General features: G+C 38.4%; 2 protein-coding genes across 5 annotated transcripts; one reads left to right on the top strand and one right to left on the bottom strand.

Moving 5' to 3' along the window:
* Positions 1-24,947: 24,947 nt before the first annotated feature.
* PLSCR4 (phospholipid scramblase 4) lies at positions 24,948-55,919 on the bottom strand. Of its 4 annotated transcripts, XM_012536143.3 has the most exons (9): positions 55,796-55,919; positions 44,025-44,051; positions 42,740-42,844; positions 35,757-35,992; positions 32,311-32,353; positions 31,156-31,382; positions 29,415-29,576; positions 27,899-28,057; positions 24,948-27,047 (listed from the first exon to the last, which is right to left on the bottom strand). In XM_012536143.3, exons 2-9 carry the CDS (start codon positions 44,029-44,031, stop codon positions 26,994-26,996), a joined length of 993 nt encoding a protein of 330 aa, XP_012391597.1. In that variant the 5' UTR covers positions 44,032-44,051; positions 55,796-55,919; the 3' UTR covers positions 24,948-26,993. The 4 variants fall into 4 exon arrangements, with proteins under 4 accessions (XP_012391597.1, XP_049565777.1, XP_049565775.1 ...); XM_049709820.1 differs by lacking the exon at positions 44,025-44,051 and having other exon boundaries at positions 42,740-42,871; positions 55,796-55,917; XM_049709818.1 differs by lacking the exons at positions 44,025-44,051; positions 55,796-55,919 and adding an exon at positions 55,341-55,438 and having other exon boundaries at positions 42,740-42,871.
* Positions 54,881-56,097, top strand: LOC125964508 (basic proline-rich protein-like). Its single transcript, XM_049710251.1, has 3 exons — positions 54,881-54,966; positions 55,386-55,833; positions 55,930-56,097. Exons 1-3 carry the CDS (start codon positions 54,881-54,883, stop codon positions 56,095-56,097), a joined length of 702 nt encoding a protein of 233 aa, XP_049566208.1.
* Positions 56,098-72,089: the final 15,992 nt, after the last annotated feature.

Raw genomic sequence — 72,089 nt, 5'->3', positions numbered from 1 at the left:
TTTGGTCTTCGTTGCGGTGCTCAGGCTTCTCATTGCAGTGGCTTCTCTTGTTGCAGAGCACGAGCTCTAGACACAGGGTTTCAGTAGTTGTGGCGCACAGGCTCAGTTGTTCCACAGGATGGGGGATCTTCCCGAACCAGGGCTCGAACCAGTGTCCCCTGCATTGGCAAGCTGATTCTTAACCACTGTGCCACCAGGGAAGTCCCCCTTATGCACCTTAGCTCAAGCATCTTAGTCCTTATCTTGGATCACTGTCTGATAGCCTACTTCATCTCAGACCGAGATCTTTCCTTGTCATCTCGTAAATCTCCGGAGAACAGAGTTCTGTAACTGCCTCCCACGTCTGAACCCCCTCCAGGCCTCCTGCTGGTACTACCTTACCACCTGCTATTGGATGCTTCCTTATGTCCCCTGCCCCATTACTGGCCGGTCTGCTTGTTCTGGTCATCTCTGTCCTGGCAGAGCTGATTTTGATAGAATTGAACTTAACATATGTTGATTACAAGTGTCTGACTTTAACAGAATACTATGAGTTAAATAACTGAATTATAATGTCACTTGGTGAGATCTCCAAGAATGCTTATTTGAAATGAAGCAGAGCCTAACTAAGAAAATACACAGATCCATCACCCAATAAAACAGATGTAAGTAACTCTAATATTAGATATCATAAAAAGAACAGAGAGGATAAAATAATAGAAAATCATAAAGCTTATTATAAATGGATATTATTTAGAAATGTGTCATAAAAGTGCTAGTATTATTTTTAATCCATCATTCCTAAAATCTGGAAAATGAATTTCGTGACCTACACTAAGGAAATATCTTGGCAATGGAACTGAAGGAGAATTTACTGTAAAGGGTATAGCAATAGGGAAGAGCATGCCGTGCCCAGTCTGAATGCAACACCCAGGATTATAACTATTGTCTTCTTTAGAGCATTTTCCATTACAGGTTTCCAAAAGGGATGGTTTGCTTCAGATATAATTTTCTGTACTATAGACACAGATCATAATTCACAGAGCCCCTTCATACTTTTCGAAGCTAGCCATAATGATCATGTAGCCCATCTGCTGACTGCTTCTGAGCGTCTTCATATTGTATGTGAAATGTTCAGTGAACTCCCTGCAGGTAGCCATTTGGTGACTGCCTTCTAATTTATATTTTACTTCAATCACAGTGTTTTTCTTAATTGCTGCTCTAGTGTTACTTTTTTCCCCAACGGTTAATATGATTCTTAAAAATCACAATTTAAAGATAACTATTTGGCCAATTTTAGCCCAAAGTGAAAACACTATTTAGGTGCACAGGATTATGGGTATTTTTTTGTTTTAGGTATAGACTATAAAAGGCAAATAATCATTTAAAGAAGAAGTTTTGGGCTTCCCTGGTGGCGCAGTGGTTGAGAGTCTGCCTGCCGATGCAGAGGATACGGGTTCATGCCCCGGTCCGGGAAGATCCCACATGCCGCGGAGCAGCTAGGCTCGTGGGCCATGGCCGCTGAGCCTGCGCGTCCGGAGCCTGTGCTCCGCAACGGGAGAGGCCACAACAGTGCGGGGCCCACGTACCGCAAAAAAATAAAAAGAACAAGTTTTTAAACAAGAATTGGGTTTTTTTCCTTAAAAATTTAAAAAACTCTCAAAATGAGAAATATTAGCCTTCAATTACTCTAATATTTCCTTTTGAATTCTACAGTTTTTCAGTAATTATAATTTATTGTATGAACAAATAAATGTTTAAACAAATTAATGTTACAACTAGCATCCACACAGAAAAATTGCCCCAAATCCATCACAAAGGCAAAAATCCCTTTTCTTCCTTATTCCACCCATGATTTCCTTAAAGTAGGTTCACAGTTGTTCGGCTATTCATGCATGTGTAAATCAGTGTGCTAAATAGTAAACTAAATCATATTATGCATTTCTGTAGTCTATAATATACATAAATTAAAATTTATTAAAGAAAAAATATTAACCATCTTTTTTTGGATATTACATTATTTTGTATATCTTAATGTCCCAGATAAAATAATAATTTGAATTACCCTCTAAAGATAATATATTTTTGTCATTTGTTGTTTGTAAGGATAAGGTATATTGATTTTGGTATATAGTTGAATAATAGAAGTATGAAATATTATGTACTTTCAGGTCTTTTTTTTTTTTTTGGCCATGTCAATTCTCAGTATCAGTCTTTTTGGGAAGTATTGATATAATGTAGACCAAGGAAATAATTAATTTGGATACTTCAGTTACCAAAAAAAATGCCCTTTTTATTGCAAAAAATAAAGCAATGAAAGTTATTAGGGTTTTAATGTAGTCTTTACTTTTGATTAATAGGGCATGTAACTTAAATTTCATATGCCTTCATTTCTTTCTCTGCCACAAAATTGATTTTACTTTTTTTTTTTTTTTTTTGCGGTGCGCGGGCCTCTCACTGTTGTGGCCTCTTCCGTTGCGGAGCACAGGCTCTGGACACGCAGGCTCAGCGGCAATGGCTCACGGGCCCAGCCACTCCGCGGCATGTGGGATCTTCCCGGACCGGGGCACGAACCCGCGTCCCCTGCATTGGCAGGCGGACTCAACCACTGCGCCACCAGGGAAGCCCTGATTTTAATTTTTAAGGTATACCCTAAAGATAATTCAGCAATGCTGATATGGCATTATGTTTATCTCAAATCTTTGACTCAGGACAACATGAGTTCCAATCCTAGTTCTACCACTTAGTACCTGTGACTGGGTTTCTTAATCTCTTGAACTGGCTGAAATTAAAGAAAATTTACTATTGCATATCCAAAGGTGTCCAGAAGTAGGGAGGTCCCCAGGCACAGTGTGTTAAGCCTCTGGCCCTATTTTTTTCTGATATTCTTGACATGCCCTACTCTGGTTCTTGGGCTGGTAGTAACATGCATGCAGGGGTTCTGGGCATTACATTTACAGGAAGATAGCCAGAAAAAGGAAAGAAGCTGCTTTTTTCATGTCCAGAAGCTGCCCCCCACCCCCCCGCCAAAATACATATCAAAAGACTTCCCCTGATGTCATTGGTGAGAATTAGGTCACATGGTCATCTTTAAACCAATCACGGTGGGGGAAAAAGGTTGTTTAGCTAGTGGGGATCTTTCCCTAGAGCTGTGGATAGGGTTGGCTTTCTGTGAGTCACATGAAGAGAGTTTGTTTTGGAAACTTAAACAAAGTTAGCTTCCATTAGGAAGAATGTGTAAATGTTGACAGCCAACATATCTCATTATTTATTAGTTGACTGGCTACCAAGGAAGTTGGGGATTCAGTACTCACCACACACACACACACACACACACACACACACACACACACACACTTCTTCTCCAAACCTTCCAAAGTATGTCATGATTTTAGTTAGATTAATATCTAAGGTTTGCATGATTATGGCCGTGTAAATAATATTCACTGTTAAGCTAGATAATTTACTTTGGTTTTGTTTCCTTTTTTATACTCTCTCTGCTTTTCCTGGAATTAATAATTACATTTTTAAAAAATTTAACTATCTTGTTTTCAGTGTGGTATTTTATATCATTTTCAGCGGATCTGGGTCCCTGTGTCCATGCCTCTCTGTTCCATATTCTGCAGAGAATAAATCTCCATGCTCCTGGAGGGTAGGTAAGGGGGAATCCACTGGAGGGATGGGTTTCTGGCCATGCCTGTTAGGATAGGGGATCTACATAGACCTTCCTATACATACCTTAAACCAATCCTTTTGCTTGTAGCTCTACCACTTAAACTTACATTCCAAGGAGTTTGATAGTTCTCAATTATGAGCCTTTCACTAGAAAAAACTGTTTTGTTTCTTGTTGAAATCCCTGTTCTGCAGGCAATCAGGTTGCAGCTTCCTCCTCCCTGCTAAGAGAGTTAACATGGATTTATCTGCTTTACATCTGCCCATAATTTACTGACATCATCCACTCCCATTCTATTCATATCACCTTTTGGGTTTACTCATTTGGATTTTATTCCTTCACTTACATTTTAGTGGGATTTCTGGAGAAAGTAGACATAAAGGCATGTGTTTAATCTTCTATGTTTAACCAGGTTTCTGTTTCTTAGCTATAGTAAGTCTCAACTTCCCCATCAGTAAAATGAGAATATTAATAGTACCTACCTCATGGTGTGGTCGATGGATTAAAGGGGCAAAGCATGAAAAATTTTAGTATATTTCCTAACACATAGAAAGCAGCAACTTAATATTTATTATTATTAAGGTTATATAAGAAATATACATACATTTACATACAGTGAATAATGCATAGGAAAATATATTTCCCTCTGCCTCACCCAGCAAATAATTATCTCGTGTTGGTTATAAATAATTATATTTCTGTAATCATTTCCTAAAGGAAAATTATTGATTTTAATAAAATAATTTGTGAGAGGGAGGCAGATGAGACTTGAAAATGGATCTATAAATATTTCTAATATTTCTAATTCTGAAACTTTCATTTATCAAAAACTGAGGGACTACCCTAATCTTGCCCGATAGAAAATATCATCACTAAAGGATACATAAAGTCCAAGTGATCAACATATTATTAAAGGTATGTTCTTAGAAAACTGTATCATCAAGATGAATGCAGTCACTAAAGAATGAATTTAGTGGTGCCTGGACATTCCATTGAAAAAGGGAAGCAGTTAATCATCTTATCACTAAAGGGTTTCCCTGATCCCAGCAGCTGCAAGTCCTCCCTCCCTCTCTGCCCTGCCTGGTATTTCATCTGCATCCCTTCATCACCCTTGTTATCTCAAAGTTCACATACTTCCTCACACATGGGTTGTATTCTCCTTTGGGGCAGAGCCGGGCCTCATTCATGTTTGTATTTCTCACAGTCCTGGCATAAAGCCTTGAAAACTGCTGGCGTGCCATAAATATCTGATGAATGAATGACTACATTTGTTATTTTCTCCCTTTCTGTCGCATGCAAAAATCTAATTCATTGGCCCCCTTTTCTAACCCAGGTTTCACTAATTGATATATTTTTATTTTACTTACTATACTCGGAATAGTAAAACAGGACATTGACTTTTCTTTTTTTTTGTTTTAGGACATTGACTTTTCATACATAATTTTAACCACCCCAGATCCAAAGACTATCATAATTGCACTTCCCTGTCTTTAATTGCTCTTTTCTTTTGCATCATTATATATGATTCTCCACATCTTTTTGGTCAGATGCTAGGAAGCTGGTATTAAGCCTGTCAACATGTATCATTTTGGGAAGAGCGATACATGTACTTTTTCAGTCCTGTGAGGGGTGTTTGGTTGAACCATACTTTTTTTTTTTTCTGTCATATTCTAAACTTTTATTATAAATGAAAAACAGTGTTAGTTTGCAGTCTTACATTTTAACTTATTGTGAAACTTATCAGAATTTATCTCAAAACTGGCATTTAAAAAATATTTAAAAACAAGTGTGATAATTTATCAGGTTTGAAATAATATGTCAATAAGAACCAAAAATGTTTTCTATAGGAGTACCTCTCTCATTGGAACCCAAGTCAATGGAAAAACAAGAGGCAGCTTATAGGCAAGTTTACAAAACTATACCTAGTTGATAAAAACTTTTTCTGATTTTAATAATATATAGGCCAGTACTTTATAAAGTCTACTAATCTTGACTGGGCTTTATTAATAACACGATGTCATGATGATTTCCTCAGAAGACATTCATTTTCATATCAACTGTTTACTATAAAATATTTGTTGTTTCTCCAGTGTATAGAATTATGGAATTTTTTAAGGACAAAAGTTGCATGTATTTTGAGGGGCTAAATATGTAAGGTTTAATTTGGGGCCATGGGAATTTATTTAAACATATGCTTGTTTTCTTATTGTATAGATAAGTAGGTCTTGGTGTGCCCCTAGCAATCATTACACATATAATAATATAATTCATTGCAATCATGGGGCTAGAAATGTCAAAAAGTGAATACAGTGTATTGGATGAAATTTGAAAGCATAGAAGTATTTGAAGAAAGACTTTTTGAATTAGCAATCTTTCTTGTATTTTTAAAATGTTTCCCATGTGCCTGCCTCCGAAGCCTGAGGACCAAGACTTGCTATGCGTCTTAGTGCAGAGCAGATCCTTATCAGTACGTGACGGCAGCCAGAGTTATGTTGAAGAAAGCATTTTAAAATCTGGTTATTCACAGAAATGGAATCATAGTGTGGGTTCTTTGTGTCTGGCTTTCACTCAACGTAATATTTTCGAGATTCATTCATATGGCTGCCTGAATCGATTGCTCCTTCTTTTGTGTTGCTGGGAATAGAAATCAGAACAGTAGTTGTTGCTGGGGTAGGAGGGGGATTGACTGGAAAGCAAGATGAGAGAATATTCTATGGCGATGGAAATGCTCTATATCTTAACTAGTGTACTGTTTACATAGGTTATATATTTGATACCATGTTAAGATTTGTGCATTTGATATATCTATGTAATTATACTTCAATACAACTTAAACTTGATCTAAAGGAATGAGGTGATCTGGAGAGAAATGTTTTAAAGAGGTTTTTATAGATAGTCTGTGCTTGTTTTATCTGTCAATAGAAACGTATTTGTGCTTCCAACTAAACTGCCCTGCTTTATTATTGCTTTCCCTTGAAGAAATAAAATGTGCTAACAGTATTTTAAATCAACAGAGGTAGTTCAAAAGGTCTGGATGAAAACATCTTTTATGAAAACCATTTTGATGCTTTATTAAATGCCAAATATATTAATTCATTTGTGAAGTTTTGAGCATTGTGGACATCCTGAGTGATGGGGCTAGAGTGTGTTGAACTCAACAGAAGTATTCTCAATCCTCCTGGAACCTCCAAGCTATCAGAGAGGACAAAGGTGGAAAGAGGAATTACAAGCGTGATAAGTGTCACGAAAGGGGGAAGCACAAAGTGCTTGGAATTGGGTGAGTGTGGGAGGCTAACGTAGCCAGGGAAGACTTTGATGAGGAAACGTTTAAACAAGGACCTGAAGGGTGAGCTGAAGGAGGAGCTGGGGAGAGGGTGTTCTAGGAATCTGAGGATCACAGGCAAGAGAGCAAATGTAAATTGCTGACTAGTAATGAGCAAGGGGTGTGGGAGGAGAAATGGACTAGAGAAGGAGAATGGAGTGGCGGTGGGCGGGGCGGAGGGTTCATACTGGCAGAGGAGACAACAGAGTATTAAAGGCTACGGTGAAGATTTGGGCTTTGGCCCTTGGTCACCATCAAGAAAATCCAAGTTGATATTGTGCTTTTCTCGTCAATTGTTACTGAGACTTTCATATGTCCATCTATGAAAGATATCTATGTGGCTTTTTTTTTTTTTTTTTTTTTGCAGTACGTGGGCCTCTCACTACTGTGACCTCTCCCGCTGCGGAGCACAGGCTCCGGCCGCGCAGGCTCAGCGGCCATGGCTCACGGGCCCAGCCGCTCCGCGGCATGTGGGATCTTCCCGGACCAGGGCACGAACCCGTGTCCCCTGCATTGACAGGCGGACTCTCAACCACTGCGCCACCAGGGAAGCCCTATGCGGCTTTTTGATGCATCATTTGAGAAGAAGGGTTTTTGGTCCCATGACAGCATGAAGAGGTTGTCATTGACATGAGACATAGGTTTTACATTTCCCTGAATCATCACAAGGCTCTGCTGATACAATTTGACATCATCGTTGGTGTCACTAATCTCTTGTGCAGTTCAGCAATAAAACATGTAGCCTCTCCTAGAGGGATGTAGCTGACTGTAAAAAGTAGGATGATTCTATTGATATAATAATGAATAAGGTCACCTTTTGTGCCTCAAGGTCTTCTGCTTCTCCACTGAGTTCTCACTGGAAATTGCCTTCTCTCACCTCCCAGCCCGCTTCTCATGACAGGCCCAGAGTTATACCAAGGCCTTCCACCTGCCTTGCAGGCTCTAACTCCGAACCAACTTCCCCCACGAAAACATTTTTCAGCATTCTGAAATATGAATTAAGTTGATATAGCATTTTAAATATACTTTCATAGAATTGCTTGAGAAATAGACATGTCATCTTGGGTTGTAACAAAAACAAGGTAGAGCCCACCACGTATTTTTAAAGTTATGTCAGTGCAATTCTGTTTTAGGGAACTTTGCGTGCTAGTTCCAGGAAAAGATTTTTGATCAAGTGTGAATTTTCAACCTTACAAATAGTGTAACTCTTGCCCTACCCTTTTAAACTACAAACTAAATTTGAAATAATCACATTGCTTTTAATCTACAGTAGGACATACAAAAAGAAGATGGGTAGTGACTTTTCTAAAAGAAAAAAAACCCATTGATTTGCTGTGCAGTTTAATAAGATTTACCTAAGATGTTTAACTCCAAGATGTTGTCATATCTTTTTTATAACAACCTTTTCCTCATTTTTCATTCTTCACATGAGCTAAGCACATATGAAAGAACCAAATTCAACAACAACAAAACATTTGTTTTTCCATAGGAAGTTTCAGGAATTCAAAAATTTATTTTTAATCATTTGCCAACATAAGACTACACGCTCCCAGGGAGTTTTCTCTACCATTTCCATAATAGTTTGTAGAGTTCTTTACTTCTTTCCTCAAGATTCAACTCACAGTTGCAATCTCAAAAGAATCCTTTGTCTTCTACTTAATAGAAAAAGTGGAAGCCAACAGTGTGAAGGTTTTTGAACTACCTTCTCTCCCTATTCCCATTGCTCCGATGAAAGATGTAAGTTCATTCATTGCCATCACTGACCCTCCCAGGTGGGTCCCTCCACCTGTGCTCTGGGATGAATCACTTCAACTCACTCACATACTGGACCTTATCAATGGTCTTCTCTCCTATACCTGCAACACCTTTCTTTGCACTTTTCTAAAGCGCTTGTATACACTACAGATTCCATTATAATAAAATCAAAAGACCCACTTTTTTGGCTCCACATAACCATCCACCCAATTTCTGGACCAGAGACTCTCAAACTTTTTGATTTTAGGAACACCTTACACCCTTAAAAATTATTAAAGGTCTTGAAGAACTGAATGTTTGTTTGTCTCCCCAGAATTTATTTGTCCATATGCCCCAAGGCTTAATCCCTAATGTGATAGCATTTGGAGGTGGAGCCTTTGGTAGGTAATTAGGTTTAGATGAAGTCATGTGAATGGAACCTCCACGATCGTATTAGTGACGTTTTAAAAAGACCTATCTTAAAAAAAAAAAAAAAAGACCTATCTTAACCTCTGCCATGTGAGGATACAACAAAAAGATATCAATCTGCAAAACCAGGAAGAGGGTGCTTACCAAACATGGATTCTCTTGACACTTTGATCTTGGATTTCTCAGCCTCCAAAATTAAGAGAAATAAATACTTGCTATTTAAGCCACCCAGTCCAAGATATTTTGTTATAGCAGCCCAAATTGCCTAAGACAACTCCCAAAGACCTTTTGGGTATGTAGGTTATAGTCATTGATATTTAACAATTCAAAATTAAAACAAACTTTTTAATAATATTTATTCATTTTAAAGTACAAGTGAAAAAGCTACTATACATAAGTAACATATTTTTATGAAAAAAACTATATTTTCCATAACAAAAAGTTTAGTAGGAAGAGCGGTAAATTTCTTTAATATGTGGCTTAATAGAAAACAGCTAGAGTCTCATAGCTTCTTCTACATTCAATCTGTTGTAACGTTTTTGCTTTTTGGTTGAAGTATGTAGAGAATATCTAGTCTCACACAAATATGTAGTCTAAAAAGACAGGATTATTGTAACTGACTTTTCACATTCTTCCTTGACGTCACATGAACATTTGAAAAGTAGCAGTTTCTGAAAGATTAGTTGCAAAGTGAAACCTCAAAGCATGTCAGTGAACGTTTGGCACCCGTTGGTCTATTTTGCACTTTGAAATGATCTTTGACCCACATGTGATGTTATAACATTGTGCATTGGAAATCTGAGATACATTGGGTCTTTGAGTTATGCAGTTGTTCCCAATACACAATGGAAAATTCACTGCACACTCATTAGAAAATAAGGGTGAAAAAAGTCAAACCTTAATATTATTATGAAAATAGTTTTGACTATTTCTAGACTGTATGGTCTAGTGGTTAAGAGGGCAGGATCTCATGTCAGACTCCTGGATATGACTATCAGCTCTGCCACCCTGGGAAAAATCTGTACATCCATTTATTATGGGGATAATAAAAATACCTTCATCATCACTAGGACTGATGTTATATTGAAATAATATAATACATGTAACATACTGGCACCCTGTAAATAACCAAGAATAATTCTTTTCACATTTCTTTTAGTTCCTAATTTTCTCCTGTACTTTCCATTTCTATTCTTTTTCTTTGCTTTTACCTCATCTCCTCTTCAGATCTCTGACATTCGTGGTATATGTGACCTTAGGTCAAGCCTGAAGAAAATTCTCAGAAATTAAAATCTTCAGCTAAATCCAAATTGGAGGGCCAGGAGGCAGGATAATGCATGCTTTTTAGGAAATGATAAGATTTCTAGAACCTGGGAGGCAAAGAAAATGAGCCCTTAAATTCCAAGGGTCCAAAAGTTTCACAGAGGAAGGAAACAACTTATTAAGGATATTTCCTTATTAAGGAAAGGATATAACATATTAAGAGGAGTCTCTAACAATTCCTAGGGCCTCCTTGGGCATCTCTGTAATAAGAAGCAGAGTTTCTCTTTCAGGTTCCTTAGACTGATGAAACACTTGGGAAAAACATTATATCAACCTGAGGAGAATGGCTGCATTTGGTTCCTGGGCCGTTAAAAAAGAAAAAAAAGGCTGACCAGCTCTTTGTCAGAAGTCTGACTCAAATTGAGTTCAAGTTTCCTGTTTTGACTGCTATTGCTGTGTAACAAATTACCCCCAAATTTGGCAGTGCATTTTAAAACAGCCATTTTATTAAGCTCAAAGATTCTCCTGTAAAGAATTCAGACAGGGCACAATATAAACAGCTTGACTCTGCTTCTCCATGTCTGGACCTCAGCTGGAAATATTTGAAGGTGGGGAGAAACCCTACAGAGCTGGGATCAGCTGAGAGCTCATTCACTCTCATGGTTGGTCTCAGCACCTACACATGGTGTTTCCACGGATCGGAGGTTAACTCACAACATGGCAGCCTCAAGGTAGTCAGACTTGACACAGGGACTCAATATGAGTATTCCAGAAAACAAGTTAGAAACTGCAATGCCTTTTATGACACAGCTTCATAAGTCACATAGTATCACTCTCACCACTCTGGATTGGTTGAAACAGTCTATCACAAGACTGCCTGTATTTAAGGGGAGAGGACATAGACCCCACCACTCAATAGGACTAGTGTCAAAGAATTTTGTGACAATGTTTTAAAACTGCTTGAGTTCCAGGCAAGGAAGCTATTCTTTGGAGCTTAAGGTAAAGAATGTCTAACCCTGTGAGCTTGGACCCAGGGATGAAGAATGAACAGGAGTGGCTTCAGAGCCCAGTGAGTGAGAGGTAGACTTGGACAGCTTGGAACTTGGCTGGATTGGGCTTGAGAAGAATCAAGGGTTCTTTGGGTGCAGAGCTGGGTATGAGGAATTTGAATGAGTAAGCTCGGTGAGCTAAATGGGAAAATAACGTAGAAATAAAATAACATCACTCATAATCCACTCGTCACCTAGAAGTGACCAGAGTTTACATTCTGATGTGTTTCTTTCAGTGTTACGTCTGCATGCACGTGAGTGAGAATGTTTATGAGTTGTGTGAGTTTGTGTGTGCATACACGTGTGTGTACGTATAATGTGTTGTATTTTCAAACAAAAAACTGCTTTTTTTCTTATGGCCAATGACTATGTCCAAAAAAGTAGTGTCTCATTCAAAGTAGCCATCATGGCTAGAGATGCAATTATTCTAATGATGCTGTTCTCATTCATACCCTTTTAAATTCCTCTTTTAAAAAGTATCTTCACAGAAACTATCATATTATTTTACCTATATTCAATGGCATTTATTCAACATTCATTAGTCTCTGCTTCTTGTTTGTCACTCTTGTAGGCAGTGAGGATATAGTGATAAACATGACATACAAAATTCCTGCCTTCTCAGTAATTATTATAAACAAAAAATAATATTTCTGATGGTGTTGGGTGCCGACAAGGAGAGAGTGAATTTGGGGGACTTAGAAATATTTTAGATAGGGGACTAGGGCATGCCTTTCTGAGGAGGTGAACTGTGAAGACAAGGAAAAAGCAAACTTAAGATCTGGGAAGAATGATCCAGGGCCCGGAGAGGAAACACAGTTTGCTTTTTGACATGTGGATAAATGGAAAGCTACTGCAGCGTTTTCAGAAGGCAGTAACTTAATTTGGATAATCTTTGAGAGTAGATTTGAGATAAGTAGGTGAATGTCGTCAGTGAGTCTTTGGAGTCATAGAGTTTATGGTACAAACTGAGTTTTGTAGTTTGGGAAGTCATTTCTAAAGGATGATTTTCAAAACTCTGTTAGCAACAGAGACCACAGAAGGCTCCCCACACCAGCCTTGCCCTCACTGAGTCCTTACAAAGAGTAAATATATCATTAACAATGGATGTATATATCCGTTGTTATATACATTGTGTATATACAGTGGAAGTATATACCATTGTTAATGAGATATACAAATATATAATATATAATGAGGGCAGATAAGTTTATAAAGAATTTAGTGTAAAGGACTGAACATGTAAATTATATGTAGCTAGATAATATGGTTACTTATATTACTTTTTAAATTTTTTTCTTTTTGGGAGGATTTAAGTATATTGTTTGATTTTTTTTTTTTTTAGATTCTTCATGAAAACTGTAATAGTATACTTGACTCCAGAGCTTGTCCAAATGATCACATATTCAAACTTAGAGAAGCCAGATGTAATGCAGTTTCCTTGAACTCTAAAAACAGAAATGATTCTGGTTCATAAGGGAAACTTAACCTAGCTAATCTATTTAAGTACATAGAGACATGGCATCCACACACATTTTTTCCATCTCATTGACTTTACCAGTCAGACTTTGAGGATCTTCCCGTAAGTTTGTCTGTGACTCATCCTTGGTCCAGATGACTTAATGCTTCCATCTAACCCAGGGAAGGGAACATGATCATTTAACAAATCCACGATCCCCAGTTAGGATGCCAGGAGTCTCTGAAGAAACTAACCTTGTGGCTTTGGCACTTTTCATCTTTTCTTTTTCTTTTAAAAAAATCAGTGCTTACAGTTGGCCTACTAACTGGAATTTCTTTCATCCCTTGTAGGTATTTCTGGACCAGTTTGCTTTGATATCTCATTACAGACTACACAAGAGCCTGGCTAAGTTTCCTCGTATATATACAGCAAAACAAACCCTGTCCTACTCTTCCTTCTTTTCTTGTACTTAGTAAAAATGCTGATGTGTGAAAAAGTCCAATTTTACACACATAAATTCTCTCACTGAAATTCTCACAATAACACTGTTATAAAAACAAGTCAGGCATTACGGTTTTGGGGCTTCCCTGGTGGCGCAGTGGTTGAGAGTCCACCTGCCGATGCAAGGGACATGGGTTCGTGCCCCGGTCAGGGAAGATCCCACGTGCCGCGGAGTGGCTGGGCCCGTGAGCCATGGCCGCTAAGCCTGCGCGTCCGGAGCCTGTGCTCCGCAACGGGAGAGGCCACAACAGTGAGAGGCCCGCGTACCGCAAAACAAACAAACAAACAAAAAGAACAAGTCAGACATTATGGTTTTAATTTTACAGATATAGAAGTGGTGGAGCACAAGAGCTTCATTTCAAGCCTAGTGTCGCTTAGTTAGCAAGGGCGGCTGCTGAACAGGGAGCAAAGTCTGGGCCCCGCAAAGTCTACTACATTCTTTCTGATACATCACATGTCTCTGCAGAAAACACCCAATACTTACCTGATACAAGCTTCCCCACCGCTACCTGAATATTAGACATTGTATACAATTTAAACTTTCTTGTTTTCTTATCATATATTTGTGATCTATAGCTGCTATTTGTGATCTATAGCTGCAATTTGTGTGGTTAACGGAGAATTCTAGACAATGAAATTTTCAAGTTGGCAGAGACAATAGCCTTTCTTTCTCTTCAATAGACCACTGACTGAAGTGACTCTGTGGTTTATGTTGAAACTGACACTGAAAGCAGCAGTTAGCCAATAAATTTACCCAAATTCCTAGTTCAACACTGACAGGATATATACCCTGAAGCTTACATTTCCACATGAATTTTAAAAGCGGGATGACACCTAAAGAAAGGTTTCTAATAGCTCTGCACACGCACACGCACACACACACACACTGGTCAACCCATAGGAACATTTTCTTGGTCTAGTACCTTTTCTGCGTGGCTCAGATAAAAAATTAGCAACATCTGAAAGTAGGTTGATTTAGTTGGTTGGTTGGAAGGAGGAAAGATGGAGGGTGGTGTGGGAGCGACAGGAGCAGAGTTTTGGGGTAACTCGCTTATGTATTAAGTTGGGTGGAATCCAGCAAAGAAACTGAGCCAGTTGTTATAAAACATAGGACTACTGGGTAAGAGGGATGAATAAAAAAGACTTTTTGGCTGTTTTACTGGGCATTAGCAATGTGATCTCTCTTTGCTTTCTCCTCAAGGGTTCAACCTCCTTAAAGATCCTTTACATACAGAGAAAGTCTACATTGCTCCTCTGTGATTTTTGGAGTAGCATTTGTTTTGTTGGTAGGAGTGCCAGATTTCACAAGTAAAAATACAGAAAGCCCAGTTCAATGTGAGTTTCACGTAAGCACTGAATAATTCGTGTGTGTGCAAGTCTCAAATATTGCATGGGATAATCTTTTACTAAAAATTGATATTTGCAATTCAAATTTAACTGAGCATCCTGTATTTTATCTAGCAACCCTATTAGTTTGGCTAAAACATGGATACAAATAAGAAGGTTTACTTTATGGGCTTATATACAAATTGGAAGGAAGTTTCCTGGAGGCTTTCAGGTTCTGGTGCTGTAGCTCTCAGACTCAGCCAGGGGACGGAATTTTTCAAAGCATCCCAGGTGACACTGGAATAGCAAGAAGCTGGTGACTGACGTCCAGTGATTCTCATCCTGTACTATACAAAACAGAAGTCTAAAGGAATTTTTGAAAGCACTTGTGCCTGGATCCTACCCCAGAGCAATTAAATCAGTATCTGGGGAGGGGGGTGGGCAGGCCCCCTACACTGCAATTAAGGAAAAGTCAATTTTCAGTGTTCCTGCAGCATTAGGAAGCCCTAAATTATAGCCTAAAATATGACATCCTTGAGACAGCCAGCTATAGAAAACTTTTTAAAGTTTATTTTTAATTTTCTAAATTATGAAAAAATTATAATAAAAATTTATTATAATAAATCCAAGAAATAAAATAGCATCTAAAATAAAGATGAACTTCCCCAATTCTACTTCCCAGAGGTATCCACTATTAAAAGCTTGATCTGTTTTGCTAGCCTTCAGGAAGGAGGAATCAATGAGAGACAAAAGATATGTCATTTGTCTTTTAAAGAAGTTGCCAGACTTCACATTTAATGGACCAGAATTTTGCTGTGTCACCATGTCAAGGAAATATTATGTGTATTCAAGGCTTCACTGTGAATCAATGAAATCAGAAGCTAAAATATAAGGGAAGGTGAGAGGAGACTTGAGGGGACAGAACCACTACTACTGCAATAATTCACTACTCCTGACGCTGCATGCGATGGCAGTGGCACTGGAGAACACTGCTGGCTACTCTCCTTCCCCTCATTTACTTGCCTCAGGGAGCAAGGATGACTTATCCAGCTAGTGAGTTTAAAAGAAGGAACGGGACATAAGCAGTTCCTTGTTTTTGCCTCTCTTTGGGGAGGCAGCCTGACATTCCCAGCTCTTCTATGGGGTAAGTTTTATAGGTGCAAGTTTCCACCAGGGACCCCTCCTGTCTTCCAGCTCTGCCTGAGACAGGGAAGGTAACTGATTCTATACCACTCTGTAAACCTACTGTTGCCAGAGAACCCCCAATATCCTTAAAACAGCCTTACAAGGATAAAAATAATTTGTGCTTCCCTCCCTTGTCTACCTCGCAATTAATTTCACTCACAAGATAAATCTTTCAAAACACCAGCAATATAGATACAGTTTCCCTTTAAAAGTTATAGAGCTCGGCTTCCCTGGTGGCACAGTAGTTGACAATCTGCCTGCCAATGCAGGGGACACGGATTCGAGCCCTGGTCTGGGAAGATCTCACATGCCGCGGAGCAGCTAGGCCCGGGGGCCACAACTACTGAGCCTGCGCTTCTGGAGCCTGTGCTCCGCGACAAGAGAGGCCGCGACAGTGAGAGGCCCGCGCACCGTGATGAAGAGTGGCCTCCGCTCGCCGCAACTGGAGAAAGCCCTCGCACAGAAACGAAGACACAACACAGCCAAAAATAAATAAATTAATTTAAAAAAAAAAGTTACAGAGCTATCAGTGAGGGAAATGGCATAAACTCTTCCCGATTTCCACATCCAGGCAAGTCCTGTGGCCTTATCTCAAACATGTGCCATGAACATGTTGTAAATAGAAATACACAAAGCCCTATAGAATGGGGAGAGATATAAAAACACAGAAAACAGAGAGAAAAATAGAAATGGCCTATCTAGTAGAAAAAAATGATAGCAAAGCAACTTAAGGGGATAAAATAGACACTGAGCATTATCAGGAATAATCCTCGTTGCTGACTCTCACCCCCTCTACCAGATCCCTGAATAAAATATTCCCACATCCTCAGCCATGTCATCTGATGGGCCAGCAGGCAGACCAGGACACATGTAGGCAAGAGTTGTGTTCAACTGTCCATTTGTCTGTATTTCCATTTCCCTACTAAGGGTAGTGCTATGATTGTCTTTGCACAACTGATACTCCATTTTGAACCAGCAATTATATTTCTTGAAAGCAGGAAAATCTATCAAACAATGAAGAGACTTTTACCAAAAAATCTAAATACATATTTTAATCAGGAAATTGAACTCAGATGTGAGTGGTGACTATAAAAGGTATCAATTGTATCAGTGGATAAATGGATAAATAAATAAAGTAACCCTCTATGTTACCCATGACATAAACATTGTAAATGTTTTTGTTGTTGTTTTTGTAACATTGTAATTTAGTTTCTCCTTTGTAGTTAGAAGACCTCTGTGAAATTAGTATGGTGTACTGAAGTACTGTAGACTCTATAAGCATGTGCTTAAAAATGAGTTAGAAGATTAGAAAAATTTTAAATTGGGTTTTACTTTTTTTATTGGTTAACATTCTGGTGTTATGAAAGATGTTGCATTAAAATGTTTTAAATCGCTGCTAAATTCTTGGTCTGGTGGAAGGAAATTGGAATAAAGAATGGAAATCTGGGAATTCCCTGGCGGTCCAGTGGTTAGGACTCAGTGCTTTCACGGTGGCGGCACGGGTTCAATCCCTGGTTGGGGAACTAAATCCAGCAAGCCTCATGGCGCAGCAAAAAAAAAGAATGGACATCCATTTTTACTTCTGGTTCTGCTACTAATTCCTGCTATAACTTTGGACACATGACCAGGGCCTCTCTCAATTTCTTCATTTACGTATTAGAATGTAGAGCAGATAGACCTTAATGCCCTTCTAAGTCTAAAGTCCTTTGATTCTACTCATTAAAAGTTACAGATTAGTACCAATATATTCCTGACTGAAAAAAATGAGCAGAGCGTACTAAAGAAATCCATGAGCTGGTGCTGCCCCCTATAGTAGACTGACAAGGTGTAGGGCGTGCTGTAAAACTAGACAAATATTTTGTCATTCTAATTGTGTCTCTCTGACACCCTCTATGTACCTATTGCAAAATCAAGAGTTTTTAAAACTGTCTAATTTCTAACTGTTTTTATGTGTTATAATGAGAAGAATTAAAAAATAAATTATATTTAATGACTGTTAGCTAAGACAATTTGAGCAAACATTTTTTTTTAAAACTGTTCAAGGAAAAGAATGTTCCTGTAATTTCCCCAAATAAATTTATCTGAGTCTGATTTACAGAAGAGCTGGCACCATTTATTTTTAACTATAATATTTTTATTACACCTAGTTAAAAATTTTTTTTCATTGAAATATAGTTTATTTACAATGTGTTAGTTTCAGGTGTACAGTAAAGTGATTCAGTTACATATATTTATATAAATGTGTGTGTGGTTTAGATTTTTTTCCATTAGAGCTGGCACCATTTTAAATGAATCACTTTTTACTTAACAGCATTAGAAACATTAAACATATTTAGTGCTGCTGGAGGGGCAGGATGGCAGTTGGGACTCTCTCTAGAGAAAAAGGCAATGGTTGACGTCATTTTTGCACTCTCTCTCTACCCTGACAGCACAGGAGGGCATATGTGGATGTGACACCCTCATACTGCCTTGCTAAGGCTGGCAGGGGTCAAAGGTTGCAGCACCCCCAAGCTCCCTGGCTCGGACCAGTAAGCATGAGTTGTGGCATCGTTCTCCCACTCCCTTGCTAAAGCCTGCAGTCATGCACACAAAGGCACTCTCCTGCTGCATCACTGAAGCTGTCTGGCAGGCACAGTCAAGGCATTTTCCCACTGCCTCTCTGGCAGTGTGATCTGACTCCAAAAGTAAAGGCAACAAAACAAAAATAAGTAAGTGGTACTACATCGAACTAAAAAGCTTCTGCACAGCAAAGGAAACCATCAACAAAATGAAAAGACAACCTACTGCATGAGAGAAAATATTTGCAAATCATATATCCAATGAGGAGTTAATACCCGAAATATACAAAGAACTCATAAAACTCAATAGCAAAAGACCAACAATATAATTTAAAAATGGGCAGAGAATATGAATAATTTCCCAAAGAAGACATGCAGATGGGCAACAGGCACATGAAAAGATGTTCAACATCACTAATCACCAGGAAAATGTGAATCAAAACCACAATGAGATATCACCTCACACCTGTCAGAATGGCCATCATCAAAAAGACAAGAAATAGGGCTTCCCTGGTGACACAGTGGTTGAGAGTCCGCCTGCTGATGCAGGGGACACGGGTTCGTGCCCTGGTACGGGAAGATCCCACATGCCGCGGAGCGGCTGGGCCCGTGAGCCATGGCTGCTGAGCCTGTGCGTCTGGATCCTGTGCTCCACAACGGGAGAGGCCACAACAGTGAGAGGCCCGCATACCACACACACACACACAAAAAAGACAAGAAATAACAAGTGTTGGCAAGGATGTGGAGGAAAGAGATCCTTTGCACACTATTGGCGGGAATGTAAATTGGTGCAGCCACTATGGAAAATGTTATGGAAGTTCCTCAGAAAAGTAAAAATAGAACTGCCATACAATCCAGCAATTCTACTTCTGGGTATTTACCCGATGAAAACAAAAACACGAATTCAAACAGATACATGTACCCTCATGTTCACTACAGCATTATTTACAATAGCCAAGATATGGAAACAACCTAAGTGTCTACTAAAAGATGAATGGATAAAGAAATTGTGGTATATCTGTATATACATGTATCTCTATCTATCTATCTATCTATCCACACACACACAATGGAATACTACTCAGCCATAAATAGAAAGAAATCTTGCCATTTGTGAAAATATGGATGGACCTTTGGAAGTTATGCTACAGGAAACAGATAAATACTGAATGATTTCCTTTATATGTGGAATCTAAAAAACAAGACAAAATCATAGGTACAGAGAACAGAATGGTGTATGCCAGAGGGGAAGGGGGTTGAGGAGTGAGCCAAATGGGTGAAAGGGAGTCAAGATGTACACACTTCCACTTATAGAATAAATAAGTCATGGGGATGGAATGTGCAGCATCGTGACTATAGTCAGTAACATTGCAGAACATACTTGAAAGGTGCCAAAAAGTTAATTTTGTATGGTGACAGATGGGAACTAGAGGCATACCTCATTTTATTTCATTTCACTTTATTGTGCTTGCAGGTACTACGTTTTTTACACATTGAAGGTTTATGGCAACCTTGTGTAGAGCAAGTCCATCAGTGCCATTTTTTCCAAAAGCATTTGCTCGCTTCATGTCTCTGTGTCACATTTTGGTGATTCTTGCAATATTTCACACTTTTCCAACATTATTATACTTTGTATGGTGATCTGTGATCAGTGATCTTTGATGTTACTACAACTTGCTAAAGGCTCAAATGACAGCATTTTTTAGCAGTAAACAGATCTTAAAATTAAGATCTGTACTTTTTTTTTAAGACATAATGCTATTTTACACTTAACAGACTTCAGTATAGTATTCACATAACTTTTACATGCACTGGGAAACAGAAAAAAAATTGTGTGAATCACTTTATCGCAATATTTGCTTTACTGTGGTGGTCTGGAACCGAGCCCGCAATATCCCAAGGTATGCCTGTAGATTTACTGTGGTGATCATTTCATAGTATACAATTATCAAATTATTGTGTTGTACAACTGAAACCAGTGTAACATTATATGCCAATTTTACATCAATAAATTTTTTAAAGATAACAAATGTTCATTGAGCATCTTAAATGTACAACTGTCTAGAGCTCTATGTTTACTGTAATAAACCATCAATCCCCGCTTTGTTTGATGAAGATTTACTAAATTGACCATTTCAGTTACATTCACCATGTATTCAGTTTGCCAACACACTGTAAAATGCATCCTACTCATTTCCAGCTAAGCCAGGAAGTTTACCTGAGCTTATGACACAACCAGCCAGCCTGACTGTCTGATTAAATGGGACAGAAATATATCACCCAACACTTTAGATTGTGCTAGTGACATGGCCTCTATTGAATATGCCAACATCCCATTGAGCACATGTCCACCCTGGTCCTCAAAGACGTGTATTTTGTTTAAAAATCTGTCTCATCCACTAGCCTGTGAGCCCCTGAGAGTAGTAATTATGTACTTTTCACATTTGTGCTTCCCTCTGCTTCAGAAATACCTCAGTGTCTGAATTTAGAAGATGCTCAATAAAGCAATGATTGATAGAGCGAAATAGTGGAGAGGATGTTAAAACTTTTTACAGGCTACTATAACAAATATTGCAAAAATATATCCACTGACTTTATTGTTATTCGTTAGGCAGAGGTGAATGTCTACTGAGTGAATGCCTACTGTGTGCTATTACTAACCATACTACGTATAATCATGTAGCATACTATGCTGCCTCACTCTGACTACACTTGGAATGTGTCATTCTGTTTTTCTCTTTTCTGGGTTTTACAATTTAGGGAGCTAGAGGCAAATGGGAAATGCATTCTGCAATGCTCAACCGACTTATGGGAATAGATCCATTTTAAATATCAGCTATCACCAGCCAAAAAGCTGAATTTGGTATTCGTTGATTAAATCCAGACTATGGGTTTCCCAAGCTTGCATCTTTCAGTATAAATTACATTAAACTTTGACTACTGGGGGGAAAAAGGACTGAAAAGTAGCCAGCAGTCCCATCAGAGGCAGGATGACATTCCCCAGAATCACTACTTATTCCAGACTTGAGCTTAATTTAACATCTAGTTGTTTGGAAAATTCAGCTAGTAAATTAGTCTAGTAACCAGATTTTTATAAAATTTCTGGGAAATCTGTCATTAAGAAAAAAAAAATGTTTGAAATGTACCCTTCATCAACAGTTACAAATTCTAGCAGCTTTTCTGCATGATATACTGGCATTGAAATCATACTTAAAATTTAAATGTGTCTTAAATAAGTGAATTACAAATAAGCACTTATAAATAACTTGGTTATATCAGAAAGCTAGTTATTCCTACAAAGTCCAAAGTCTTATTTAAATATTGACCAAGTCAGCTATGGGTGAGACGCAAGGTGTGATTTATCCTGAGGCAAATTGTTCTCCAGCTGTGAACCTGTGAAACCAAACAAGTTGTGTGCTTCCAAAATACGATGGTGGGGCAGGCATAGCATAGACATCTCCATTCCAAAAGGGTAAAACAGGAAAGAATAAAGGAGGACAGTTCCCAGGTATGCCAAGACCGAACAGAACAAACAACGTTAAACCTTAAGGCTCAAGAATAATCTTCTTTGACTCAATGATCTGCCTTCTAGACCCACTGGGATGGCAATATCATCCCAGGGCTCAGCAGGAAGGCCTGTAGCGACTCTCTGCCTGGGCTCCATGGCTCTCTGGGTCTGGGGTCCTTGGCCCATGAGTCTCCCAGGTGGCCCCATCCTCTGAAATTTAGGTAAAGGCAGCCATGCCCCACCAGACCTGAGCCAATGGAGACAGGGTTGTATGGTCATCACCAAAGTTTGCTGCCTGTGCCCTTTGGAAGGGCAACCACTGAGGCCCATGCTACACTGGGGGTCTACCAGAGTTTCGTCTGGGGTGTTGGAGGAGTGTGGCACAGACTACAGAGATCAGAGCTCTACATGTGAATGGCACCATACAGCTGGCACAAAGGTCTCACAGGTGCTGGTGGTCCCTTCTTTGAACCACTCTGCTCCCCAGGCCCTTGCACTCAGGGCCTGTGATGGGAGTGGCAGCTCTGTTGATCTCTGAATCCCCTTTGGGGGTTGTTCTTCATTGCCTTGGAGAATAGTGCCTGGCTTCTGATCAGATGGCTGATCCATACTAATCTCCTTATCAGTCACTTGACCACGCCCTTAGTGTTCTCATTTTTTGCAATATGGATAGGCTGAGAATTTTCCGAATCTTAAGTTCCGCTTCCCAGTCTTGAGGGAAAAAAACGGAGCTGGAGGAATCAAAGTCCCTGACTTCAGACTATACTACAAAGCTACAGTAATCAAGACAATATGGTACTGGCACAAAAACAGAAATATAGATCAATGGAAAAGGATAGAAAGCCCAGAGATAAACCCATGCACCTATGGTCAACTAATCTATGACAAAGGAGGCAAGGATATACAATGGAGAAAAGATAGTCTCTTCAATAAGTGGTGCTGGGAGAACTGGACAGCTACATATAAAAGAATGAAATTAGAGCGCTCCCTAACACCATACACAAAAATAAACTCAAAATGGACTAGAGACCTTAATGTAAGACTGGAGACTATAAAACACATAGAGGAAAACATAGGAAGAACACTCTTTGACATAAATCACAGCAAGATCTGTTTTGATCCACCTCCTAGAGTAATGGAAATAAAAACAAAAATAAACAAATGGGACCTAATGAAACTTAAAACCTTTTGCAAAGCAAAGGAAACTACAAACAAGACAAAAACACAACCCTCAGAATAGGAGAAAATATTTGCCAACAAATCAACAGGCAAAGGATTAATCTCCAAAATATATAAACAGCTCATGCAGTTCAATATTAAAAAAACAAACAACCCAATCAAAAAATGGGCAGAAGTACTAAATAGACATTTCGCCAGAGAAGACATACAGGTGTCCAAGAAGCACATGAAAAACTGCTCAACATCACTAATTATTAGAGAAATGCAAATCAAAACTACAATCAGGTATCACCTCACACCAGTTAGAGTGGGCATCATCAGAAAACCTACAAACAACAAATGCTGGAGAGGGTGTGGAGAAAAGGGTACACTCTTGCACTGTTGGTGGGAATGTAAATTGATACAGCCACTATGGAGAACAGTATGGAGGTTCCTTAAAAAACTAAAAATAGAATTACCATATGACCCAGCAATCCCACTACTGGGCATATACCCTGAGAAAACCATAATTCAAAAAGACACATGCACCCCAATGTTCATTGCAGCACTATTTACAATAGCCAGGTCATGGAAGCAATCTAAATGCCTATTGACAGACAAATGGATAAAGAAGATGTGGTATATGTATATACAATGGAATATTACTCAGCCATAAAAAGGAATGAAATTGGGTCATTTGTAGAGATGTGGATGCATCTAGAGACTGTGATGCAGAGTGAAATAAGTCAGAAAGAGGAAAACAAATATCGTATATTAACGCATATATGTGGAACCTAGAAAAATGGTACAGATGAACCAGTTTGCAGGGCAGAAATAGAGACAGATGTAGAGAACAAACGTATGGAAACCAAGGGGGGAAAGTGGCAGGGGGGTGGTGAGATGAACTGGGAAATTGGGATTGACATGTATACACTAATATGTATAAAATGGATGACTAATAAGAACCTGCTGTATAAAAGAATAAATAAAATAAAATTCTAAATAAATAAATAAATTCTGCTTCCTTGTTGCTTAACAATCCCATCTTTACGTCCATTCTCTCAGGTTGAATTTTACTGTAAGCAGTCAGGAGGAGCCAAGCTGCACTTCAACACTTTGCTTAGAAATTGTTTCACCTAGGCATCCCATTTCACCACTTGCAAGTTCTACCTTCCACAAAACACTAGAACATGGACACAATTCTGTCAGAGTTCTTGGCCACTTTACGATAAGGATCACTTCTCCTACAGTTTTCAATAACATGTTCCTCATTTCCATCCTGGTCTTTATTGTCCATATTTCTACCAATATCCTGTTCATGTTTAATTAGGTATTCTCTAAGAAGACTGAGGTTTTCTCTACAGTTTGCCTCTTTTCTTCCTAAGCTCTCATCAGAATTATCTTTAAAATTCTGTTCATGTCAATATAGGTTTTTACCAGTATGCACCTTAAAACTTCCAGCCTCTATTCCTCACCCAGTGCCAAAGCCAGTGCCACATTTTTACATATTTGTTATGCAGCATCCCCATTTCTCAGTACCAATTTCTGTCAGTTTGTTTGGGCTGCTATAACAAAAATACTGCAGACTGAGAGGCTTAAACAACAAACATTTAACTCTGGAGGATGGGAATTCCAAGATCAAGGCTGGCAGATTATAAGGGCACTAATCCCATTCATGAGGGCTCCACCTACATGACCTATCACCTCCCAAAGGCTCCACTCCAAATACCGTCACACAGGTAATTCATAAATTTGGCGGGGGTGGGGGGGGGGAATACAAACATCCAGTCTATTGCAAAGCCTCAATCACAAGTCAAAAATAAAACAGTATTTTACTATAAACTATATTATATTTATTTAGAAGCCAAAAACCATATGATGAAACATGAAAACACACACATTTCAGAGAATGGCTTGTTTTGTTAATCAATCTGATCAGTTTTACACAATGAAATATCGTTAAGAAACATAAAAATTATAATATAAACTGTAGTATAAAAATATAAGAAACATAGTATTATTTTTAAAGAAAGAAATTGTAAGAGACATGTTAATACCACAACAACTTTAAACAGAAATTTAAAATGTCATGCTAGAAATAATTTTTTCTTAGTATTATGCATCAGGTCTTAGAATGTAGGGATGTAGGCAAGTAAAAATGAAAAGTTTATATAGTAAACTTTCTGAATACTATTGTCTGATTTGCTCTATCAAATGTCAGACATCATTATAAGAAATAATATATCTGTCCATTTAAGACTACAATTGCCTTAAATATAAGGTAATTATTATTTTAGAAACAAGCAGTTTTTACATTTTTTTGGAAAGCTAGTAGTAGCATATAAAAATGAACATTACAAGAAACTGGGTAAAAAACATTTACCATGAAAAGATGAATATAATTTTAAAATGAGGCACCTTTCTTTCACTTCAATAGGAACTGTGGGTGAAGGCCTTCATCTCATACCAAAGAACACTCAGTCTTGCTTCTTTTAATAAAGAGCAGTGGAAGAATACATTCCATTCTATGTACTGGCTGTGTTGAAAGAACAGAGTTCAGGTCCAGATAGGAAGCTAAAGTGCAGTAGAGGCAAGTTGATTTATCAGAGTGTATTCACTAATACACTGTGATTTTAACTAGTTAATACAAATAAGTGTAATTTATACTTTTACTATGTTGATCCAAATAATCTTTACTGATAAGCTATAGATCCCAGAGAAGCAGCATGTTTGCTGTGTTTTATCATTTTCTTTGCATAGATACAGATTTATTTATCATTTAAATAAAAAACAGCAAAACAATATTAAGCAGTGTCTGCATTTGTAATTTTTGCTTTTACAAAGTGCTATGCAGAATGTCACATTTCAAAATTTAAAAACAAAACTCCAACTCTTGCAATTTGAACAGCACAGTTCAAATCAGGGATCTTCTTGTAAGAAAAAAAAAAATCATCTCCTCTGTGTCATACCAAATGAGACACAGGTTCAATAGGCAATCCTAGAGATTCGACCAAACCTATTTTACATGTAAGACATCTATAACCAAGAGAGGTTAAATGTATTAAATACAAGCTTCTCATAAGGGCACTGATGTCTCTAAATTGCTCAGAGATCTAGATTGGTTAATGGCCTTGGTAGTCTGACTCTATCTTCATACAGAGGCAGCTCCTGATTGTGTATGCTAGTACATGAGGCATAGAAAATATAACCTTATGATATGAAAAACATGTTTTATTTTGTAATAAAATAAAAATTTCCATTGAAATTTTTATGAAGTTTGCAAAATAAGGTTCTGATACATTTGCACAAGTAAAATTTTCCTTGGGCAATAAAACATAGTATTTCTCTCTGCCTTCCGTTTTGTTTTTAACAATGAAGAGTATCATTCTTTTCACCTGGAATCAAATTTGTCTTCAGTAACTGGACATGTTGATGGAGAGGAGAGGGTCAGAGTTAGAAGCTATATTACTCTATCTCAACAAAGATTGCTCTAAAAAGCCCATCATTTTACTATCAATTAATGTGAAAGCTTTGGGATTCATTTCCCCTCATCTCATGTTTAAAGCGATTTCAAGTTCACTATATATATGTTTACTTGGTTAATGGGTCATAACTTTTTCAGGTAAACTCCTAGTCTACCAAGTAGACGGGTAGACAGATACTCAACTGAAACACATGTTTAGATGTGTTCTTTCACTTACACGCTCAGCCTACCTGTCAAAGCTAATACCCAATAACAATAATCTGCAAGAGCAGATAAATATATTTGTGAATAATTGAGGGCTGACTGTAAGCCCAACCAACTTTTCTAAATTTTTTTCATTAATCAGAATTGCTGATTTGCGGTATCCATCAATTATGAGTGGATGAACGTTGTGGTGGAGAGCTTTCAAAATACATGAAGTCCTGAAATTGGAAAAAGAATTATATGTATAGATAAATATCAAATTAGATAGATAAATAATTATATAAAGAATGTAAATAGATAATTAGGTGCAATGCACAAAATGTTATTCTTCATAATTTATCAGGTGATCTCATTCCAGTTAAGAATAAATCAAGCTAATGAAATTTTCATGAAGAGAACCTAATATGAAGAACAGCAATTGCAAATCTGAAACTGTGGGTAGTCAATAAGTTTTCCATTTGGGGTACCAATTAACTAAATTTTCCTTGTTGAAAGGAGGAAAATCAATATTAAAAATGTTAAATATACCAATTGCAATATGTTAATTAGGTTTATAAGGTAAATGTTATCAATTTTATTTCTATGATTTATGAATATTAGCCACTAATCAGATAGGAATACAGCAAGGAAATTGTACCTAATAAATCTTAGGTATATTGACAAAGAGGTAATAGATGAAGGGAGAGAACATCAGCTTTAGAGTTATTTTATTTCACTAAGAAATCAAAGAACAGGCATCTTTAAGTAGTGAGAATGGTAAGTAACATGAAATGATGACAATTACACCCACTGGATGCCCAGTATCTTTCAAGCACTCTCCTGGCCCCTTTACTCATATGATAGCTAATACTCATAACCCTGAAATATATATATATATATATATACACGTATTTTCATTTCCATTTTATAAGTAAGGAAACTGAGGCTTGCAAGTGTTAAACACTTTGCAAGACATATAACTAGTAAGTGGCAGAGACAGCTTCAAATCGTATTGCCTTTCTACTGCACTACACTGCTTCTCATCAGAAAGAATAATTCTCTCAGGATAACTCAGAAGCAAAATGCTTACAATGAGGAAGCAAGCTCCAAAAATCATGGCTTTCATTGTCACATCCAGGTCTAATGGGAAGTGAATTTCAAAGTGGTCAGCATCGCTCATTGCAGATAACACACCATTCCACTTCCGAGTAATACTTCCGATACTGGATACACCATCAAGGGATATGACCTAGAAAGACAAGAATGTGACTTTCTGATTGAAAGGTGTTAAACTACATGCTTTATTCTCCTGTTTATAAGCAGTTTACACTGAGGTAGCATAAATATGGTGCAGGAAATGAATATAGTAATAATATAATTTCAAATAGGGAATTATGGCCAAGAAGGGTTAAGTGCCTTGCAACTGGTTGACAACCAAGCTGGGGAGTATCTTACAATTCTCAGGCCAGTGTTCTTTCTTCACCCTCAAATGAGTTATTAGGGAAGCCTGTCAGAGGAGGTATGATTTAAACTGATTTTGAAATTCTTTTTCATATAGCAAAGGGTGGGAATTGGGGATTGGGAGGGAGTCTTTCCCAGTCGAGGGAAACATGTTAGCAAAAGCAAGGTGGTATGGCTCTTTTCACTTCACAAAATCCATATGATCACTCAGGCTTTTGTGGGCCCTGTCTTTTTAAAGTATGTCAGAATCCCAAAGGGCTTCAGCTTCTAGAAGGCACCTGCCACAAGGATAATAACCAAACACTACATTTTGGTGATTAAAATGACCCACACACCCTGCCCTCGAAATCTGGCTTATTTACATTTTCTATCTATCTATAATGGCCTTTTAATAAATAAGTCATGGTTGATGATATGGTTATGTAAAATGAGAAATAAGGAAAGTTTATCGGGTGTCATAGAAAATATTTGAATGAGCAATTCTGGATTATCAATTTTGTTGAATTGTGAGGCATTTAGAAAGAACTCTTTAAGAAGCCCAGGAATCTCCTTTGTCACAACTGTTAAGAGTAATAAGCTATCATTTTGTGGCCATTGAGATGAAGGCAGAACAGAAGGATTTTCCTTCTTCCAGAAAATGTTATAATCCACTATAAGATTTATCCTGGTTTATGAGTGTTGTCTTGTTTCTTGAGGATGCAGACAGACTTCTATCTTGCAAATAAGCAATTTGCACAACCTCAGGGGTGCTCTATTGGTTCTGTGATATGTGGGGCCTTTTCATTACTCAGGACCTATATTCTGTTCCTGGAAATCTTTGGTAAAAATGGTTAGTGAAATACAGCCAAGAATAAAATAGACGGATTAGGTTAGGCTATTTATTCTCAGGTTTAATGTTTTAAATGGTTTCTTCTTATCTTTATCAAACACTGAAATCATGCAAAAGAAGCTCACATTGTGGAAAACATTAAGCAATCCCCTAATGATAATTTGAAAAATTTTCAATGTCAACTGGTTAGTTAACTCTTTCCTCACATTACTTTATTCATTCACATACAAAAAAATCATCTAAAAGCACATCATTCTGAGGTCTGTTAGTAGATGTAGAAAAAATAGCAGAAACATTTATTTTTATATTTGTTTACCTCAAAAACAGAATCTGAACCACAGCCATAGGTTGAGCATGGCCCAAGCACTCCCATCATATCTTCTTTCTTCTCATTTTGGATGCTGTACACTGCCCTGCACAGGTTCCAGTGTTCGGCAACAAAGCCAATGGTGACACCAGGAGGACACTGCACCTCCAGCTGCAAATGAAGCAGTGACAGAGGCGAAGATGCTACATGTATAGGTATACACATACACAGATACACACAACCTAGGTATGTTCCTAATTCATTCAAGAACTAGGGAAACTGTCACTGGGAAAGAGTCTTCCATTATCCCCAGGCTATTTCTTAGGGCTGTATTTCAGTGAACAGCCTTGAGAGATGAAGTCATGTTCCCTTTGGGACAAAATTACTCCTTGTTATAAAACGGTCAGTTCTCCAAGCTCCATGTCCCTTAGCTGCATATGTAGCATCTACCTGGGATCCGCTGAGTCATCCTTGTAGAACTTGGGGATGAGGGGACCTACGCACATGTGCTGGAGCTCACGCTGCTTACTGTGCTGTAATAAAGTTCTTTGCCCCTGACCTAGGGGTCTCACGTCTTCTGGCACAATCCATGAAAAAGTATCATGCTAGCTTCTTAGACTGACATCTCAGACATGACAAGTGTAATAGGAAACAAGAGAAAAGAGGCATTCTGAAAATTGTAGGTTGTGAAGACAACAGTATGTGTGTATAAGTATAGGATGAAGTGGAGACTGATCTCAAATATAAGACTGTTATTATACAAAGACAATAATGACAAAGGAGTAAGCTATCGGACAATTGCTAATATTCACTGAGCACTAAGCTATTTGCCAGGCACTATACTAACACAGTTGACATTTATTTACTATCTAATCCTCCAAATAACCATCCTATGAGATAGGTACTATTAATATCTCCATTTTATAGGTGAATAAATCAAGGCACAGAGGCTATAAGTAAATTCTATTGAAAATGCTGGTACTTAACATATAACTAAAATCCCAGTAATCCTAGGAGGTATTTTTTTCTGCCCAGTTAACGTATTAAGAACACTGAGGCTAAAACAGGTTAAGTAAATTGCCCACTTTGAAGTAGGTGGCATATTTGAAATTCAAATTCTCTTGGATCTCTCTCTAAAACTTTTCTTTTCCCTGTAGCAAACAATTTTCCTAGGGCAGCACAGATTATAGAAGAGCAACTAAACTGTAACTTGGCACAACTGCTTTCTAGTTCTAGCATCTACCAAGTGTAACACCATCCTCAGGCACTTATTCTTTTTTTAGCCACCCTTTCTTTATCTGTAACAAGGTGTAGATTATGATGGGTAGAGTAAAAGTATCTGAAGTTTCTTCTGATCCTATTTAAAAGCATGTCTACATTTAGTGTGACCTTATTTGGGGATATGTAGGCACATTTAGACAAATGTGTGTTCTAGGTAACAGACTAATTTCTAATTCAGTAGACACAACTGATAGAATTGCGATCACTGACTAAATAACCCTCATTTGTGCTTGACCCGCCCCCCGCAACTAGCCCCTGAAGACATGAACCCACATGAAAAATGTCTTTGTGGTTTTTCCATAGGTGAGACAATTTGGCATTTGGCTTCCTTCCTCCCCCCACCCCACTATCTTCTTCCATTCTGCCTGTGCCATGAAAGGCCCCTCCTGTGTAGCTTTGGAAGGAGCACAACCGTGCGGGGAAGAGTTGGATCAGGAAGAAACAACGGATGAGACTTCTGTCCTCTTACCTCTTGCCTGGTGGAGGGGCAACAGAAGCAGCAGCAGGTGCATCTGAAAGGTCTCTGCATTGTCATGATTTCTCGGCCCATACAGTCAGTGACCCGGAGCACAAAGGGCCTCAGTGTCCGATAAGCATTCCTGGTATAATCATCTGTGTCTTCGGTCACAAAGTAAACCATCTGGCCCAGGTTGTTTTTAATATCATATGTATTATTAGTTTCAAAACCTGTTATCACTAAAAATGAGAGAGCCATCTTATTTTAGAAGCAGTTAAAATGGGCCTCAAGAAGTCCTTTTGTAGTATTTCACAGGGGCCTAAAGCAAAAGAGCTTTTTAAAAAATTTCAGGTGAAAAATATGCAATTATTAGAACGTCATTGTAATTCATATGCCCTATAAGTATATAGGTAATTTTGAAATTTTAAAACATTTCTTCTGAGAAGTTCAGTGTAAAATGATTTTTAAAACTTTTCCACATAGAAGCAAAGATTGGAAACAATACTCCTGGAGTACTTGAATTAAGAAAACTTTAATTATAAAAACATTTAAAGGAAATTATACACCAGACCATGAATTAATCAGCTTATGAAATATGCTGAGAGGATTAGGGTCATTACTAATTGCAAATAAGAAAACCAAATAAGAAAAGTCAAAGGCTCTATGTGGAGGTAAAATGAATGAAATGAGGGTGTAGATCTGATACAGTGAAGGGAACTGAGAACAGGCCTTGTGCTTACCGTGATTTTTTCTTACTTCCACAGCATTGGACTTAGAACCCAGCAGACTGAGACTCTATTTCCAGCTCTGCCATTGATTAGCTGACTAGGGTGCCCTTGACTAGCTCATCTAGTCTTTTTGCTCCTTCTTTCCCTTGTCCATGAAAAGTGAATATGGAGGAGTTGAGATGGGTAAAGGATAGGGCGTTCGATCAGGTAAAAATGTTTAAGTCCTTTTGAAATCTAAGAGCTCATGTATGATGTGTAAACAGATAAAATTATACAAAGTTAAGTCCCTTTATTACTTCCTTGAAGATAGGGTAATAGAGGATAGTCTTTTCTCTTTGAACCACTAAAAAATGATCAATATAAATAAGGAACTAGATATTGGATAATGCAAATTTTCACCTGATTCAAATATTGCTGGACACTACAAAAGTATACATACTTTCCAGGGGTTCAAAATGCTGAAGAACATGTATGTTGTCCAACTGTTGGGATAGAACAAAGCAATTAGGAGAGAGAGAAATAACAGAATCAAATCAAACCAGTATTAGAAAAAAACCTGATGAGACAGAAATTAAATGTTCAATTGATACAAAAATATCTCTCTGAAACTGAATGGAATCAAAAACATTTTTATCAAGTAAAATCAGCCCATCTGCACCTGATCAGATGGTTATTAGCAGAGCTGTCCAGATAGAACACTCTCCTCCAGGTCCACTGTAAAATATTGAAACAATTCTCTAAAATATCAGAAAATCATCTTCCTGCTTCAGTAACAGCACCTAGAAGAAGCTATGTTGCCTAGTTCAGTTCCTACTCATTGGTCTCTCTGATATGTCACCCACAGACTGGACTTGTCAGGAAGTTCGGGACAGTTTAACATGGACCAGCCACAAGAAGCCAATTTTCTCAGTGGCTTAGGGAGAGTGAATGAGGCAGGGTGGACCTTGCACAGGAATCTCCGATCTCATATTACTTCACAGTACCTCTGAAAGAGGTTAACACACTGACTTCCATTCACTTGGGCTGCTGATGCCAGGGTCTTCCCTAAGTGCAGACTAATAGGGGAAGATCCAAGAGAGCTGGAAGCATGTGAATAGGATGAGGGCAAAGGAGAGGAAACATTCTCCAAGGATGGAATCCCTTGAAAAGGGAGGTTGGTAATACCATTAGACCAACTTCTACCTTAACTTTACTTAGGAATCACTGTAAAGATAAACACTTTGGCCCATCATCTGTTATACTTGAGAACATCCTAGCAGAAAAGAAACCCCCTTAAGGACAGACTACTCATATCTAATTGTAGATAATTTAGATCATTAGATCATTCCTAATGTCTGAGCCCAGAACACTGCCTGAAATGCCATATTTTACCAAATGTTTGTTGAATACATTAATTAATGAACACTACATTACTGTGGTAATAAATAAAATTTAAAATAATGTAACCTGACATAAGCATTCTGTGGCGTGATCCATTACAGGAGGGTATAGAGAGGATACAATCTTTCTTTCATTAAAAAATTTTTCGGGCTTCCCTGGTGGCGCAGTGGTTGAGAGTCCGCCTGCCGATGCAGGGGACACGGGTTCGTGCCCCGGGCCAGGAAGATCCCACATGCCGCGGAGCGGCTGGGCCCGTGAGCCATGGCCGCTGAGCCTGCGCGTCCGGAGCCTGTGCTCCGCAACGGGAGAGGCCACAGCAGTGAGAGGCACACGTATCACAAAAAAAAAAAAAAAAAAAATTTCTTTTATGAAAAGACAATCAGGTGAGAGGGCCTAAACATGTCTTACAAAATTATCAAAAGTGGCCACTAGGGTGGTTTACAGTCCCTTTGAAAAACTCTAGGGACTCTTAAACATCTATAACTAAAAAGTAAAAATATTCACTACTTGGTAAGAGCTTCTACTGCTGAGCAAAATATTCTAAAGAAATGCCTGTTACTGTGAAAGCAGTTTACCCAATAAGATACTATGGTTGTTAAGAAGCAGTCCTAACAAAGTGTGGAGTCACTGGCCAAGCCAATATTCTAGAAATAATGTAAACCTGCTACTCTGGATGTTAAAGTGTCAGGATAGTCCTGATAATGATTCATGTAATTTGCACACGAGATGGCAAAAAGACTATGATAGGGACTTCCCTGGCGGTCCAGTGGTTAAGACTCCACACTTCCACTGCAGGGGGCATGGGTTCAATCCCTGGTTGGGGAACTAAGGTACAGCCAAAAATAAAAAAATAAAAGCCTAGGATGAAAAAATGCTTGGATGCCTGGCTCTGTGTCTTCCACCTACACACAAGGTGTTTCAACTAAAAACATCCACACAGCTATTATCCACTGGCTGGGTCCCATGTGCCAAAAATATTAGGCATGTTACAAACTTATCTCATTAAAAATTCTCCTAACAACCAATAGAGTAGGTATGACTAGCACTATTTTATAGATGATGAAATTCAAGCACCAAGAGTTTAGAAAAGTTACTCAAGGTAGCAGAGTGAGGAGAGAGTAGAGCTAGAATTAAAACCCAGGTTTGTCTGGCTCTAAACCTGTTTTATTTGTTTCTTTTTCAATTGTTTTTTTAACTAAAAACATTGCTGAAAGGGAAAATAGATTTCATAAAATATGCCCATTTAACTTCACCTAAAGTAATAGAAGAAATTAAGAAAATGGTTTTTTAATATTTAAATGAACAATATTAAAGCTATACATTTTTAAAAAGAAATGACTCTAGATATTGGATTTCTAAGGAAATTTTCTACATTTATCATCAAGTAAAAAAATAAACTTTCTAAACTTGGTTAACTTATAAACATTTTATAAGCTTCCAAAATAATGTAGGGGTTATTCTAGCACTGTACCTGAATGACTGGCTTTGTCAATATTTTGCCAAACAACAGGTTAATAAAGTTTTTGGTTTATGTAAAATCCAAATTTTCCTGATACAACTGTATTACTTTCAAAGATCAACACTAGAACTTTGTAACAATGGTTTTCAATACACAGGATTAACAGTCAGTATATAAAACTGAAAAGAGAAACATGTCAAACTCCAAGGAACATTTGGTTGACTACGGTGGGGAGACATGTATTGAATTGGCAAGTCCCTTGCTTATAATGTATCAATATTCCAACACTTGCTTTTTCTAAAAGTGAAACATGATTTAGTAGTTTCTAGGGGATTTGCAATACTAGGTTTATCTTATTTTCATTAAGCAACATTTTTATTTCTGATATGGGTTTTTAAACAGTACCATTTGATGGTACACAAACCTGTGGGCATGTTGCCCCAGTTTCTGAAATGGGTGGCCCAGTCCTAGAATGTCCATCTAGATAAAAATTAGAGAGTCTCTGTGTTGTGGAAAGGGGTTCTCCGGAACTTGACCTGAAACAGTATCCTTGGAAGTCCCCTATTTTTATTTACCTTGTATGCTTTGGGAGGTGACAGGACTGGTTGATGAAAACTATGGGTGGTGAGAAATAGCAATGGCCTGAGGCACTGTGTGATTTACTCACTGTCTACCGTTCTGTTCTGTTCTTTGTAATGTTGCTTTTCTTGACATTCAGCCTTTACTTCTAAGCAAATGACACTCCAATTAACATCTTTGATAATTTTTCTTCTATTCCAATTCCTAGTTTTTAAACTGCCTTCATAGGACATCTTGAATGTCTTAAAATTCAATATACAACCTTCACAAAAACCGTATCATCCCACCAAAAAAATCCCTATCTTCTTTGTTCCCCATTCACATTTCTGAAATTAGCACTACCACTCCTATAGTCTCACAAACATCTGTCATCACTGACCCATCCCTTTATCCACTCTATCCAGTCTCTTTTTGTTGGATCCCCAGTCATACTTTGTAAGAAAATAATTTGGATTTGTGTGGAGTACCTGGGCTAAATATTCCAGACCTGGAGGGCAGTTTGGCATAACAGTTGGCATTGGCATCCATACTATTGGAGCAGAATGTTGTGGTGCAGGATATTTTCCAGGCTGGTACTGGATAGGATGGCTACCACCAGTTTGCATGTACAAGGGGAAGGTAGTGGGCTGATGTGGACTGTAGTACCCCACAGGCAAGCTTCCTGGGTGGCCTGCAGGAGGAGGGACAGCTGGTCCAGGGGGCCCTGTGTTCAAAAACAAATGAAAGTGTTATACATTATAAACACTACAATATATTGGAAATTAGCATGACTTTTTACATGGAGATGATATGGCTCACACAACCTGCACTTAAAAATAACAAGGTGTTCCATTTTACGAGTGTGTAGGATGTACCAAAATGTACTAAGGGGATTTACACATTAACTCACTTAATCCTCTTAAGCCTTATGAGACAATTATTCCCATTTCAGAGGTACAGAAGTAAGGTTGAAATATCAAGTTAACATGTTAGCCTCTAGGCATTAGCTTCCTTCTTCGGAGATAATAATATACCTACTTCATTAGGTTATAGTAGGATTAGCGCAAGGTCTAGCATATAATTAGCATGGTTAATTTTTTGTTACTACGTTTACTGTTATTATTGTTTAAGGTCATAAAGATAGTAAGGTCTACTTAACTTCAAAGGGGTTCTTCTTTTTTTTTTTTCTCTTTTTGCTGCTCGCGGGCCTCTCACTGTTGTGGCCTCTCCCGTTGCGGAGCACAGGCTCCGGACGCGCAGGCCCAGCGGCCATGGCCCACGGGCCCAGCTGCTCCGCGGCATGCGGGATCCTCCCGGACCAGGGCACGAACCCGTGTCCCCCGCATCGGCAGGTGGACTCCCAACCACTGCGCCACCAGGGAAGCCCCCCAAAGGGGTTCTTTTAATGACTGCTGTCTAACTCCAGAACAGTTTCATCACCCGTCCCAAAACTCCCATACCCATTAGCGGTCATTCCCCATCTTTTCCCCCAGTCCCTGGAAACCGCTATCTCTATAGATTTGCCTAATCCAGACATTTCATATAAATAAAATCATGTGACATGGCCTTTGTATCTGGTTTCTTTTACTTGGCAAGTTTTCAAGGTTCATCCTTGAACTTTGCATTAGTACTTCATTAATAAAAACTAGTGAAATAACAATACTCATGTCAGACAAAATATACTTTAAGACAAAAACTGTTACTAGAGGTAAAGGACATTTTATTATAATAACAGAAGTGTCAGTCCATCAAGAAGACATAACAATTACATACACCTAAAAACAACTTCAAAATACGTGAAGCAAAAACTGACACACTTTTGTGAAATAGGCAATCCAACGAACGATAACTGGAGGCTGCAATACCCCACTCACAACAAGGGATAGGACACCTAAGCAGAAGATCAAAAAGGAAATAGAAGCATGAAAAACACTATAAATGAAACAATACATAACAGGCATGTATAGAACACTCTACCCAACAACTACAGACTAACCATTCTTCTCAAATGCACATAGAACCTTCTCCAGGATAGACCTACTGGTTGGCCATAAAGCAAGTCTCAACAAATTTAAGATACCTGAAATCATACAGAGTATATTCTATTACAATGGAATAAAACCAGAAATCAATAATAATAGAAGAAATTTTGGAAATCACAAATATGAGGAAATAAATCAATACACTCTTAAATAAACAAAGGGGTAAAAAGAAATCATGAGAGAAATGAGAAAATACTTTGAGATGAATGAAACAAAAGCACAATATACCAAAGCTTATGGGATGCAGCTAAAACAATGCTTAGAGGGAAATTGACAGCTGTAAACACCTACACTAAAAAAGAAATATCTCAAATCAGTAACCCAACTTTCCACCTTAGAAATAAATCAAACCCAAAGCAAGCAGGAGGAAATAATAAACACTGAAGTAGAAGTGAGTGAATGAAACAGGAAAAACAATAGACAAAAATCAGCAAAACTGGGCTTCCCTGGTGGCGCAGTGGTTGAGAATCTGCATGCCAATTCAGGGGACACGGGTTCAAGCCCTGGTCTGGGAGGATCCCACATGCCTCGGAGCAACTGGGCCCGTGAGCCACAACTACTGAGCCTGTGCGTCTGGAGCCTGTGCTCCGCAACAAGAGAGGCCACGATAGTGAGAGGCCCGCGCACTGCAATGAAGAGTGGCCCCCGCTTGCCACAACTAGAGAAAGCCCTTGCACAGAAACGAAGACCCAACACAGCCAAAAATAAATAAATTAATTAATTTTTAAAAAATCAGCAAAACCAAAAGTAGGTTCTTTTAAAAGATCAACAAAATTGAGAAACCTTAAGCCAGACTAACCAAGAAAAAAAAAATAGACTTCAATTATTAAACACAGGGGTGAAAATGGGGACATTACTAAACTTACAGAAATTAAAATGCATCATATGGAAATATTATGAACGGTTGCATGCAAAAGCAGGGTCCTGTGCATGATCTCTGCACATAGCACCACCAAGGGGGTGGGAAGACCACCCAGGCTACGCCTCCTGCCCAACCCACTGACCCGTCCCTACCCTCACCCCATTTAAGGAACCAGCTCAGCCCCTGCCTCGGGGAGTGAGCAAGGCCACCTGCTTCTTGTTCTCGCTCCCTCTGCTGTAGCAGGAATCCCAGTAAAGCCCTGCTTCAACTTCTCATCTGGCCTCTTAACAATTTCTGTTGATTAAATTGTCCAAGGACCTGGGTCTGTAACATATTCACTGGTAGACGCATAGTATGTGAAGTGATTAGAGAGGAGGGGCAACTAACCTAGGCAGAAGAGATACCCTGTGATGTAAGTGCTGACACATTAGACCCAGCCAGCACCTTTACGATGAGCAAAGGTTTTAGATACAGCAGGTACAAAATGAGCAGCTGCACAGAGGAAGCTCAGTACCACAGGAGTAAAGGCCATGCATATATAGAGATTTAGCAAACAAAACAGAAAGGAAGGTGGGGAGGAAGTGACGATTATGAAAGACCTATGCTCTGTGCAAAGAACCTGAACTTTATGCTAGTAAAATGTAAAATGGAGTGACCAGTTTTACATTTAGAACCTTTATGAATGAGAAGGTTAAATTAGGAAGGAGGTGCCTGCAGGAGTCTAGATGTGAGGTAAGGAAGTTTAATTGTGATGAAAAGAGTAGAAAGTGGAGAAATAATAATCGACGTTTAAGAGACATATTGTCTTGGCAATAGACTGGATGTGAGGAAAGATTCTCAAGTTTCTGACGTGGGTCCCTGCAGGCCTCCAGTGTAGAGAAAGAACAGAGGGCACGTGTTCCGGAGTGAGATGCCCAAGATGCACTGAGGAATCACTGAGTTTGAGATCCTGGGTCACCCAGGGCAAGTGGTCTACAGGCAGGTGGAAATGCAAGTTTAGAGCAGAGGAGACTGATGTGGTTAGGGGCTAAGGGATTCGTAAGTGGTTAAAGGCAAATGAAACCATATGGGGTATTCCCAGTATAACTTAGGAGAGTGTAAAAGGACAGGTGAATGGAAGAGGTGAGAGAGAGGACAGGGCAGGGCAGGGCTGGACAGGGGAGTGGCCCAAGGACCTCTGGGGAATACCCATTTTTAAGGGTAGAGAACACAGACCTCTTGACAGAGACCAGGAGTCAGGAGAGACTAACAGAAAAATAATGGTAACTAAAAACAATGTTAAATTAGAGCTAAGTGAGAAAAAAAGTGCTAATGTCTTTAGAAAAAATGGAGGACATTTCACGTTTCAGTTTATTGTGAAGAATAGACTTTAATTCCTTTAAGAGCTGTGTTTAAGAGTACCCAAATTGGATTGGAAATCGGATATCCCGCTCATCATTTTTTTAGAACTATTATTAAAAAGCATACAATGCACCTAAAAAGTCATACAAACTGTCTCAAAAATACTAATTGTTATATCACTTCAATGAGTTGATGATTAATTCTTCTGGTATTAACCATGTGATTTTAAGATAAAAGTACGTCATGGAACAAAATTTGAGGATCAATAAATTAGAAAGGAAATTACAATTTAGATTATGGTGCTATTCAGTTTAGAGACTATACTTCTAAAAAAAATTGTATACAAATGTATGTAATCAAATGATTTTTGTTATAAGTATGTGTTATTCAGAGATGTTAAGAGAAGTGAAGGAAAAAACATAATCTAATTACGTGTGGGAAATGTTTTATACTCTCTTTTAAGCTTTAAAATTGCCGTTACGGGTTCTGATTGTTCTGCAGGAAAACACAACAAAACACGTTTAACTTTGTGTAACTATAGTATCCCACACTTATTTAAATAAAGAACTCTGTAATGGAGCATTTTCCTACCAATGCTAGTGTGAGAAATACTGCTTTATGGGATTTGTGTTTTCTTAGTTATTTTGAATATTATCATCCTTTTTTATTTCAAAAAAGTATGTCATTTTCCTCTTTAAATAGACTACATATAACAAAGGCTTCTTTATTAACTATGTTTTTAAACATATTTGGCCCAAAATTATTTTCAATGGTAACAAATATCCAGTAATGTAATGCAAATGGAATTATATAATTCAATTTAGAGAAATTCATGAAAGCTAAAATTTCAAGTATAGTATTTCAAGTTCCTTAATGTGAATCAAGGGCACACAATTTGCATCAGGATAAATAAGTATATAGTTCAGCCACTAGATGGTGATCACAGTGAATTTTTGTTGCTGATTTTCATAACTGAAAATTCATTACTTGTGCTATTTTTTTGATACAGAAAGGAAGAGACAGACACTTTCCCAGATGAGCAGAACATGATTTATAACCAAGGTTTACTTCTTAGAAACGGTGGAGTTTCTGTTCTACTGGAACCTAAGTTCTTGGATATAGAGTGACTGGTGAATCTAAGACAGATTATGTAGATAATGTTGATAGCCACTGAAGTAAAACATAGAGAAACGTATATATAGTGATATTACAATGTAGGGTTGTCAAAAACTTGGATTTAGCAGGGGTTAAGCCATAATGAGGGGTTATACTGGATCAGATTCACACAACATGCATACACATGAGGGAAAGGGGAAAAGGAAGCCCTGTTTTCAGAAAACACTGCCGGGGCAAAGGCTACCTGAGCTCCATGAATCATATGTCTGGAGCCAAGACAACATCCTTGCCATCATCCTGTGGATACTGGGGTTTCTTCTGCTCTTTCACAGCCTAACTCACTGGTTTCTGCCTCTAAACAAACACTTAAATATATATTTAAAGAAATATCACTATACTTTATCATTTTCTAAACCACTAAAATGTATTTGAATATAATCCTGATTAAAACTATTTCCTTAGTCAAAAGTAAGAGTTGGTTTTTTTTTTAGATGTTTTAGGGCTTTAATGTCCTTCACACGGTCAACATAAAACACTGACAATGGACGAACAATAGGGAAAAAGACTGTTCAGCGAAGATCTTCCCGAACTCATGGCATCACTGGTCAAACACCATAAAGAGAACGGTCACATGAACAGTAAGGGAGTTTAACAGAGATTTTTAGTTTAACAGCATAACTGAAAAACAAAGAACCAACCAAGTAAACAAGCAAGCAACCAACCAACCAACCGTTCTTCTACCCACTGAAAGGAAAGTAAAAGTGAATCAGGGAGCTTCCAAATCTTGTGAAGCAGCTTAAAAAGGGAGAGGGGAGGGGGAAGGGGAGGCACACAACAGTTGAGAACGTAACACTCTAATGCACAAGGTCAAGGATCCTAACATTCTCAAAGTCTCAACATATACCAACAAGAACCATATTATTAGAAATATAAAGGCACAGAGATATAAATGCATAGAGATATAAACTATTTGGTATTAAAAACAGACCTTGCTATATAAACGTATAGTATGTCACTTTTATCTCTTTATGAGAATAACAGTATAAAGAAATATCTCCAGTTTGCCTTTTAGTCTGGAACATCACAACACGGTCGGTGGTGACCTGAATTAACAGCTGCAGAATCCAGAAGACCCCACTGCTGTCATCTTGCAAAGGATCAAAATTCAGCACCTAGAGGGCTCCACCCACCCTCCATGCTGTGTGTCTCTAAAAATAATGACGTGCAATTTGCATACAATTAAACCCATAGGCATCTTTGAATATGAGATCTAGGGAGGAAAAGTAGCAGCAAAGACAACAGTAGCTAGAATTTGGTAGAAAAGCAAGAGAAGATTTTTTAAAAGCTTCCACTTCAAGTCAGGATTAAGGTTAAGTTTCAACAGCTAGGCTTAGCTGTGGATGTTTTGCTGTTCTCTGGAAAAAAAAGAAAATCTATCATAAGGATGTTCATTCGAGAAAAATACTGTTTGTTTAGTTTTTTTAGCCATGACCAACTGAAAGAGTAAGAGTATTTTTAATTTTAAAGAATTTACATATTGCCCAAATACTTAGGAGTATCTATTTTCCTGAGTCCCTGAGTACAGTATGAGTTGTGTATTCAGACTTATAAAAATATTTGCCGAACTACAAGCTCCTGAATCAGAACTCAAAGCCATTCACTTCCATTTTTCTGCATTTCTCCTGCCATTTGTCCCAACCAGACCTTCATGACCCTGAGCTTTTGGACATATTGTTCTTTCTGCAAGTATGGCCCTTTCCCCCTTTCCTTCGATTGATAAATTCCTCACGTGCCAGTAAAACTTGATTTCCTCAGTTAGTGCTTCCCTCAAATCCCCAGTAGAGGCAGTTACTGCCCTCTGTGCTCTTCACAGGACAACGTTCTCTTCACATTCAAGCAAAGAGAATGCCATCAATGTTTGCACAACTTCCTTCCTAAGACAGGAATATAATTCTAATTAACATCTAGTGAACTACTCGGCGCGCTGTAGGCATCCAGTATTTATTTACTGAATCATTCCATTAATTAATTAGTTAATTTTAAAAGCAATCTTAACTATGAGCATGGTTTTCTGGAGAGGGGCAAGATTCTTCCTGAATATTCAACCTACCTGGTACAAAATGGGAATTGTACTCAGGAGGGGCACCAGGCCTTGGATCAGGTGAGTTTATTTGATTCTCCATTTCATCTGCAAGTTGTTCAGGGCCTGTGGGGACTATATTTTGGGGGAGAGAAAGGGGACCTGATTTACAATGGGAATGATAATATGATTACAGAAGATATTCAGTTTTTAAATTTTGGTATGCATCAATGAATATAAGCAACATGACATACACTCATTTTTTATAAAAAAGCAATTCATTATGTAATTAGACATCAACCTATTAATATATTTGATGAATTTTTAGCCTGAATATGGACTTAAAAATAAAACTAAGCAATTATATTGTTATGATCAAAGCAACAAGCTTTCATGCTAGTGTTCAGCTGACCTGATGCTCATTCCTATCCACATAAACTCCTTGCACAGTAGCAAAACTTCTTTCTCCTATTATATAATAGGGAGAGTACAGTCATTTATAGAGTGCATCTGATTTAGTCCCGAATCCTTTTTGGAAAATGGCTGTGTTTAAATAAATTCAAAGCACAACACAATAAATACTTAATAAATTTAATATATAACATGATGAATACTTAATAAATTTAAAACATAACACAATGAATACTTAATACTTTAAATAGCAGTAATGCTACACACAACTCAGCTGGAGGTGGTTCAGTCTTCATCTCCAGTGAGTCACATTTTTACCATATTCCGCCTAAAAGCAACCTAGATCATTGTAATTGCTGCAAGGGAGGTACTGAAGTCACTTGTCTTGTCCTCTTGTTGAAATTAGAGAAATTACTCACTAGAAGGTAGTCCTGAATCTCTTAACTGGTTGACTTTTATCTCATAAGAAACACAAATCCCACAGATGTGGTGTTTCTCTCCTTGTATCATCTCCTACATTGCTTGAAAAAGCAGCGCTACTTTTGAGTCTTCTTCTGTAAGGGCAAGCTGCCATCACAGGCTTTTTATTACTATTACCTCTCTTTGCAGACTTACTCTCCTACCTGTATTTTTCCTTTACCTAACTTTCCCCCACATACTTTAGAGATTTTTGCAGTACCTATATGCCAGTATAAAACCCTTTTAATCCTTTTCTGTCAAAGATAAAGAGGAGTGTTCATATATATAAATGAACAAATGAATGTATATATATGTATATATATATATTCTTCAAATATTAAACAAGTGACTTAAAAGTGAAATAAACTCCAATTTTTTAAGGAAAGGAATCACACAGTTCACATTTGAAAATAAAGCATATTAAAATTTATTCACAAAAACTTACCTGACATTTGAAGAATTCTAATTAATCCTGAAAAAAAACCACATTTTATACCTTTAAAAATATATTTATATAGTTAGTATTATTATTTAGTGATACATGTAACAAGTTCTGTGATTCTTTTAGTCCCCAGTTACCTTTCTTTCATTCCTTCATTAATTCAACAAATATTTCCTGAGCATCTATTATGTACCAGGGACTATTATAGGTGTTGAAAATACAGCAGTAAATGAGATGGACACTCTGCTGGAGATTATATTCTAGTGGAGTGAAACATATCAAGAGATATTTAAGATTAAATTTAGATAGTACAGTTATGAAGAAAACAAAGTTAAAGATTAAGAAAAACATGGATGAGGCGCTCGAGGAGGGTCAGGGAAAAGCTCTCTCAGGAGGTGAGCTTTCAGCTATCTGAACTATGACAGAAAGCATTATACGAAAAATGTAGGAAGAGAGTTCCCAAAAGACAAGAAAGTAAGTGCAAAGGCCTTGAGATGGCAATGAGCTTGGGCAATGACCAAGGGAGAGAAAGAGGTCAGGTGTGACTGGAACACAGGGAAAGAAGAGAACCGAGGTCAGAGATGGAGACAGAGGTCTGATCATACCTGAAACTCATGGCAAAATGTTTGGAATCTGTTGTAATTGCAGTTGGGGGTCTTTGGAAGACTTTAATCAGTGGAGTGACCAGATCTGATTTAAACTTTATCTTGAGGGGCAGGAGTAGAAGCAGTGGGGGAGGGATGGCAGCAGTAATCCAGGTGGGAGCTGATGCTGGCTTAGACTGGGGAGGTGACATGAGAGAGGGTCAGATGCCGTCAGATGCATAACAAGATTTGGAAGCAGAACCCACAGGAGTTGCTGATGGACTAAGTAAAGAGAGGAGTCGAGGATGAGTCTCATTTTTTAAGCCAGGGTACCCGAGCTGATGGTGATGCCATTAGCTGAACTAGAGAGGAAGATGGTGGGAAAATGTTGGGACTGGGGAGGGCAGGAATCAAAAGTTTAAATTGGGACATGTTATGTTTAAAGAAGAGTCCTAGAGAAGACATGTTAAACATTTAAATAAAAAACATGTATATGTGAACATTATGAGAATAACTCAGAGAAGTAATCTAGAAGTTGGGATGATATTTGAAACAAGGGCTGGAGGTTGGGGAGAGAGTTCATTGATTTCATTAATTCAATCAAGGGGAAAAGATTATTACAGAAAGGAATTTCAGTATTTCAGGTTTCTGAGTTCTGGGTGATGACAAATAACAAGGAGAAAACATCAGCAAAAGCTATAATACACTGAATGCTTATCAAATGTCAGGAAAAGGCAGAGCACTTTTCATATATTATCTCCAATTTGCACAGCAAAGAAACCATAAACAAAATGAAGAGACGACCCACAGAATGGGAGAAAATATTTGCAAATGATACGACCAATAAGGGATTAACCTCCAAAATTTACAAACAGCTCATGCAGCTCAATATCAAAAAAACAAACCATTCAGTCAAAAAATGGGCAAAAGATCTAAATAGACATTTATCCAAAGAAGACATGCAGATGGCCAAGGGGCACATGAAAAGATGCTTAACATCACTAATTATTAGAGAAATGCAAATCAAAACTACAATGAGATATCACCTCACAGCAGTCAGAATGGCCATCATCAAAATGTCTACAAACAACAAATGCTGGAGAGGGTGTGGAGAAAAGGAACCCTCCTACACTGTTGGTGGGAATGTAAATTGGTGTAGCCACTATGGAGAACAGTATGGAGGTTCCTTAAAAAACTAAAAACAGAGCTACCATATGACTACCATATGATCCAGCAATCTCACTCCTGGGCATATATCTGGAGAAAAACATGGTTCGAAAGGATACATGCACCTCAATGTTCACTGCAGCACGGTTTACAATAGCCAAGACATGGAAGCAATCTAAATGTCCATTGACAGATGAATGGATATAGAAGATGTGGTACATATATACAATGGAATATTATTCAACTATTAAAAAAATGAAATAATTTCATTTGCAGCAACATGGATGGACCTGGAGATTATCATACTAAGTGAAGTAGGTCAGACAGAGAAAGACAAATATGATAACGCTTATATGTGGAATCTGAAAAAAAATGATACAAATGAACTTATTTACAAAACAGAAACAGACTCACAGACATAGAGAACGAACTTATGGCTACCAGCGGGGGAAGGGTGGGGGAAGAGATAGATTGCAAGTTTGGGACTGACATGTACACACTGCTATATTTAAAATAGATAACCAACAAGGACCTACTGTATAGCACAGGGACCTCTGCTTAATACTCTGTAATAACCTAAATGAGAAAAGAATTTGAAAAAGAATAGACACATGTATATGTATAACTGAATCACTCTGCTGTACACCTGAAACTAACACAACATTGTTAATCAACTATACTCCAATATAAAATAAAAATTAAAAACAAACCGAAAAAGAAAAATAAACAGGGACTTCCCTGGTAGTGCAGTGCTTGAGTCCACCTGCCAATGCAGGGGACACGGGTTCGAGCCCTGGTCCGGGAAGATCCCACATGCCGTGGGGCAACTGGGCCTGAGTGCCACAACTACTGAGCCTGCGCTCTGGAGCCCATGAGCCACAACTGCTGAGCCTGTGCGCCTAGAGCCTGTGCTCCACAACAAGAGAAGCCACCGCAATGAGAAGCCCATGCACCGCAACGAAGAGTAGCCCCCACTCGCTACAACTAGAGAAAGCCCGTGCACTGCAACAAAGACCCAACACAGCCAAAAATAAATAAATAAATAAATAAATAAAAATAAACTGGAAAAAAAGTAAATAAACAAAACAATGTAATAGTGAAAAAAACAAATGAAAACATCTAATACGTAAATGGCCAATGCTGCTAAACTCAAGTACTTCTAAGTTCCCAGTCCGTGTTCTTTCCAATGAGTTGTCCTGCTTATCAGAGTACAGAATGTGGTCATTTGTGTTGCTCCAGTAGGGTAGAAATCACCGATACAGGGTAGGTATGCCAAAGAAGCATTAGAACACTATATGAGTGAGTAGTCAATACAGACTGAGTTGACCCAGCAAATGTCACCATGGCATAAGCCGGTATGTAGATTCTAGCCTCCTGCCAAGCCTGCGTCAGTCTTGGACCATTTCCTCTCCCTCTCTGGAGCTGGAGTTAGTTGTACAACATCCTACGTGTCTTAAAAGTAAAAACAGCTCCCTGGAGCACATCACAAATCCAGACCCAACTGCAGGCCAACCAAGAGTTCCAGGAACTGGTCCTATTCCTTTAATGATGGTAATATCTGGTGTTTAGGAAAATGCCCCTACCTTTCTAGAACCTTAAATTCTGGACATTCCTAGGAATGTACTCTCAAGTGACTGCATGTGTACACACAGGTTATATACGAGAATATTCTTGACACACTGTTCATACTAAAAGAAAGTAAAAACATTTCCAGTGCCCATCAATGGTACACTGGATAAATATATTCTGGTATATTTATATGATATAATAGTATACTGTAGTGAAAACAAAGTACAGCCATACCCATCAACAGAGATGAATCTCGAAATTACAACACTGTACAAAAAAAAAGCAGTCATAGGAGAACACATATGAGTCCATTTAAGAATGTTCAAAAGCAGGAAATGAGACAAAACGCTTTTTTTCTGATACATGTATGGGGGAAACTTTAAAGAATAAAATTAGGTAATTAATAACACAAAATTTAGGAAAACGGTTACCTGTGGAAAAGAAGTGATGTGGGTAAAGTGTTTAGCTCTGGCCCCCAAGGGGTTTGAAGTTCCTGCTAATGTTCTAGTTCTAATAGGGTGGTGAAACAGGGGTGATGGGTTGTTACTAGTTTTTAAAGAGTACATATATGTTTATATCTGCATATTTATATGTATGACATTGTTTCACAATAAAAAAGAACCATCTGACAGTTATATGTTTAGTGTAACTTTCTAACTAAACATCTATTGTTCCTTTCTACATCAAGCCTGGGGATTGCAAACTGTCAAATAACTGTGATGGAAAGTAATTAGAACAGAGTATTGAGTGCCTTAGTAAAAACGGGCCAAATTATCAATCTATCTATCCATCTATTCATCCATTCATCCATATATCCATCCAACTATCTAGAGTGGCAAATGGTACAGCATAGTGCAAAAGTGGCATATGTTAACAATTGCAGAAGCTAAGTGAAGACAGATTTGAATATTTTTATTACAAAAACAAAAAACTTGAAGGAAAACAAGTACATAATTCTGGACCCCAAAAGTGAAATAATACCTCTGGGGTCCAGGCCTGGAAATCTGTACTTTTAACACAGTCCCAGGTGATCCTTTTGATCAGGCATGTTTGGACTGATATAGTGTAAAGAAAAATAACAGTTCTCAACCATGCCAGGCAGAAATTAGCATTCAAATGTGATTCCAGCAATTGAAAAACACCTTGAAAAAATAAACCAATTTTGAAAAAATTTTAAATCTATAAGAATGTTTTTTAAAGTAACTAATATCAATGAATTTAAAGTAAAATACACCTACACATTGCCTAACAAGCTGCAGGTGCTCATGGAATTTGTTTAGTCCTCCCTCCTTTGAGCCACTGGTTTCTTTTTTTTTTACCACTCTAAATGCTCTCCCCATTCTTAAAAATTTTACAATATAGTTTTGTTTTTTTTTTAACATCTTTATTGGGGTATAATTGCTTTACAATGGTGTGTTGGTTTCTGCTTTATAACAAAGTGAATCAGCTATATGTATACGTATATCCCCATATCCCCACCTTCTTGAGCTTCCCTCCCACCCTCCCTATCCCACCCCTCTAGGTGGTCACAAAGCACTGAGCTGATCTCCCTGTGCTATGCGGCTGCTTCCCACTAGCTATCTATTTTACATTTGGTAGTGTATATATGTCAGTGCTACTCTCTCACTTTGTCCCAGCTTCCCCTCCCCTGCTGTGTCCTCAGGTCAGTTCTCTACATCTGCGTCTTTATTCCTGCCCTGCCACTACGTCCATCAGTACCATTTTTATAGATTCCATATACATGCGTTAGCATACGGTATTTTTCTTTTTGACTTACAAAAGAACCTTATCTTAATAAACTTCCTTTAAAGTTCAAATATGTTGTAAGATTTTTGTTTTAAGTGATACATTCTCATTCTCATAGAAGGAGTACAGAATGAAACAGTAGTAACTGTAAACTACATAAATATCTAGCACATAAATATCTAACACATATAAGAAAACACATTATAGTGAAACGTTATAAAAATCATATTCCTTTAAAAATATGGTCACAATAATTTTGTAAAAATAATTAAGATGTTTACAATAATCTGCATAATTATAATATGGAAAATTTTGTTTTTAAAAGTATTTAAAATCTAGAGAATATGCTAAAGAATAAATAATATTTCCTTTTCAAATTTTCTATAAGAAATGTATAATAGGGCTTCCCTGGTGGCGCAGTGGTTGAGAGTCCGCCTGCCGATGCAGGGGACACGGATTCGTGCCCCGGTCCGGGAAGATCCCACATGCCGCAGAGCGGCTGGGCCCGTGAGCCATGGCCGCTGAGCCTGCGCGTCTCGAGCCTATGCTTCGCAACGGGAGAGGCCACAACAGTGAGAGGCCCGCGTACCGAAAAAAAAAAAAAAGAAATGTATAATAGATTTTATAATCTGAAATGAAAAAAATAATAGAAATAGAACTGACAATCTAGACTCTTACAGTGAATTTAACTAAAAAGACCTGAGGTCTATAAAAGATGAAAACTTTACACACCCTTCCAAACACAATTCTCTTTACAGACTTGAAGCCAAAATCTTGGCTCCTGTGGTGTATTGTGTTAGTTTTATGGGTTTCCTAGTCACCAGGGAACTAGACAGTTGAGTGGACTCAGTATGAATGGATTAAAGTCCGATGATTGTGAAGGATTGTCATTCCTGTTCCACACCTTGGCAACTTAATAGGTTGCTGTTACACGGGCTGGAATTAAGAAACTATCCTACTCAAAAAGCAATTACAGAGGCCTGCACTAACAAGATAAATTTAGGTCTGTTACTTTGGAATAAAACATGCAGTAGAAGTAACCCAGAGACACATGGAATCTTTCATTAGAACAATACATGGAATATACATTTAATTATATATTTGCATGAAATTAATCCTACAAGAAACTTGACAGAAATGGTGACTAATTTTCACTATGAACAAATGAAAATGTTGGAAAATCTAATCAATTTATGAAAAATCAAATCAATTTATGTTCTGTTTTTATAATTTATACAAATATTTTTCTTATTTTAGTCACACTATGGTTCCTTCCAAACAAAAGGTCTTATGGTAGGACATTTCCTTTTTTTAGCAGGAGGTTGGTTATTCAGCTTTATTTGAAAACAAAAGAATTAGATTAAATGGGAGCAAACTGATAGTCACAGTTGATAGATAACTTTTTTTTTTTTTTTTTTTTTGCGGTACGCGGGCCTCTCACTGTTGTGGCCTCTCCCGCTGCGGAGCACAGGCTCCGGACGCGCAGGCTCAGCGGCCATGGCTCACGGGCTCAGCCGCTCCGCGGCACGTGGGATCCTCCCGGACCAGGGCACGAACTCGTGTCCCCTGCATCGGCAGGCAGACTCTCAACCACTGTGCCACCAGGGAAGCCAGATAGCTAACTTTTATTAAACGTACTAGCTTAATTTTTCAAAAGAGAATATCAGGTCTCTCCATTTTAGCTTTCAGAAGAGGCATGTTTTTGTTACCTGGAGTACAAAAAATTCCAGAAGAATAATATAATCATGATGTTTATATAATACATTTTAGGAAACATTACCATGACAATCATGATATCTAAAAGATTGCCAGATAATGCCTTATTGTGTCATTTTCTGGCTAGTCTTCTAGTATTAAAAACTGTAACAAAACAGGATGTCAGGTGACCTATAAATCATTTTGATAAGTAACCTTACATTTTAAAATGTGTTATCTGCAAAAGTGCATATATTTATATCACAAAAAGGATCCTTCCTACCTAGAGCCCCATTTCCCTTCTCAAAAGGCAGCCACAGATACTAGATTTTTTGTGTCTTTCAAGAGGTTTTCTAAGCAAACACAAACTAATATATATGCCTTTTAATACAAACGGCAGTTTCCTATATACTGTTTTGTATCCTGTTTTTTCATTTATTAAAATTCTTTGATGTTGATTACATTTCAGTTCATATAACCTTATTATTTTTAAAGGCTGCACCACAGTTCAACTGGCTGCTTGATGAAAATTTAAATTGTTCCCAAATGTATGCCATTACAAACAATGCTGAAATAAATTTATATATTTTATGCACAAGTGTATTGAATCCCTGGAAGCAGAACTGATGGATAAAAGTTTTGAACATTTTTATTTTGGCATATATTGTCAAACTCTTCATCAAGAATCTGAATCAACTCACATACCAGACAAAAATGTGTTACATTTCTAACACTATGTTTTATCAAAATTTTGTCATTGTTAATCTGAAAGGTGAAAACATTCCAGTTTTATTTTCCATATCTTGAGCATTTTTTACTCTTTGCTTAAAAGTCATTTTCAGCTCCATTTCTGTGAACTGCCTGTTTGTCATGTGCCCATTTTTCTGTTTGCTAGGTTTTGTAAAAAGTTTCTTTTCAAGCTGCTCAACATCACTAATTATTAGAGAAATGCAAATCAAAACTACAATCAGGTATCACCTCACACCAGTTAGAAGGGGCATCATCAGAAAATCTACAAGCAACAAATGCTGGAGAGGGTGTGAAGAAAAGGGAACCCTCTTGCACTGCTGGTGGGAATGTAAATTGATACAGCCACTATGGAGAACAGTATGGAGGTTCCTTAAAAAACTAAAAATAGAATTACCATACGACCCAGCAATCCCACTACTGGGCATATACCCAGAGAAAACCATAATTCAAAAAGACACATGCACCCCAATGTTCATTGCAGCACTATTTACAATAGCCAGGTCATAGAAGCAACCTAAATGCCCATCGACAGACGAATGGATAAAGAAGATGTGGTACAGATATACAATCGAATATTACTCAGCCATAAAAAGGAACAAAACTGGGTCATTTGTAGAGACATGGCTGGATCTACAGACTGTCATACAGAGTGAAGTCAGTCGGAAAGAGAAAAACAAAATCGTATATCAACCCATATATGTGAAACCTAGAAAAATGGTACAGATGAACCAGTTTGCAGGGCAGAAATTGAGACACAGATGTAGGGAACAAACATATGGACACCAAGGGGGGAAAGCGGCAGGGGGATGGGGATGGTGGTGTGATGAATTGGGCGATTGGGATTGATATATATACACTAATATGTATAAAATGGATAACTAATAAGAACCTGCTGTATAAAAAGAAAATTTCATTTTATGTTAAGAATTTTTTCTCAAATTTGTCATGAATGTTTACATTTTTGCCACGCATTCTTATTGATTTTTTTTGTAGTCTAATTTTTGCCTGTTTTACTGATTTTGAAAATGTGACAATACTCAGTAGTGTTGATAATGTGATGAGAGAAATATACTCTTACAAACTTTTTGAAGTACAGCATCTCTCTCATCCTGAAGAATGAGTACTATAAAAGTGATTTTAGGACAATGTTACTGAAATATATAAAGAGTATAAAAACTACTGTATTTTCTGTTTATAAAAATGTTAACAGGCTGTGAAATCCCTCAAGCAAAACTTCAATTGTGTGCCTATAGGAAACATCATAGCAATCAATACTGAGGAAGTAGATAAAGGAAGGGATTTTCAAAGAAAGAAGCTGAAAGAGAACATTCAAAGAGAAAGTAAATGAAGTGAACAATATGAAAAGCTCTGTGAAAGAAAATATATTTCTTCTACACTGAATGATAACTAATATATCCAGAAAGGAATTCAATACCTAAATTACTAATTACAATCTCAAGATCTTTACTATTTATTATTTTATTTTTCCTATTATAAAAATATCACTTTTTATTTACAAATATGCATATATTTACAGAACAAAACATGAATATACATAATATATGCATACCTCAGAGCTATTGCATGTTCACTTCCAGACCACAATAAAACAAATACACATATATACATATAAATATATGTATATATACACACCCATATACATAAACATTTATACATACTGTGGTACAACTTGTTTTTTGTTTCTGTTTGTTTTCAATTTATAATATACTTTGGACATACTTCCACCTTAGAACATTAGAACTATCAAATGTTTTAAACTATTATTATTCCACTGTAGATGTACAATTAATTATGTAACCAAATTCCAATCAATGGTTACAAAACTATTCCCAAGTTTTCTATTACAAACAATCCTACTGTGACCATCTTTTTTGGTTTTTTTTTTTTTTTTTTGGTGACCATCTTTGACACAGATTTTTATTTGCACTTAGGAGCACGATGAATTCCAATAAGTGAATGGATATTAAAATTTTTAAGTTATCACCATAAAAAAGTTTTACCAATACATTTCCACTAAGAGTTTGTAAGAGTATATTTCTCTCACCACACTATCAACAATACTGAGCATTATCACATTTTCAAAATCAGTAAAACAGGCAAAAATGGTCTTACTTTAATTGCATTTTTCTGATAATTAATGTGGCTGAGTCTTCATTCCCCTTATCATTTGTGTTTCTCTTACTTTGAATTCACACTTTTTATTCTCAGATTGGATGGTTGATCTTAAAAGTCCTTAATGAGAGTTCTAGGCATATTAGAAAATTAGCTCTTTTTCTGTTAACAATTTCCATTTGTATCTGTTTTGTTTTGTTTTTCTTGCATGCAAATGTTAAGAATCATGTCCCTACATGGGCTTTAGGTTTTTCTATCAACCTCAAAAATGCTTTCCCACATGCTACACTCACATTCATTCAGCTTTTCTTCTTTTTTAGGTTTCATATATTTCAACTTAAATTAGTAAATCATCTAGATTTCATTTGTATGTTAAGAGTGAGGGAAAGTTCAAGTTTTATTATTAGGTTTCCCAAATAAACACCTAATTGTCCATACATGATGGATTAAATGTTATTTATTCTCCATTCCCTATTTTAAATGTATGTTTATCAAATGTCAGCTTTCCTTTTATTCTTAAATGTCTCTTCAGTTTCTTTGATTTGTCTGGTAGTAGATCTATTCCCCCTAGTGGCCTTTTAATCACTACAGCTTTATAAGACCTTTTATTATATTGCAAAATCCCCAGATATATGTATACATATGTACATTTTTCTTTGAATTGAAAACTTCCTGGCAAGTAGTTATTTTTCCCCTTGAGCTAAACAGTTGCTTTAAAAACAAACAAAAAAATTCGGTTAGGATTCTGTTTAATTTATATGTTCTTTTAGAGAAATGATACCTTTGTCTAGAAGAACGTTATGTATTTCATTGTATTTTTATCTATACATTCTCATATATAGTATATTTTCATCTATGTCCCTAGAGCTTTACATCTTTTTTAAAATACGTTTTTCAAGTTATTTCATGCCAAACGGAATGGTTTATTTTGTTCTATTTTCCAGTATATATATATATATATATATATATATATATATATATATATAACATCTATTGATAACTGTAAATTGCAGTTAGATGCAATTAGACACTTCACTAAATTTTCTTATTTTTTCTATGAGATTTTCAGTTGTTTTCTGTTGATTCTCAAGGTACACGATTGTATTATGTGTAAAAAGTGATAATGTTGTGTCTTCTTTTCTAATCAGAATGTTAACGTGTCCTCTTGCCTACCTCACTGGCCTATACAACTCAACAACGTCATAGAGTATGATGATGAGCATTCTTGGCTTTTCCAAATTTCCTGGAAGTGATGCTAGTGTTCCAAGATTTACCGTGAGAGCAAGACAGACAGATGGAGGGTATCCTACTCGTAATGCAGTAACACCCAATATAAAATATTAAAGCTTTACCCTTTTACGTAGGTGGGAAATCGACCTTAGTGCATAATATCTTCATCTCTGTACTAGTTTGGGTAGATAACACACTAAATACGCAACAAAGTAAAAACTCAACTAAATCGTAGGTCCTAAGACCAGAAAACAAATGAAAGAAAATTCTAAGTCTTGAAACATAAACGTTTTATTTTATAGAAACAAACCAACTGTACGCCGAAATAAATTACCACCCGCCCCCCAAGTCTGCCTGAATGCTAAAACGAGAGTTGGGTTCTTTCCTGTAACCCCCGTCGCTCTGCCAGCAAAGCACGTCAAGAAGTGGCTGCAAACCCTTTTACCTGCGAGTCGGCCAGGCCCGGGTCCGCAAAGCTGCGCTGAGCGAGCGCCCGCCAGAGACGCCAGCGGAGCCGCCTCCGGGGCAGGAGACGCGGGAAAGGTGCGCAGCGCGGCCGGGCAGCGCAGCCAGCTCTCCTGGGCGCGCTTCTCCGCGGCCGGAACGCTCTCCCCAACACAGCCTCAGTCCCAGGGCCACGACCGCCGACTTCAGATCCAGGGGGCCCCGACCCCTCACCCAGCGCCGGAGACGGCTCGCTGCCAGCCAGGCCCACGCGTCCACCTGGCAGACATGCGCCGAGCGCCCCGAAACTTCGGAAACCACCTGGGGATGCGGCGCGGGGCGCGGCGGGCCGGGGGGCAGCCAGCCCAGGACACGGCGTGCCCCCGCGTCCGCCGGCCTCGGGCCTCTCCTCCAGGCGCCCGCGACCCGGCTCTCCGCCCGCCCGGCCCCACTCACCGCCCGGCCAGCCGTCCACTCGGCACCCGCGACGCCAGGCCTGGGGTCTGAGTTTATCCAGGGAGAAAAGAGAAAGGGGCGGGGCAGGGAAATGGAGAAGGCAGAGGAGGATTTTGCAATGAAAAACCACACAGAGCCCCGCAGGGGACTGGGAGGAGGGTCGGGGGCGTGGTCCCGCGGGCGGGGACCCTCCCCGGGGCGCCGTCTCCCCGCCCCGCCCCGCCCCCGCGCTGGGAGCTCTGCTGCCGCGGGTCCGCTGCCCCTGGAGGCACGGGCCGCTGCTGAAGCCGGCTTTCCAGTAAAAATGCACAGGAGACAGGAAAAGAGGGAAAACTAGTTGTCACCGCTCACATGTGAGGTGAAGAAAAAGATAAAAGCAAGTCTACGGTTGCCTCTAATCCTAAAGGCACTTTCTAGAGCCTGTGAGGCAGGGCTTCGTGGCAGAGATCAAAGAGCCCAGAAAGGAAAAGAAGAAGCCAGCCTTTCGTAAGAGCCCTGTTAATTTGCATCTGTCCAACACCCCAGACCCTTGGCTTGGAGAATTGACCTTGGCGATGCAATGCGGGCTGGAAACACTCAGGCGCGGGGCCCAGGCATTTGTTTTCCTTTCCACTGGATTGGAGGAGGCCAGTTTGATGTTAGAGGGAGGTAGGGAGGAAGGGGGTGCCAGAAAAGAGGAGTGGGGGAGCTGGGTCGCCTATGTTTTCTGAGAGAAAAATGGCATTTGTTAATTACTGTTGTTAGGCCCAAGTATTGGTTTCAAACTAATGAAGTTTAGATCTGTGGTCCATGGGAAGGAACACAACCCACTGACAGGAACTGAGGGAATCTAGATATCTTTGACCTTATAAAGAATCAGAACTGGACAGAAGTAAATTAGATTAAGTTCTGAAGAGTACTTGGCAGTGCCTCACTATGAGAGAAGTTTGGATAGGGGAAGGCGTATGGTAGTGGAGTTCTGGAATTTTCCATTTTCCCCTTATGAATGCTATCTGCTACTGTGTATGTGAAATAGATTTTAAAAATTCATATTGCATTTCTCAGTAGTAATTGCATGGGACATTACCCAGATACTGAAATAATGTTATATTGAAAGCATAAAACGAAGTAGTGCCGAAACTACAGCTAAATATGATACTATGATATTATTAGCTTTGTTTTAAATTCATGAGAGTGATTCAGAGATTGAGTTTATGAATGCAAACCTCCAAAATGATCACATGAATGATCCCCAATAATTCAGGAGCAAAACATGGCTTGTGAAACATATTGCTTTGGGGAGGGATAAAGAAACGATTGAAAGTATATCATATGCCCCAAATCCCAAGTTTTGAGGGGAAGAATAATGATCAAACCTATGTCTATGAAATTCCTGATCTGGTGATGTTCCAACTCAAATCCTTCAGGGGATGAAAACTTTACTGTTTTTTGTACTAATCCTACGTTATTTGCCCTATTGCTCCTTAGCTACATCTCTTAGTATTATTTTCTTTTTATTGTTTTTTCCCACATTACCACAATCTTCTTAGAGTTACTATTGTATTGTACCTCTTCATGTGAAATTAGGAGGTTTGCAAAGCACTTTTTGGTACCTCAATTCTATATGTCACTGCTATCATGTTTTACATGCACACAAATTATAGACTACATAATTAAATGTTATGTTTTGCTAAAGCAATCAGTTGTCTTTACAGCTATTAGGAGATGAAAAAATAGTTTTTATATTTACCCACAAACACACAGTTATCTGCTTTTCATTTTTTCTGGTATTTAAAGAGTTTTATCTATTGTCACATCCCTTCAGGCTGGGGAATTTCCTTTAGCATTTCTTGTAGTGCAGAACAGCTAGAGATAAATTCTCTCAGCACTGTTTAATCTGAAAGTACTTTTTTGTATGCATTTTAAAATATCTTCACTGGATATAGAATTCTGAGTGGACAGATTTTTCTTTTCTTCCCCAACAGTTTTGAGTTACATTTTTATCTGATGGGATTCAGATTTTTGGCTTTAAGGTAAAGTTTTTAGCTTTGGTTTTCTGCAATTAGGCTGTGATGTGTGGTTTTCTTTGTATTTATCCTCATTGGAAGTCTTTGAGCATCACAGACAGATGATAGGTTGATATTTTCACCATTTGGGAAACTTCCAACCATTATTTCTTTAACTTACCTCCCTACACCATTCTCTGTTCTTTCCTTCTGTAAATTCAATTAAATGTATCTTAGACCATTTAATGTTGCCTCACAGGTCAGCAAGACTTGTTTACTTTTTTCCAATACAGTAAGTCCCCTACATACGAATGAGTTCCATTCTGAGAGCATGTTCGTAAGTCCAACAAAGTTAGCTTAGGTACCCATAACACAATCAGCTATATAGTACTGTAATAGGTTTATAATACTTTTCACACAAATAATACATAAAAAACAAACACAAAAAATAAAGGAAACGTGTTTAATCCTACAGTACAGCACCTTGAAAAGCACAGTAGTACAGTACAACAGCTGGCATCCAGGGGCTGGCATCGAGTGAACAGGCAGGAAGTGTTACTGACTGGAGGAGGGAGAGGAGGTGGGAGATGATAGAGCTGAAGGATTGTCAGCAATAGGAGATGGAGGGCAAGCTGCAATTTCACTCACACCTGACATAGATGACACGGGTTCTGATTCCTCACTGGATTCAATTCTATCTACCCTCTTGAAAAAACAATCCAGCGATGTCTGGGTAGTAGCTCTTTTTTTCTCATATAGATAACAGAGACTGCTTTCTGAACAGCTGCTGCAACCTTCGTGAACCATTCTACATTCAGGTACTGTGCCTCAAAAACTAACAGCGCCTCCTCAAATAAAGAAAATCCCCTTGCCATTTCCTGGGTCGTGAATCTCTTCAGTTCTTCAGTTACTTCTTCTTCCTCTTGTCTCTCTTCATCCTTACTCTGGGCCACCAATTCCATCAGGTCTTCATTAGTAAGCTCCTTGTGTTGCAGAGCAAGGAGTTCAATGAAATTGTCCTCTTGCAGATCTATCTTCTTGCCAAGGGTCACTAAGTTGTTGAAGAACTCTTTGGACTCCTCATCCACCTCAAATCCATGAAAATCATGAACAAACTGCAGGCAAATGTTCTTCCAAATCCCATTCATGGTAATGGCCGTAACCTCACACCAAGCAAAGTCAATGTTTCTTATGGCCTTGTAGATGTTATAGTCCTTCCAAAATTGTTGCCATGTTGTTCCTGATTCATCACTTACCTGTACTGCCTGACGAAAAGTGTGACATAAATAATATTTCTTGAAAGTCGCTATAACTCCCTGGTCCATAGGTTGGATGAGCAACATGGTATTCAGTGGCGATGCACTACTTTGACATTGGGATGAAAGTCATCCATGAATGGGAGATGGCCCAGAGCATTATCAAGCAGCAAAAGAATGTTGAATGGGATCTCCTTCTCCAAGCAATATTTCTCTACCTCTGGGATAAAGTGGTAGAAAAACCCATCCTGGAAAATGGCCTGTGTAAACCCAGGCTTTGGGGTTACTCTTCTGTACAACAGGAAGGGAGCCTGTGGCTATGCTTTTAAGGGCTTTTGGGTTCTCTGAATGATAAACTAAGAGAGGCTTCAGCTTCATATCACCAGAAGCATTGCCACCAAACAACAGAGTTAGCCTGTCCTTTGCTGCTTTATAGCCTGGCAACAACTTCTCCTCCTTACTGATGTAACTTCGGTCTGGCCTCCTCTTCCAGTACAGTCCTGTCTTGTCCACGTTAAAAACCTGCTCGGAGTGTCCTTGTCCCCATGGTGAGCCACAGCCACCGCCCGCCTCTGCAGGAGACCCTCCAACACTAGCAGGAGAGGGGGAAGGTGGCGGAAGAGTAAGACGCAGAGATCACCTTCCTCCCCACAGATACACCAGAAATACATCTACACGTGGAACAACTCCTACAGAACACCTACTGAACGCTGGCAGAAGACCTCAGACTTCCCAAAAGGCAAGAAACTCCCCACGTACCTAGGTAGGACAAAAGAAAAAAGAATAAACACAGACAAAGAATAGGGACGGGACCTGCACCAGTGGGAGGGAGCCGTGAAGGAGGAAAGGTTTCCACACACTAGGAGCCCCTTTGCGGGTGGAGACTGCGGGTGGCGGAGGGGAAAGCTTCGGAGCCGCAGAGGAGAGCACAGCAACAGGGGTGCGGAGGGCAAAGCGGGGAGATTCCCGCATAGAGGATCGGTGTTGACCGGCACTCACCAGCCCGAGAGGCTTCTCTGCTCACCCGCTGGGACGGGCGGGGCTTCGGTTGGAGCACAGGGAGAGGACTGGGGTTGGCGGCATGAACACAGCCTGCAGTGGGTTAGTGCACCACAGCTAGCTGGGAGGGAGTCTGGGGAAACGTCTGGATCTGCCAAAGAGGCAAGAGACTTTTCTTCCCTCTCTGTTTCCTGGTTCGCCAGGAGAGGGGATTAAGAGCGCTGCTTAAAGGAGCTCCAGAGACGGGCGCGAGCCACGGCTAACACTGCGGACCCCAGAGACGGGCATGAGACGCTAAGGCTGCTGCTGCCGCCACCAAGAAGCCTGTGTGCGAGCACAGGTCACTATCCACACCTCCGCTCCCGGGAGCCTGTGCAGCCCACCACTGCCAGGGTCCCAGGATCCAGGGACAACTTCCCCGGGAGAACGCATGGCACGCCTCAGGCTGGTGCAACGTCACCCTGGCCTCTGCCGCCGCAGGCTCGCCCCGCACTCCGTGCCCCTCACTATCCCCGACCTGAGTGAGCCACAGCCCCCGAATCAGCGGCTCCTTTAACCCCATCCTGTCTGAGCAAAGAACAGACGCCCTCCGGCGACCTACATGCAGAGGTGGGGCCAAATCCAAAGCTGAACGCCGGGAGCTGTGCGAACAAGGAGAAACGGAAATCTCTCCCAGCATACCCAGGAGCAGCAGATTAAATCTCCACAATCAACTTGATGTACCCTGCATCTGTGGAATATCTGAATAGACAACGAATCATCCCAAATTGAGGAGGTGGACTTTGAGAGCAGGATTTATGATTTTTTTCCCCTTTTCCTCTTTTTGTGAGTGTGTATGTGTATGCTTCTGTGTGAGATTTTGTCTGTATAGCTTGGCTTTCACCATTTGTCCTAGGGTTCTATCCGTCCATTTTTTTGTTTGTTTTTTACTTAAAATATTTTTTCTTAATAATTATTTTTTATTATAATAACTTTATTTTATTTTACCTTACTTGATTTTATTTTCTTTTATCTTCTTCCTTCCTTCCTTCCTTCCTTCCTTCTTTTTCTCCCTTTTATTCTGAGCCGTGTGGATGAAAGGCTCTAGGTGCTGCAGCCAGGAGTCAGTGCTGTGCCTCGAAGGCAGGAGAGCCAACTTCAGGACACTGGTCCACAAGAGGCCTCCCAGCTCCACGTAATATCAAACAGTGAAAATCTCCCAGAGATCTCCATCTCAACGCCAGCACCCAGCTTCACTCAACGACCAGCAAGCTACAGTGCTGGACAACCTATGCCAAACAACTAGCAAAACAGGAACACAACCCCACCCATTAGCAGAGAGGCTGCCTAAAATCATAATAAGGCCACAGACACCCCAAAACACACCACCAGACGTGGACCTGCCCACCAGAAAGACAAGATCCAGCCTCATCCACCAGAACACAGGCACTAGTCCCCTCCACCAGGAAGCCTACACAACCCACTGAACCAACATTAGCCACTGGGGACAGACACCAAAAACAAAGGGAACTACAAACCTGCAGCCTGCAAAAAGGAGACCCCAAACACAGTAAGATAAGCAAAATGAGAAGACAGAAAAACACACAGCTGATGAAGGAGCAAGATAAAAACCCACTAGCCCTAACAAATGAAAAGGAAATCGGCAGTCTACCTGAAAAAGAATTCAGAATAATGATAGTAAAGATATCCAAAACCTTGGGACTAGAATAGAGAAAATGAAAGAAACATTTAACAAGGAACTAGAAAAACTAAAGATGAAACAACCAACGATGAACAACACAATAAATGAAATAAAAAATACTCTAAAGGGATCAATAGCAGAATAACTGAAGCAGAAAAACGGATAAGTGTCCTGGAAGATAAAGTAGTAGAAATAACTACTGCAGAGCAGAATTTAAAAAAAGAATGAAAAGAACTGAAGACAGTCTCAGAGAAGTCTGGGACAACATTAAATGCACAAACATTCGAATTATAGGGGTTCCAGAAGAAGAAGAGAAAAAGAAAGGGACTGAGAAAATATTTGAAGAGATTATAGTTGAAAACTTCCCTAATAAGGGAAAGGAAATAGTTAATCGGGTCCAGGAAGCATAGAGAGTCCCATATAGGATAAATCCAAGGAGAAATATGCCAAGACACATATTAATCAAACTGTAAAAAATTAAATACAAAGAAAACATATTAAAAGCAGCAAGGGAAAAACAACAAATAACACACAAGGGAATCCCCATAAGGTTAACAGCTGATCTTTCAGCAGAAACTCTGTAAGCCAGAAGGGACTGGCAGGACATATTTAAAGTGATGAAGGAGAAAAACCTGCAACTAAGATTAATCTACCCAGCAAGGATCTCATTCAGATTTGATGGAGAAATTAAAACCTTTACAGACAAGCAAAAGCTGAGAGAGTTCAGCACCACCAAACCAGCTTTACAACAAACGCTAAAGGATCTTCTCTAGGCAGGAAACACAAGAGAAGGAAAAGACCTACAATAACAAACCCAAAACAATTAAGAAAATGGGAATAGGAACATACATATCGATAATTACCTTAAATGTAAATGGATTAAATGCTCCCACCAAAAGACACAGACTGGCTGAATGGATACAAAAACAAGATCCATATATATGCTGCCTACAAGAGACCCACTTCAGACTAGAGACACATACAGACTGAGAGTTGGGGGATTTCCATGCAAATGGAAACCAAAAGAAAGCTGGAGTAGCAATTCACATATCACACAAAATAGACTTTAAAATAAAGACTATTAGAAGAGACAAAGAAGGACACTACATAATGATCAAGGGATCAATCCAAGAAGAAGATAGAACAATTGTAAATATTTATGCACCCAACATAGGAGCACCTCAATACATAAGGCAAATACTAACAGCCATAAAAGGGGAAATCGACAGTAACACATTCATAGTAGGGGATTTTAACACCCCACTTGCACCAATGGACAGATCATCCAAAATGAAAATAAATAAGGAAACACAAGCTTTAAATGATACATTAAACAAGATGGACTTAATTGATATTTATAGGACATTCCATCCAAAAACAACAGAGTACACATTTTTCTCAAGTGCTCATGGAACATTCTCCAGGATAGATCATATCTTGGGTCACATATCAAGCCTTGGTAAATTTAAGAAAATTGAAATTGTATCAGATACCTTATCCAACCACAATGCTATGAGACTAGATATCAATTACAGGAAAAGATCTGTAAAAAATACAAACACATGGAGGCTAAACAATACACTACTTAATAACGAAGTGATCACTGAAGAAATCAAAGAGGAAATCAAAAAATACCTAGAAACAAATGACAATGGAGACATGACGACCCAAAATCTATGTGATGCAGCAAAAGCAGTTCTAAGAGGGAAGTATAGAGCAATACAATCCCACCTTAAGAAATAGGAAACATATGAAATAAACAGCCTAACCCTGCACCTAACGCAATTAGAGAAAGAAGAACAAAAAAACCCCAAAGTTAGCAGAAGGAAAGAACTCATAAACATCAGAGAAGAAATAAGTGAAAAAGAAATGAAGGAAACGATAGGAAAGATCAATAAAACTAAAAGGTGGTTCTTTGAGAAGATAAAAAAAATTGATAAACCATTAGCCAGACTCATCAAGAAAAAAAGGAAGAAGACTCAAATCAATAGAATTAGAAATGAAAAAGGAGAAGTAACAACTGACACTGCAGAAATATAAAAGATCATGAGAGATTACTACAAGCAACTCTATGCCTATAAAATGGACAACCTGGAAGAAATGGATAGATTCTTAGAAATGCACAACTTGCCAAGGCTGAATCAGGAAGAAATAGAAAATATGAACATAACAATCACAAGCACTGAAATTGAAACTGTGATTAAAAATCTTCCAACAAACAAAAGCCCAGGACCAGATGGCTTCATAGGCGAATTCTTTCAAACATTTAGAGAAGAGCTAACACCTATCCTTCTCAAACACTTCCAAAATATAGCAGATGGAGGAACACTCCGAAACTCATTCTACGAGGCCACCATCACCCTGATACCAAAACCAGAAAAGGATGTCACAAAGAAAGAAAACTACAGAACAATATCACTGATGAACCTAGATGCAAAAATCCTCAACAAAATACTAGCAAACAGAACCCAACAGCACATCAAAAGGATCATACACCATGATCAAGTGGGGTTTATTCCAGGAATGCAAGGATTCTTCAATATACGCAAAACAATCAATGTGATAAACCATATTAACAAACTGAAGGATAAAAACCATATGGTCATCTGAACAGATGCAGAGAAAGCTTTCGACAAAATTCAACACCCATTTATGATAAAAACCCTCCAGAAAGTAGGCATAGAGGGAACTTTCCTCAACATAATAAAGGCCATATATGACAAACCCACAGCCAACATTATCCTCAATTGTGAAAAACTGAAAGCATTTCCACTAAGATCAGGAACAAGACAAGGTTGCCCACTCTCACCACTATTATTCAACATACTTTTGGAAGTTTTAGCCACAGCAATCAGAGAAGAAAAGGAAATAAAAGGAATCCAAATTGGAAAAGAAGTAAAGCTGTCACTGTTTGCAGATGACATGATACTATACATAGAGAATCCTAAAGATGCTACCAGAAAACTGCTAGAGCTAATCAATGAATTTGGTAAAGTAGCAGGATAAAAAATTAATGCACAGAAATCTCTGGCATTCCTATACACTAATGATGAGAAATCTGAAAGTGAAATCAAGAAAACACTCCCATTTACCACTCCAACAAAAAGAATAAAATATCTAGGAATAAACCTACATAAGGAGACAAAAGACCTGTATGCAGAAAATTATAAGACACTGATGAAAGAAATTAAAGATGATACAAATAGATGGAGAGATATACCATGTTCTTGGATTGGAACAATCAACATTGTGAAAATGACTCTACTACCCAAAGCAATCTACAGATTCAATGCAATCCCTATCAAACTACCACTGGCATTTTTCACAGAAGTAGAAAAAAAATTTCACAATTTGTATGGAAACACAAAAGACCCGAATACCAAAAGCAATCTGGAGAACGAAAAGCAGAGCTGGAGGAATCAGGCTCCCTGACTTCAGACTATACTACAAAGCTACTGTAATCAAGAGAGTATGGTACTGGCACAAAAAGAGAAATATAGATCAATGGAATAGGATAGAAAGCCCAGAGATAAACCCATGCACATATGGTCACCTTGTCTTTGATAAACGATGCAGGAATGTACAGTGGAGAAAGGACAGCCTCTTCAATAAGGGGTGCTGGGAAAACTGGACAGGTACATGTAAAAGTATGAGATTAGATCGTTCCCTAACACCAAAAATAAGCTCAAAATGGATTAAAGACCTAAATGTAAGGCCAGAAACTATCAAACTCTTAGAGGAAAACATAGGCAGAACACTCTATGACATAAATCACAGCAAGATCCTTTCTGACCCACCTCCTAGAGAAATGGAAATAAAAACAAAAATAAACAAATGGGACCTAATGAAACTTCAAAGCTTTTGCACAGCAAAGGAAACCATAAACAAGACCAAAAGACAACCCTCAGAATGGGAGAAAATATTTGCAAATGAAGCAACCGACAAAGGATTAATCTCCAAAATTTACAAGCAGCTCATGCAGCTCAATAACAAGAAAACAAACAACCCAATCCAAAAATGGGCAGAAGACCTAAACAGACATTTCTCCAAAGAAAATATACAGACTGCCAACAAACACATGAAAGAATGTTCAACATCATTAATCATTAGAGAAATGCAAATCAAAACTACAATGAGATATCATCTCACACCGGTCAGAATGGCCATCATCAAAAAATCTAGAAACAATAAATGCTGGAGAGGGTGTGGAGAAAAGGGAACCCTCTTGCACTGCTGGTGGGAATGTGAATTGGTACAGCCACTGTGGAGAACAGTATGGAGGTTCCTTAAAAAACTACAAATAGAACTACCATATGACTTGCTTGCTTTTATTCTATCAGTCTTCTCAGAGTGGAAGCCAATGACCTACGTGATCTGGCAACTCTGACATCATCTCCCATTGCTCTCTCACTCTCTTGCTTTTACTTCAGTCACTGGCATCATTCTGATTCCTGAATATCAGTCACACTCCTACCTCAGGATCTTTGTAACTGTTGTACCCTCTATCTTTTTCAAGTACTATGGAATATACTTATTTTAACTTCTTATATCTATGAATGCATTTATTACATTTATTTTCTGCCTCTCTCAAGCAATATCATCTCCATCAGTCTTTAAAAAGGAAAGAGTTAAAAAAAAATACTATGCACAGTGGAGACAACTTTGAAATTTAAGAATAAATTTAACAAAAAAATCAATAGGGCCTTCATGAAAAAGACTGAAATTTTAATGAAATCTGTAAAATATAGGGTATATAAGCAATGTTTTTGGATGAGAAGAATCAATATTTTTAAAAATCAATACATTACAAATTAATATATTAACAATACCTGACAATTTCTAACTTTCAAATAATTGGCTAAAATGATCTTTCAATATAGAGGGGAAAAATAAATGTCCATGAACGTACAAGGAAAATATTGGAAATACATTATTATTTAGTATATAATTCACAGTAACAGGGCCATTGAATATTTTTTCCAGTGATTCAATATGAAAAATGATTTTGCCAACCATGTCCATTAGCTTTCAAATCTGATTTATTTGTCAGCAACTCAATTATATATACTCACAAACATAATTATTAAAAGTTTTGCTAATCTATTTCTAGGCTTGTTTAAACCTCATAGTATATTTCTTCCTATTATAATTATACTGTGATGACTTAAATCTTAGGGACATAAGACTACAGGAAATGGGTTTGTTTACAGGTTCTAAAAATGAATAATAAAGCATTTAAAAAATAAGTCTGGTAATTTCTAGTCAATATGTAGAATTAGTTTGCTTTCAATGTTTGTATTTATTTTTTCTAAATATGACACCTGTGGGTCTAGTGCCTTCTGAGTTAATGTAACAAGAAAGGAACTCTGTCCATTCCCCTCCCATTGAATTTAGTCAGATGTTTTCCTTCAATTTCTCTAGCCCATTGATTCTTGTTATGTTCATGATAGCAACATTCTTAACATTTTTCTGATTGTGAAAATGATCCATATATATATTATGAAGACTCAAACAATACAGAGAAGAAGAAACACATACTCAAACACACACAAGTGCAGGATAGAAGAGAAAATTAAATTCATTCTTAATTTGAATATTGCACTTACTGAATACAAAACAATTCCAGTCTGGGAATATGTGAAATTTAGGTATGGTAGCCTGGTCTAGCCAAATCCATCTTAACTAACCAACCTGTGTCGATGCACTGCCAACCTCTGGACCCTGAGCATATAGATATTTCCTTTCTGGATTGATAACATGAAACAAAAACCATCTGTCTTCCTCTTATCTCCTTTTCTTCTTCCTGGTAATTCCTCTGAATTTTCCACTCCTATCCCTTTGAAATGTCTACCTCCTGTATCTTCAACTACTTTCTTTCTTTTTTGTTTTCTTTCCCTTAGACAAAATTTAGGCTTATCCCTCCCATCCGAAAAAGTCATCTGTTGTCTCTACTTTTCCCTATATCCACTATAGAGTCTAAAAGCATTTCTACTATCTTATTTTCCATTTATTTCTCAATTACTTGCAATCTGGCTTGCTTTATCAACTCTCTGTGGAAGTGATTCTGGCATAGTTCACCAATGACCTCTGTATTTCCAAATTCAGTGGAAACAATTTAGCTTTTATTTATTGATCCTCCATGGCTCTCTGCTCCCTGATATCACATCCTTCTGGTTCTCATACTTTTGCAGATATTTGTCTCTTTCACAACTTATATTTCCCACATAAACCTTAAATGTCCTGTTGCATAGGATACATTATGTAGCAAATCCTTATTTGCTAAAATGAGATGGATAATCTAATCTTTTAAAATGTTTTCAATGATTACCCACATATACAAAATTCCCCAAACTCTAATTCCCACAGATATCTCTGTCCTCAGCTACAGATTCACAAACTCAGTTCCCTACTGGACGTTTCTATCTGGGTATGACAGTGGCATCCCAAATTCAACAGATTTAAAACAAAACTGATTTTACCTTAGGCATCTTCTTGTACGCTCCCTGTCTTAACTGGTAGTACAACAATCCACTTAGCCAGAAACCAGTTTTTCAAAAAATTTCTCTATCTTTCAGGGTTCGAATCAAGATGGCAGAGTAAGAGAACATGGCGCTCACCTCCCCCCATGAACACATCAAAGATACATCTACATTATGAATAATTCTCACTGAAAACTAACGGGAAACTGGTAGAAGAACTTCCGTACAACAAAGGCTGTAAGAAATATACACATGTAATTGAGTAGGAAGGGAAGAAAATTGATTGGGTTGGGATCTGTGCCCCTGGGAGGGGATCAGAGGAAAAGAGACATTACATGGGCAGATACCCACCTTGGGAAGTGAGAAAGTTGAGCCACAGATTGGGAGCTCTAGTCCTAGGGTCCTACACAGGGGAGACAAGCCTCCTTGGCTGGTTGGAGGACACTGGGACAAATGGAAGAGTTGTGGGAAGCCTGGACTCCATTCATGAGGAGTCTGCACATGCTGGCTAGACCTTGAGGCAGGGCAGAGAGAGGTCTCTACTGGCTGCCAGGTTTCCTGCAACCACCATGTCATGTGTTCCAGCCCAGACTGAGTGAGTGCTGTGGCCCTACTCACTCATGTCACAGCATGGCACTGGATCTAGGGTGGCCACAACCCAGTAAAATACATGACCATGGGATGCAGAAGTGACTTGGTCCAGGGACAGCGACTGCATGAGGTGGTGGTGGCCATTGCTTGTGTTTGCTCAAGCAGTGCCTCAGAAGCAGCCCATATCTCTGATGGTGGCTACTCCACCATAGCTTACCTTGTATACATGCCAAGAATCCATGCAGGCCCCACCTGCCCTGTGGAGCAGTTCCACAACAGGGCAGGGATGGCAGAGGCTGGGGCACTCAGAGGCTGTGGGGGACAAAGGGGGCTTGCATCCAAGGCTGCATTCGAGCAGAGCTGCAGGTTCTTGCACAGGCAGAGCACTGGTACTCTGTCTGCACATGGGCCCTACTTGCTTCAACACTCCCCCTCTCCAGGATAAGGGTCCTGGTACAGGGAGAAGGAAAAACACACACTTAAAGGAAACAGAGCAAGCTTGGGCCCAACCCACAGGACTTCTGCTCTAGCAACTTGGGATCAGACTCTGCCTCCAATAGGGTGGTGCTGGCCACTGAGCAGATGGGAAGACCTGAGTCATACCTGGTGCCAGCTCTAGCCTCTCCAGCTCCAGCCCCACTTCCCAAAAAGGTGATAGCTGCAAGCACTCCCTGAGAAAAGATGTTCCTAGAGTCCTCATCAAATCAGCTCTCCCACCAAAGGCACTGGGCACATTCAGCCTGTATAGGGATGCTCCCACATAAGATCACCTCTTCAAGACTGCAATACTTAACTGTTTCACCTAAATTCATAGAGGCAGAGAAAGTTAAGCAAAATGAAAAGGCAGAGGAACTAATCACATTTGAAAGAGCAAGAGAAAAACATCTGAAAAAATAAATAATGAAACAGAAATAAACAATTTACCAGATAAAGAATTCAAAGCATTGGTAATAAAAAAACATTAACTGGATTAGGGAAAAGAATTGATATAAACATTGAACACTTTAATGAGGAACTAGAAAATAAAAAAGACCTAATCAGAAATGAAGAATTCAGTAGCTGAAATAAAAAACACACTAGAAGGAATGAACAGCAGACTAAGTGATACAGAAGAATGCATAAGTCATCTGGAGGATAGAATAATGGAAATCACCCAATCAGTACAGCAAAAAGAAAAACAAATTTTAAGAAATAAAAGCAATTTAGAGATCTCTGGGATAACATTAATCATACCAATATTCACAACTCAAAATTCACACTCAACATTCTCCCAGAAGAAGAGAGAGAAGGGGAATGAAAATGTATTTGAGTAAAGTATAGCCGAACACTTCCCAAACCTGAAGAAGGAAACAGATACTCAGATACAGGAATCATAGAGGGTCCCAAACAAGATGAACCCAGGCAGACCCACATCAAAACACATCATAAGTAGAATAGCAAACGTTAAAGAGAATTTTAAAGGCAGCAAGACAAAAACAAAGAGTCATATACAAGGAAATCCCCATAAGGCTATCAGTTGATTTCTCTGCAGAAACTTGGCAGGAAAGAAGGGAGTGGCATGATATATTCAGAGTGATAAAAGGGAAAAACATGCAATTTAGGATGCTCTACCCAGCAATATGATTATTTAGAATGGAAGGAGAGATAACGAACTTCTCAGAAAAAGAAAAACAAAAGAGTTCATCAATACTAAACCTACCCTAAAGGAAAGGTTAATGCATCTTCTCTAAGTGGAAAAGAAGCAAGAACCTATAGGAAATGGAAAATCCCACTAGGAAAGGCAAATATATAGTCATGACTGAGGATCAACCACTTAAATAAGCCAGTATGAAGATTAAAAGTTAAGGGATAAAAATGAAGATGTAAAATATGAGATCAAAAACACAAAATGTGGGGGAGATGAGTAAAAAATGTGATCTTCCTGAATGTGCTTGAACTTATGAGACTAACAGTTTAAAACAAGTAAATATAGGTCAACATATATGAACCCTAAGGTAAACACAAGTCAAAAACCTACAATAGATTCACAAAAACTAAAAAGAGAGGAACACAATCATACTAGTAGAACCACAAGGGAAGAAACAGAAAGAATAAATAAACAGAGAAGAACAACAAAAACAACTGGAAAGTAATAAAATGGCATTAAGTACATACCTATCAATAATTACTTTACATGTCAATGATTAAATGCTCAAATCAAAAGACATGTGGTGGTGGATTGAATAAAAAACAAGATCCACATATAAACTTCCTGAAAGATATTAACTTCAGAGCTAAAGACACACACAGACTGAAAATGGAGGGATAGAAAAAGATATATCATGCAAACAGAAATAAGAAGAAAGGCGAGGTACAAGACTCATATCAGACAAAACAGACTTTAACACAAAGGCTATAAAAAAAGATGAAGAAGTGCATTATATAACGATAAAGTGATCAATATAAGAAGAGGATATAACATTTGTAAACATATATGCACCCAGTACAGAAGCACCTAAATATATAAAGGAGATATTAACAGACATGAAAGGAGAAATATACAATAATACAATAATAGTGTGGGACTTTAACACCCTAGTTACGTCAATGGACAGATAATTCAGACAGAACATCAATAATGAAAGAGTGGTCTTAAATGCACAATAAATATCTACAGGACATTCCATCCAAAACAAGCAGAATACACATTCTTTTCAAGTGTACTTGGATTGTTGTACAGGACAGATCACACGCTATGCCACAAAACAAATCTCAACAAATTTAAGAAGACAAATTATTTCAAGCATTTTTCTGATCACAATGGTATGAAACTAGAAATCAATTACAGGAAGAAAAATGGAAAAAGAACAAACACGTGGAGACTAAACATAATACTAAAAAACCACAGGGTCAACAGTAAAATCAAAGAAATCAGAAAATACCTCAAGACAAATGAAAATGGAAACACAACACTCTAAAATCTATAGGATGCAGCAGAAGCAGTTTTAAAAGGAAAGTTCATAGTGATACAGGGATTCCTCAACAAACAAGAAAAATCTCAAATAAGTACTCTAACCTACCTCTTGAAAGAATTAGAAAAAGAAGAACAAACAAAGCTCAACTTCAGCAGAAGAAAGGAAACAATAAAGATCAGAGAGGAAATAAATGAAATGGAGATTTTTAAAAAACAGAAAAGATCAATGAAATCAAGAGCTGATTTTTTTGTAAACGTAAACAAAAGTGATAATCCTTTGGCCAGGCTCACCAAGAAGAAAAGAGAGAGGACCCAAATAACAAAATAAGAAAGGAAAAAGAAGAAATAAC

Source organism: Orcinus orca, chromosome 5, assembly GCF_937001465.1.
Source record: "Orcinus orca chromosome 5, mOrcOrc1.1, whole genome shotgun sequence".
NCBI lineage: Eukaryota > Metazoa > Chordata > Mammalia > Artiodactyla > Delphinidae > Orcinus > Orcinus orca.
The sequence above is the reverse complement of the archived record's forward strand: the minus strand, read 5'-3'. Positions and strand labels throughout refer to the sequence as shown.

What these genes read in the sequence shown, in the direction of transcription:
- PLSCR4 (XM_012536143.3), bottom strand. An exon ending in CAATTCCCATTTTGTACCAG is followed by an intron (nt 35,993 to 42,739) that starts GTAGGTTGAATA and finishes TTTTGAACACAG; the next exon opens with GGCCCCCTGGACCAGCTGTC. An exon ending in GTCTGGAATATTTAGCCCAG is followed by an intron (nt 32,354 to 35,756) that starts GTACTCCACACA and finishes CTATCCCAACAG; the next exon opens with TTGGACAACATACATGTTCT.
- LOC125964508 (XM_049710251.1), top strand. Translation starts at nt 54,881, where the DNA reads ATGAGCATTCTTGGCTTTTCCAAATTTCCTGGAAGTGATGCTAGTGTT. An exon ending in GCAAGACAGACAGATGGAGG is followed by an intron (nt 54,967 to 55,385) that starts GTATCCTACTCG and finishes GCGCTGAGCGAG; the next exon opens with CGCCCGCCAGAGACGCCAGC. An exon ending in CTCGGCACCCGCGACGCCAG is followed by an intron (nt 55,834 to 55,929) that starts GCCTGGGGTCTG and finishes AAAACCACACAG; the next exon opens with AGCCCCGCAGGGGACTGGGA.